The sequence below is a fragment of the Lissotriton vulgaris genome, chromosome 1_1 (genome assembly GCF_964263255.1).
Source record: "Lissotriton vulgaris chromosome 1_1, aLisVul1.2, whole genome shotgun sequence".
Lineage (NCBI taxonomy): Eukaryota > Metazoa > Chordata > Amphibia > Caudata > Salamandridae > Lissotriton > Lissotriton vulgaris.
In genome coordinates, this window is record NC_141685.1 from 2,057,381,440 (window position 1) to 2,057,453,528 (window position 72,089).

Here is a 72,089-nt window from a genome sequence, read left to right on the forward strand (position 1 = left end):
ATGCACACCTTGTATATCTTGTTTTTTTCATCCTACCTTATTCCTCTCCCTTTGTTCAGTTTGCGTGCAGAACGGTTGTGTAAGGCTTACCCCACTGCCTTGTGTTAGAATCAACTATTTAGGGATGGGGCCACGTCTAGCCCCATAAAACCAATCGCACAGCGTCATGCCGCCTCTGGCGTACATGCATAATCGAAGGTTATTTAACCATTTATCAGTACTATTCCATTTTTTCACGTTGTAGTCTACATGTTTATACGAACAATTTCATCAAATTTTTTTGTCCCAATACACAGAAACCGATTTAGCGCCAATTTCCAATTTTCTAATATTCTAGTTGTGCCGATCCGGGCCTCTTGAAAAGAATATGAATAATGCGTCGTTCATCACAAGCAGTCTTTATTTCAGTTTAAAAACCCAATGCATTTCGGGCCATTACATGCCCTTCTTCGGGGGTCACTGCAATTAATCATAACAAAACGATATTAGCACTTATTGTCTCTCAGTATATACATAGTTGCAATTCAGATCAATCAATACTGCACTTTTTAAACCAAATTTGTTCACAGATTGCATCTCGTCCCTTATCCTATGTCCCTCGCACATCATTTCCTCCGTCTTAGCTGTTTACAACTCTCACTTCCCGTCCTGATACTCCTACTTTTACTTCCCAAATTGTCCCGATCTCTTTATCTCCCTTCGACATATGATTGTCACAACCCTTCAGTTTGCGTGCATACTTTTGCCCATACCGATAAAGACCTGAGATGGACTATAATTTCAAAAATCATACAGGATGCTAGAGGAGGTGATTTGGAGCTGAAATTGACCAAGAGAGAAGCCACTCTAATCATAAAATTTAACACAGCAGTTGATGGCTTGAATGAGCTGTCTGAAATCTATCATCTGTGAAAGATCTGTTAAGTCGATAGATTAAGTGGAGCCACTGTCTGCGAACCACAGCTTCAACTCGGCCAACACTGTAAAGGAAGTTTCCACTCGAAACTTCTGATTCTGTTAACAAAAAAAGGTGATGCAACATCAGATAACATACTAATCAGGAAAGAGATTCCTAATATTGGGTAGACAAACAACACAAAAGCTGTTTCTGCGGCTTCAACTGCTTTTTCATAAAGTAATTTTCATTAAAAAAACGATATCCTGTTTTCATCGCATTCTGGAAATGCTCATGTTATAAACAACTTGACTTTGCTACAATGCGGACATGCAAACGCAATTTACTAAGTATGGGCAAAATTAGCGATTTTGCGTTCCGCGAATTCACGCAAAATCGAATTCGCAATCCGCAAAATCCACGAATTCATGCGAATTTGTGGATTTTTGTTTTTTTGCTTGTTCGCAAGGTTTTTTGCGGGTTCGCAGGCTTTTTTGCGAGTTTGCTAGGTTTTTTGCATGTTCACGGGCCTCTTGCATGGCGAAGATACCCATGCGGTCGTGTATGGTCACAGCACCCTCTGGTTCACCACTGCCACCCTCTGGTTCATCACTGCCACCCTCTGGTTCACCACTGCCACCCTCTGGTTCACCCCTGCCACCTTCTGGTTCACCCCAGCCACCCTCTGGTTCACCACTGCCACCCACTGGTTCAGCACTGCCACTCTCTGGTTCACCCCTGCTACCTTCTGGTTCAGCACTGTCACCCTCTGGTTCAACACTGCCACCCTCTGGTTCACGACTGCCACCCTCTGGTTCATCACAGCACCTCTGGTTCACCACTGCCACCCTCTGGTTAACCACATTCACCCTCTGGTTCAGAACTGCCACCCTCTGGTTCACCACTGCGACTCTCTGGTTCACCACTGCCACCCTCTGGTTCACCACTGCCACCCTTTGGTTCACCACTGCCACCATCTGGTTCATAACTGCCACCCTTTGGTTCACCACTGCCACCCTCCGGTTCAGCAATGCACCCTCTGGTTCAGCACTGTAACCCTCTGGTACACCCCTGCCACCCTCTGGTTCATCAGTGTCACCTTCTGGTTCATCACTGCCACCCTCTGGTTCACCACTCCCACCCTCTACCGACACCTTTTGTGACGCAGCGGCAGCACAAAAGATGCGCTATTGTGCTGGGTATTAACAACGTGACGCATCTGAGATATGCGTCACATTGTAAAGCCCTGTGCCATCAGGAGGCGTTCAGGCACAGGGGAGGTCGTTCCTGCGCAGGAATGCCTCCTAAATGTGGCTGAGTGAAATCTACAAGAATTCACTGCGTCACTTTTAGGCCAATGCTGCGTCAAAACCCTGCGCCTGCTTGAAGCAGGCACAAGGCTTGATGCAGCATTGGGGAGATAGAGCCCCCCAGAGCATTGCTGGAGCTGCGTCGCAAGCTCGACGCAGCTCCAGCAATGCGCTGCTTTTACGTCACAGATGCGTGACGCATCTGTGCCATTTTTGCCACATGGCACATTGTAAATGCGGCGCACCATGGGTGGCGGAGCTGCGGCGCACAATAACTGGCGCATCCCTGGGGATGCGCCAGTTATTGTAAATCTGCCCCTGTACATTTAGCCAACGAGGGAGCACTTACTGATTAGACAGTAGAAAGTACTCCAGTTGAGTAGAGGTATTGCACAAAAGGGTGGCCTCTTCGTGGACAAACACGCAGGGCGGAATTCATTCTGCCTCCAGTTAGACTCGTTTTTTGTGCCCTTCTGCACTCTGTTAGACTCGTTTTTCCTCTGTTTTTCTGCCCTTCTGCCCTGTTAGACTCGTTTTTCCCTTGTTTTTCTGCCCTTCTGCCGCCTGTTAAACTCATTTTTTGTGCCCTTCTGCCCTCTGTTAGACTAATTTCCCCTTGTTTTTCTGCCCTTCTGCCCTCTGTTAGACTCGTTTTTTGTACCCGTCTGCCCTCTGTTATTCCCTTGTTTTTGTTCCCTGCCCTCTGTTAGACTCGTTTTTTGTGCCGTTCTGCCATCTGTTAGACTCGTTTTTGTGCCTTTCTGCCCTGTTAGACTAGTTTTTGTGCCCTTCTGCCCTCTGTTAGACTCGGTTTTCCCTTGTTTTTCTGCCCTTCTGCCCTGTTAGACTCGTTTTTCCCTTATTTTTCTGCCCTTCTGCCGCCTGTTAAACTCGTTTTTTGTGCCCTTCTGCCCTCTGTTAGACTAATTTTCCCTTGTTTTTCTGCCCTTCTGCCCTCTGTTAGACTCGTTTTTTGTACCCTTCTGCCCTCTGTTATTCCCTTGTTTTTGTGCCCTTCTGCCCTCTGTTAGACTAGTTTTGTGTGCCGTTCTGCCCTCTGTTAGACTAGTTTTTGTGCCTTTCTGCCCCATTAGACTAGTTTTTTGTGCCCTTCTGCCCTCTGTTAGACTCGGTTTTCCCTTGTTTTTCTGCCCTTCTGTCCTATATTAGACTGTTTTTTTGTGCCCTTCTTCCCTCTGTTAGACTCATTTTTCCCTTGTTTTTCTGCCTTTCTGCCCTTTGCTAGACTGCTTTTTGTGCCTTTCTGTCCTCTGCATCACCACATCATCCCTCAGCGCTACCCCAGCATCACTCAGCACCACCACATTATCACTCAGCACCACCACATTATCACTCAGCACCACCACAGCACCACTCAGCGCCACCACAGCATCACTCAGTGCCACCACAGCATCATTCAGTGCCACCACATTATCACTCAGCACCACCACAGCACCACTCAGCACCACCACAGCATCACTCAGCACAACCACAGCATCACTCAGAACCACCACAGCACCAATCAGCACAACCACAGCACCACTCAGCGCCACCACAGCATCACTCAGCACCACCACATTATCACTCAGCACCACCACAGCACCACTCAGCAACGCAACAGCATCACTCAGCACCACCACAGCATCACTCAGCACCACCACAGCACCACTCAGCACCACCCCAGCATCACTAAGCACCATCCCAGTATCACTCAGCACCACCACAGCACCACTCAGCATCACCACAGCACAACTTAGCACCACCACAGCACCACTCAGCGTCATCTCAGCACCAATCTGCGCAACCATTCAACAACAACTGGTTCAAATATGTTCTCTCAATGTTTCAAACTTTATTACAAATGTCACAAAAAGATGTTAATATTTCAGTTCTGCTCTTGGATTTTCGTCACAATAAAATACACTGAACATAATCTTCACAAAAGTTATTTACAAATGTTTACGCTATTGCCATTATAAATGAAAATCACTTTTATTTAAGTATTAATTATTTAAAAAAATTAAAAGCCATTGTAATTTGTAATATCAATACAGTTAAGTCACGTAAATACAAAACATGTTGCATTACAAATGCTATAGGTGTCACATTTGCGAAAGTTATAACTATTGGCTTTGTAAATGACAAAGCTATTAATTTAGCTATTTTCAAAACCAACACATCAATAAAAAAAATTGTCATTCACAAGACCAACAGCTCAAACTTTCCTAATGCAAGACCTATTGCATTGCAAATGCTTGTTTTTATATCTGTCAGTGCTTCCTGTTGAGGTTTAATTTTCGTGACAGGCGCCTCATTGCCTACTTGTAACTATTCTCTGACCCTGCTTCAAGGGTCAGAGCAGGGTCAGAGTATAGTTGCAAGTAGGCAACGAGGCGCCAGGAAGCACTTACAGGCTTACAGCAGCAGGTGCCCAAGTTGAAGTTAATTTATTTGTAACCCTTTTGTAAAAGGTTACAAAAAATGAGCTTCAACTTTTGCACCTGCTGCTGTAACCCTGTAAGTGCTTGGCTGAAAATTCGTCCCTGCTGATTTGCGGATTTTACCACGATTTCGCGAGATTCGTGGATAGCGATATCGTGGAAAATCCGCAAATTCCACGAGCGGAACGAATTTTCAGCCTATGCTTACAATTTACGATCAAGCGTTGAATATTAAGGCTTTATTAGTCAAACGAGAAGAAAACAAGGACTTCATGTCCCAGCAATCTTTGTGGGAATTGACGCGTTCATCAGAGTGCCGGGGAATCACAGGGTCACGCATTGTAATCAGCGCCAAAAGCAGAAATCCTGCCCGCGTGTACCGAAATCGAAACCCCATGTTACCAATGCAGGTAAAAAGCTATGGGGCCATATCTAAGTTAAAGGCAATACAGAGTCTTAGCGTCAAGAAGCGGTGAAGATAACACTCGAGCCAAATGCATAAATATTCCGCTAGTTAAGTTCCAAAAAGGCTAATGACACGAATCGCTCTTCTTTCTAGCTACAACTGTTTAGATTTTACTTGCGCCTGAGAAACATTCAAGGAAGGTCTTAAGCACAGCGCCACCAGATTTATAAATAACAAGATAAGAATTCGACATGGGAAGTGAACAATGCCGTTTTGTTTTTGTAGACAAGGTGTCAAGTTTGCCACGTCTTGTCTTCCAATAAAAACAGCGAAGAACAACGAAAAATCACACTTTATACAGGTAAATGTTTATGAACTAAAGCTAACAATCTGTTGGCCAATTTATTAAGCAAAATGGAATGTTTGACAGAACTGCGTTGTCCTACAGATACAGTTTTAACTTTTCTGGAAGAAATACATCTTTGAAGGCCTCATACCCAAATGTAAACAAGTAAGAGACTTTGTTCTTCTCAATAATACAACACACATTTATGACAGTTTACAGCTCCTGACTTTATTCCCCATTTTTTGTCTACAGACGGTGTGTGTCCCTGTGTGGTTAATGAGGTAAGAGAGCATTGCTGAACGAGTAGAACAGTGGCTAAAAGGTTACTACAGAATATGTGTAGTAAGACAGATTTTCATTCTTTTGTCTTTCAGAATTATTTCGGTCCTGAAGAGAATACCCATATTTTGGGAGATTCGTTGTTTTGGCCAATCTGTAATGATTGGTTTTGTACACTTCCTGTTTGAATTGTGATTTATTAATCAGAGGGCCTTTTTTGTATATTTCATTTGGTATATACAAATTGAACTGTAAATGCTCCACCGCAAATTAAGGCTTTTCCATAAAAATTAATGTCAGGGTGGGTATAGTATGACTGTAGTATGGTAGGCTGCATGGATGGATGTGAGGATCAGTTGAATAGGACTATGATTCTGACACGGTATATATGTTGTATATAGATATTAGATCTTTTAGAGAATGAGTGTGATTTAAGTGTGCAAAGGGGCGTCTATCAAAATAAGAAAAATAAATGTTGTTTTGAAATATTAAAGAATTTCAGAAAAAATAAAGAAAAGAGTCTTAAAGAAAATTCTTTTAAAGTTTTTGCAGATTCAAACAAAACGGAAAAAGTGGTTTCTTGAAGGCAATTGTTTTATTCATTGATCTTCTAGTAGTAGGTAAATAACTGCAGCACTGGTATTTGTTTTGTTTATTTAGATTCCGGTGTGGCCTTGCTGCGCTTAAGTCAAACCCTTGTTGTTATTTCATACAATTTCTCTTTTGGACAGCACTGCCATACTCATAGGGTGAGTCCTAATAAATAGATTGGAAGAGTGGGCTGATGTTCTTATTGAGGCTCAATACAGTTTTAGAAAGGGGAGGGGTACTCAGGATCAATGCCTGTTTAACTCGTATTAATCCCTTCTTATGTCACCCCTCATGAAACTGAGAAGAGGGGGAACTATAAATTGAACTGTCACTACCGCAACAACCACCTTGTAAGCCACGACCGTGCTTTAGGTTGTGATGGGTAAGAACACAAGGAGAAGAGCTCACATTGCTGTCTCCTCATCTCAGTGGAGCACATTTTAGGCTGGGTCCTCTGGTCTCTGCAGGTCCCCTCTTCTTTGGCGGCCCTTGGCATTGGCTCCGAATTCTTCCTGGGTGACTTCTTCTTCCTGCCCCTTCCTTTCATCCATGTTCTGCCCCGCTGCTTGACCACACCCCTAGGCTTTTTGATCCTAGATTTTAAAGATGCAGTAGATGAGTGAGTATTGTCTCTTTATTCCCTTTCACCCATACTTCTTCTTGTCCTGTTTTTATATTGATGTGTTGATATGCTTTCATTTTTTCCTGGTTACTGTAGTGGTAAGGATGTTGACTGCCCCTGTGGGAGCCCCACCACCGTAACCAGTAAGTTCCTTTTTTTTGCAGGAAGTAAAAATGCCACTTATGCAACTTACCAACAAACACTGGGGTTCCCCTTGAGTCAAGTTGGAAAGAGATTACACCAGGAGGAGAACTGTGGAACCCCAAATCTCAGAAATATCTTTGTAAATTAAATTGATCTTCTCAGAAATTTTAACAAGCAGATGTCCGTAAAGGGTACTGGAGATTTGGTACATGATACACAAGATAACGAATTCACATGTTCTTGCCCGACTGCAATAATGTCCGATTTTATGGAAGAAGGCAGAGAAAAACAATACAATTGGATTTCTGACTGAGCTCAGACTTCGGATGCTAAGAGTCCAGTTCCAAGAGCCTCTCGAATTTCAGAGCCCACTAGATACATCCTGAGGGCTGTCTCCCAATTGCTCACTCAAATCTTGCTTGCCTCATAATTACCTATTTTTCACACCACTACCATGATTTTCTTCTACTGAAGGTCAATCAGTCTGCTCATTATTCCTCTGTCACCAGACCCAAAATTAATCCATTTCTACCTATTACTTGTCATAAAGAAATGAACTTGTATTCAGAGTCAAACAGGAGCGATACATTCCTCTGAACTTTGCCACAGCCACCATCAACCATACACACAATGACTATGTGGGCCAATTGTGAAAATGTGAAAAGTAAAAGGGATAAGAGAGAAAACAGATAAACTGGATGTCATCCTCTGAATCGGTACTCTGCAGTGCACTAACATCTGCAGGTCGAGAAGGAGTGCTAGATAGCTTTAGTAATCTATCATCTCACCTATCAGCAGATATATTATACCTTTAAAGTATGTCTGTGTATTCCATTCTCTGGGTACTTGAAGTTAAAGTAATGTATTTGAACTGAAGCATAACAAGATTAAATACACCTAATTGTACCACTCTCCTTTTGTAATTCTAAGGTAGCTACCGTCAGCTTTTACAATGCGTACTCTCTGAAGATTATAGACTTAGTTTCTATCTACACTGCATGTTCAATCATCAATATTCTGTGGTTCCTAATACCAGCAATATAAATACTATGTGGTAGACACCTATTGTACCATGCACATGGTCATATATACATATCAAGAGCAATCAACATTCTTATGCAATAATTACTCCAGTTCCATCGCAAGAAGAAAAGCCAACGTTCCCATGTTACAAAGGGTTAAATTGGAATTAAAATATTTCAAAAGTTCAATGTTTTTTTTTCTTCTAGCACAACTAGATTTCAGGATATTTCTCTGTAATACAAATTGTCCTCCAAAAGTCAACTATGACAATAGTTCTACAAAACGGAAAGGATAGAGGTCCAAATCTCAAAGCCCTGGGTGAAGGAACATTGTAGTGTGATTGCCTAGCAAGGACACAATGAAACATGAGAAAAGTTATACTCAGTGTTTCAAGTTAGCTTACAGCATCTCCAAACTATATGAAAGTACAAGGTTTCATGAGATCTATACTTTTGTTGTTGGGTACCATGACATACTACATTCTTCACAGGCATTATGTCTTTTGCCATGTGATGCCAACATTGAATGACCACTGCTAGCCTTTCCTTCCTAGTAAAAATCGTAGCTCAAGTGGGTTTAGAGGATTACACTCCAATGCTAAGTGGTAATCTATGCATCTTGACTTTAAGTTTCAGCTGCCTATGTGCGACGTGAAATATGGCCTGTTGCAGACAGATATCAAAAAATTGGATGGGGCATCTACCAAATATTCTATTCTGAAATACCTGGAGATCTTCTTAGGCTCTTTCTATTCAACCTCAGTGAAGGTGATAGAGCACAGATACCAGGATCAACTTATAACTCTGCATTGTTCTACGCAGGGGCTTTGCTTCCTGATGACAGAACTGAAGATGTTCTAATAAGTAAGGTCTTCATTAGCTTGTTAAAGCTGCAATGCAGGGCAGAAACAAATTCAGAAACTCCCCGAAAATTCATAGTGTCACTGTATCTGTTGCATTTTTCCTCTCTGTCTATCTTCTGAACCACTTTCTAGTTGCACATCCAACAGCATCAACAAGTTCTTCACTTTCACTCATGTTACTGGGGTAAGCCTGCTGGCTAAGCTTGATTTAAGCTAAAAATATATAGTTAGTGTTGGTCCCTATTGCCAGTGACGGCGACTACACTCACCACTTTCTTTAAGACCATTGTCTACAATCTATGTTTGTTCCATCCCATAAGAATGATAGATCCTTTCTCTCCTTTCCTCTGCTTAATATAATGGGATATCCTCTCTGCCCCTTAATCCCAAATACCTTGCCATCTCACTCTATGTACTTCACCAGACCTCCCTTCTACTATGTCAGTACAGAAAATATCCAGTGTCCCAGATGCTTTACTGTGTCTTTCCTTGTTTACAAATTGGCTGACATTGAACAACCCATTTACTTTGAATACTATATCTCTTCAAATGCACCGATCACATAAAGCAGAAGGGGCAGAGTATTAACAAGCCAATGGTGATCACCGCCTTGAACATCAAACACTATTCTTACTTTATCCAAAGGAAAAAGGCACTTTAATATTGAAATACATAGGAGTCACTTTCAGCAGCTGTATTGAAGACACACCTATCTAAACTAGAGTCAAGTAAACTTAAGAGAGACTGTTTGGGCTCAGTTGAAAGTAGCAGTCATGCTCAATGTCTTCAATACTAATGATTGGGCCCTTCTTCGTGATGTCATGACACTTCATAATCTCATCAACATCTAGTTCATGCTACATCAAAGGAACAGGGATTATACTATTCTGTCCTGAACATGTGGTTCTAAATCATAACTTGACAACTTCCTAGGTTGAAATCTTCTAGTAGGGTAAGGTTCAAGGCTGTGATGAGGGACCCTTAAAGTCTGATTTGTCATTTTCGAGCTCCAGCTGAAGCTGTTGGCACCCTAACCTCCGGGATGAACAAACCTTAATTTTGTTGAGGACATTTGGATATTTTTGCTGCCTTGCCCTAGTTGAAGGATTTACGTCAGACTTGTTAACTCTTTTGGAAGTCAAAAGGCTCTACAAGTGTAGGGCTGGAAGTCCTGGCCTGGCAGGGCTTCACGAGGTTGGTACCTACTGTGAAGTCAGGCAGAACCAATTTTCAGACTGCCAAAATGCTGCCAGTGACAAAAACCTTGGATGTAACTTTCCTGAGTAGGCCTCAGCAACTTTTCCCAGTCCTCTGTTAGTAGAGAAAAATGACTAATGGCCTGCTTTACAGTTTAGTGGACAGGGTACTGTGCCCCAAACATGGTAGAGTACCCTGTTTGCCAATTGGACAGTCCAATGCTCTACTTTGAGTCTGGCAGATTTTCATCTTTCCAGTGACAGAGCACCTGCCGACTTTGCTATCAGAAAACTTACGCCTGTGGGCAAAGGAAGTTTGGGCAATCACTTTAGATGCATCTTACCGTCCGCTCCATGTAATGGATTTATTTTACTTCAAAACAGCCAGGGAAATTCTGGTGGCATTAGACTGAAAAAATTGAACTCTGAGGGAAAACATCCAGAGTGTCAGAGTCATTTATTTTTGTTTTTCAAAAAGAAACATCCATTTTCGGGTTTGTTTTTGAGAAAAAAATGTTTGCTGTGTGGCTGCCTGAAACATGGTGACCACTGAACTCACTTTCAGTCCTTTAAGATAAGCCACCATGGCAGTTGCTCAACAGAAGACACAGTGATTTCTGCAGGGCTGGCAGAGATCTCATAATATGGTGTGTGGTAGTCTGACAGGATGGTGGAAGTAATGACCTCTGACACCATGATAAATAGAGGGCCATCTCCCATACTTAAAATCAGGCCCTAAGTGGCAACATTTTTCAAGCCCCTAGCTCATGAGGGCAGGATTCTAGCCACCAGGCCCCTCCCCAGACATGTCTCCTGTTGGGTGATGTCCTTTGTGGTCAGCTGAGCCTTCTCTGAGTCATGAGTCCTTCTGCTTTTTCTGTCGCTGAAGTAGGCAGACATTGAGCCAACCATTTGACCCTTGGAGAGTAGTTCCGGTCTTTTGTCTAGCATTTCCCAAATAACAAATTGGAACTAAAGATGTTAATTCCATCAAAGCCTGTTCAGGGAACGGTCTAGCAAGGCCTACACAGTAAAATTGTTCTTGGATTTCAATTTACTGTGAGACCACACAAACCTTAATATGTGGTGTGCCATATTTTAATATTTGAGCAAACTGTCCTATGGGGATACAAGTACATTTTAGGGGTGACTCATGAATATACAAAAACAACATTCCTGACATGGCCAAGGCACCTCTCCTTGAAATACACACAAGAAACAACAGATGACTTTAACAAACCATGCCACAGGTGCATTCTAGACACCTTTTTCAATGTTCTTATATGGAAGTTAAATAGGCTAAACAGAGTGAAATCAAATTTACTGCTACGATTTTAGAACCTTAGTTCCCACACTATGGCACTGATTTTTGTGTCACACAGTCCCAATACCAGAAAACTATTCTTTTGTTGCTTGTATTGCATTTCAGATGATATCTGGCATGGCAGCTTGGGCTGGACTGTTCCTATTGGATAAAGAGCAATGTTGATTTGCATATGGCTGTTCCTGTCTAAGGTGACTCAATAGGCAAAAGTAACAGACTGGAATGCAACAGTAGTAATTACTAGTAGCTTAGATTAATTCATGTAGTCCACCCGTCACTTTTTTGTTGTCCTCTGGGTTAGATTGTTTGTAGAAAGGCTGGGAAGAGGTAGTATTGAATGTTTCAGTAGTGATAAGGTGTGCACGGAAATGAAGTCTTCTATGATTTCGGCACCTGGAGAAGAATTAGCGTTTTTGTCCGGTGCAGGTTTTTATTGGTATTTCACTTTTAATTCTAGTCCTACTTGACTTGTATCCAGGTTTGCCTGAGGGAGGGTGCCTGTGTTATCAACATAAGTAGATTTTAAAGACAGGAGAATTCCCTACTTAACTATTAACGGGCAATGGAATACAGCTGACATCTTCAAAGATGGAGGCTATTTTCATGTATAAAAATTTCTTGTGAACATGTTGTTTATTAACTTTTATTGATGAAATCTTGCTGTTAATAGAGTGCTCTAGCGTTTCTAATGCTTGAAACTAGATGCGGGTTTGAAATTTTGCATATTATTACTATAGTTTATGTAAAGTGAAAAATAGATTTTGTAGTATGAACTTTCTACAGATGGATACTTTGCATTTCTTTTTCACTGATATTAGGCCTTTGTGGACTCTCAAACCTTTCATTTCTCGTAACCAGCATGGGAAAGCATCTCACTGTTGTCCTAATTGACATTACGTGAATGTGAGCATATGGCAGTCTTCTGATGGTGGTGTGATGCTACATCACTGGAATTTGCTGGAGACTTTATGAAAGAAGAAACCACAAAAGAGGGACAGAGCCATACTTTTTCTTTTCCCCTTGAAAGAGGATGCTATGCTGATCGATTTTTGATGAATACTAAGAACTATTCTTTTACTTTTCGACTGCCTTGCTGATTCTATTGTTTGTGAGACATATGGGTTAAGCAGTAAAGTTGCATATCTGATGCTAAATTAGTGGGCAAATCAAGCAGGCATTTTGATGGAAAAAGCGCACTTAGTAAATGCCAGTACCTTGCACACCTTGTTTTAGTTGTATATGGGATAAGGCGTTCCAAAATGCACCACTGAACACACAGCATACTCCTGTTGAATATGCAAAGCTCTACACCTGCTCTTTGTTTAACACATTTGGGGGCATATTAGCAAGGGCAATATCACCACTTTAGCTGGACTTTTTTCCGCTAAAGCGGCAATATTTTTATCGCCCTATTAGCAAGCTGTCGCTAACAGCAGTTAACTGCAGATTTTAGGCGATAGCTACAGGTTTGCGGCCCGCTTTGCATGTCAGCATATTTATCCCAAATGACATGCAAAGTGGGTGTACCCAAACTGTTAGCGACCAAAAACAGTCACTAACACAGCTATCACCTATTAGCAAGGCAGGCGAAGCGATAAAAAGAATCGCGCTAACCGTGATTATCGCTATAAACTAACGCCTGTTAAAAAGTTGACTTACCTGTATAGTCAATGGGGGGTGGATTATCAGATTAAGCCCCAATTGGTATTAATGCGAGAATATCGCTGGATTTCCAGCCATATTCTCGCATTTCGCCGCTATAGCTGGATATTTTAGCACAATGGAGAAAAACGTTGCTAATTGCATGTTTTCTCCGCTAAAATATCCAGCTATAGCCAGCGATAAAAAAAAGTCGCTAACCACGTTCAGCGATAAATATCGCTATTTCTTGCTAATAGGCCCTCGGTTTTATCACCATCCCATGATTTCAGTGGCGTAACATTGATGGTTGTACAATCAGTCTTCAAATTGTTCCAGCCCCACTGACCTGTGTGTTTCCAAGTACCAGCTTTTTCAGAGTTTTGCCTGGCTCTGCCTAGCAAGTGTTTTCATCTTCTTGGCATGATCACTTGACGCGGTCTTCTGCCAGCTCAGAGGAGTGCTGGGTGCAGGCATCAGTTGTGAAGATATGAGGAATGTCAAACATGAGGGCCTTCTCCCTAAGCCGGCCATTGAGAGCTAATGGCATTCTCCTAGATCAGTGTACTTGACTAGTCTATATTTATGACTGTCTAATATGGTCACCTCTCCAGTGTTTGCTTCTTCAAGTTACCAATCGAATATGCTGTCAACCTTTTTTTGTGACATAATTTGCTGCCTAAAGAGGGTTGGGCTAGAAACGTATGCACCCAAAGCAGTTGTTAACTCTGATTTTTGATCCTATTAATCGGCCACTCAATTTCCTTTCTTTTTTTGATTTTTGGCTCCTGGAAGATCTAATGCTGTGCTCTTTCTCAGGTGTGATTTGTAAGTGGTTTGTTCAACTTCTACATCAAGTACGAATGACAATCAATACTATTAAAAAATTTAAAATCTTTAATGCATCCAGTCCTTGACACCAGGGTGAGGGACACTGAATTGAGGTTGCTATAAAAATCAAATATAAGATTTGTGAAATGCAGCTTGGTAAAAATGACAGTAGGCACTATGATGAAAATAATAATCAGCTTCAAAATCGGTCCACATTTTCAAAGCTAATGAAAGTTGTGAAGTTCTTTAAAATGCTATTAATGTAGATGATTGCAGACTGTAATAGGAGCATATTACAAGGTGTAAAAACTACGGGTGGGGAAACTGACATGTAGAATTGTGACTGAATGTCATACCAATTTACTCAAACTACTGGAACTTCAGAGATGGAGAGCTGAAGAACATTTATAAGAAAGGAAAAACTTAGTCAGACCTGCCTATTTTTGTTCATTTTCCCCTCTTCCACCCCCACTGGCCACACATGCAACCTCAGACTCGTCCTAGGCAGCCTGCTGACCATAAAGCAGCAGATCAATACCATCTCCTCTGGATGCTTACACACCATCCACATGCTCTGCAAGATCTTCGGATGGTTTCCCTTCTCAACTAGTCAGACAGTCACCTAGGCCCTCGTTTCCAGCCAACTCGACTACGGCAATACACTATAGTTCGGAACCACCGAACAGCTCCTTTTACCACCTCCAAAGCATTCAGAACCCCGGAGCTAGACTCATCCTCAACATCCCCAGAGGAACCTTACCTCCACTCACCTAAGAGACCTCTACTGTCTCCCTGTCTGGGAAAAGAAGCCTCTTCAAGCTCCTCGCTCACACCGACAAAGCCCTTCACAATTCTGGACCTGCCTACATCAACAACCACCTGATGGTCCACCAGCTGACCAGGAAGATCTGCTTCTCCACCCTGGCCCTTACCCACATCCCCACATCCTTCAAAGCAACTGCAGAGGTTGCTCATTAGCCTACCTCACTTCAAAGTCATGGAACTAGCTCTCCCTCCTCCTACTTGCCTCCCCTTCACCAGAGGACTTCAGGAAGTAGTTGAAGGGGGATAGGGTGGGAAGTTAATTAATTAGTTAATCAATAATTATAAATAATGTAATATGTTTTATTTAATTATATGATTGATATTTATTATGTATTTTTGTTATATGTTTTTTCCTGGTTGTTACGATTGTTGGAGTGTAGGGTGGGATGTTAATTGAGAAATAATTAATTATCAATTGTTAATTAAATATTTATTTAATTTTTAATTATGTAAAATAGAGAGTACTGATTTATTTTAACTGTAAGTTTTACCCCTCGGAAATACAGTGCTTTTCCTACTTTTTCCCTGTTGGAGTGGGAATAGTAAATTTTACCCTTATGAAATTGAATGCTTTCCCTGCTGTTGAGTTGTTTGGAGTGGGAATAGTATAGGTTTCATCGTCCAAATTCGAACACTTTCCCTACTATTGCATAGACTGGAGAGGAAATAATAAATTGTATCCATCGGAAGTCCAACACTTTCCCTACTGCTGCATAAACTAGAGTGGGAATAGTATACTTAATGACGATATTCTATTAGTGATCCAAATTTGTAGTGATTTCATGTGCTTCCTCTCCTGGGTATGCGCTTTGTATCACAAGAGCCTATCCCAGGAACCCATTAATCTAAATTTCAAAATAATGCACCTCTCTGTCAGTTGTGTAAACTGCCTCCAAATTTCTACCTCGGCTTCTTAATGCTGATACAGCATTTTGGGAATTCACAAAATCATTTATAGCCTGGGCCCACATTTTTAGTTCCCTCCACACAGCATGAGATTAGTCCAAACTTACCAACATATGTATCATCTCTAAATGAGGATTCTTTTTTAAGAAGGCAGGGATTTGGTAAATTATAATCAGAATTTACACTGTGAATCAATATCATACCATAATAACAACAGACACCTTTCCGTTAATAACAATAATCTTTAGGTAAATACTGTGATGCTCATCAAGTACAACTACTGCACAAACCAGGGTAATTTACACAAAGAACATTCAGTTTTCAATCAAACACAAACAGTATATATATATCTCATAAACAGCACAATATGAGAGTGGATAGGTAGAGAGACAATAGAAGAGAAAACATTTGCAAATAAATATGCAAATCAGAGATTGAAATTAGTTCCCAATTATTCAAGTTTTAAGATTAGAAATGCTAACCTCTGGCCATGAGAGTAAGCAGGACACTTCAAAGAAGACTTTGAAATGCAAAGTTTAAGAGTCAAGAACAGCAGATCATCAGCCAGCCCACAAGAATAGGAAACAGCGATTCAGCTCTCTCCTCACGCAAAATTAGGAATACGGCACCAAACCCCACCTACTTACTAGGTATAATTATACTCCAAATTCACACTAACCCAGCCCCTACACTGTCCATCCCACCTAACTAAAGATTCCAATTGGCTAAACCAAGGGGTGTCTTGGTCACACCACTCCAAGCAAGCTCCGTTTTTTAAACACACTATTGTTCATATTCAATATGTAATTTTCAGATTTCTTTCTCGTGTTCAAATTTCGTTGACATTGTAACTTTTCTGTCTGCATGTCTGCTTCCAGTGGAACTCACTTTTCAGAGGCTCATTGTTTCCTCTGTAACCTTGGTCATCATCGGACACTAATTAAGCACTCTCCCTTCCCCATACCATGGCTTATACTTCCAGCTAGATTTGAGGCCTTTCTCTCCAGCACAGAAAGAGACATTTTCTAGGGAGAGACAAATACAACGTGAATATCATATCTTAGCAATATTAATGGTTTGAACAAGATTTCAAAAAGCATTAATATGATCATTCATCTTGCAGCCCTTTAGTCATTAATATCTGCATTAGTCATATGCAGGCTTGCGGCCTAACCCAAATTATTCTCTAAAAGCATTCACAATTGCGCATGCACATTGTTAAATTCAAACTCAATTACTAGCATGCAGTTAACATTTTAATGAATATTTTGCAAAATGAGAGGTTCAATCCGAGCAGATTTTCTTTGGCGAAAACCCTGCTCCATCAATACAGATGACTTGACTGCAAAGATGATTTCCTCCCTTAAATTGTTACTACTCCAGACCTCCTATATTGCTTGAATCTACTAAATATGCTGGGCCCCATTCTCTGAATGAAGACACTACAGAGCAAAATAAATTGCCAATGGCTCCAGTGCATAGCTTGGAAAAAAAAGAGGGCCGGTGCCCGAAACCCTGGGCAGAAGCTGTTGGCTGGAGCAATTAAACAAAGGTGAGTCGCATCCCAAGTCTGGTATACCTTAACCACTCCCAGATGCTTACTGCCCCTTTTTTTAATTCACTCTTGCAGGTTCCTGGTTTCTCCCTTTATGACAATTTTACCGTTTTTCTTTTCCTCCATCTTTACTATCTTTGTGTTTTCCCCCTCTTGCACTCGGGACGCATACAATAAGTGCCAGTGCCCCACAGCAGAAACCACCGGCTCAAATTAAGCACTGATTGGCTCTACTTAAGAGTCCCCTTGCGTTTCCACTCTCCCATCATGGTCATTGTGTGAACATGCATTCGAAGTGTTAACAGACAGAGAGCCGGGCAAAGCAAGTTACGAGTGTGGTGTTATTGCAGACAAATATATGTGCAATTTGAAATACACATCCATTGAGGTACTAGGTAATATGGTGTTAATGTCACCACTGGACACCTATTTGATGTAAAGCTGTTTTGATAACAATTTCCTATAAAATAAAATAAAACATAAAAAAGTGTCCTGTCCTGCAGGCTAGAATTGTTGGTGATGAAAAACTGGATGTCTAAAGCAAAGAAATGGGAAAAGTGTGGCAAAAGATGGATTTTCTTACCGTCTGTCAGAATAAGTCATCCACTAAGGTGTCAGCAATTATGTCCCAGAATCCACTAAAAAACATCTGTACAGTGATTCCCCAGACCATGCCATGATGCGTTCACTCAACCAGTAAGTACATGGATAGATATCACACTTAAAAGGATATCTACAGCTACCTGATCCTCCAATAACTAAAGCACTTATAAATGTAGGGACCAAATGTGATACATATGGTACCCACTTATCCCAGGCTCCACCCCACGCCCCAACAGCGCATACTGAATTGTGCAGACAGGAAGGTTCTGATTTTATATGTATATGTCATTGATATGTTAAACGTGTTAGGATGGTCGACAGGGTGCTAGCGGAGGGTCAGAAATGTCTGTGAGAGGCAAGAAATTAGGTGAAAAGAAAAGGTATTGTTTTTGGGACAGGGTATTAAGACAAGCAGCTCTGCCTGAGGCTTATTCACAAGCTTATTGGGCTGTGTTTATTTATGAGACATGTGAGGCTGGGGTTTAAGAATTATCAATAGACTGAGAGTTTCAGTGATTTTCTGAAACTCCATAGACTGGGTTTGAAGCTCTCTGGGGTGGATTATTCTGGCTTCTATCACGCCTCACTGGATTACCTTTTCCATCTACAGGGAACACTACAGTCACAGGTTTGAATCCTCATGGATCTACTCAGCCTCTTCTTGTCCTTCGGTTGTTGACATAGAGTTGACAAATGACACCTATTATTACAGAATTTTCAACCTCCGATGTTTGTTCTTTTTTTACCTCTGAGCAGTGGCAAACAATTGTGAATGTAAAACCTAATTTTGTGTTGCTCAAAGTTCAGCACAGTAAGAATTTGCGGCAAAAAAGTGAACCATTTGCAGTGGAAAAATAAAGTAATCACTAACAGTAACAGACAAACATATTCACCAAAATAAATTCACAATAGGCAATTCTATGCAAAAATAACAAAGGATAAACATGGAAAACTGCTGAGCAGACCTGGCGTAGAAGTGCAAACAAGAACTACAGCCCTAGTGCTGAGAAAATACTGATTGTCCAGCTCCAGGGACTCTCACTTTCAGCATGTTTGATATATTAGGTATGCACTTTGAACATTGTTATACATATACTTATGTAGTATATTCATTGTGTGATTGCCATATTATTAGCGACCCTTAATAGAGAGAAGACACATATTAACAAGCATTTGCAATTCAATAGGTCTCGCATTTGCGAGAGTTTAAGCTATTGGCATTATTAATGACAATGCCTTTTATTTATCTGTTTTGATAATAAACACATAAATAAAAGACATTGTCATTTACAATGCCAATAGCTCAAATTATTGTAAATGCAAGACTTATTTCACTTCAAGGACGCAGTCGCCATTTTTCCGGGCCGCTTGGAAAGTGACATCGGGCATTGGGCGCTGAATGTTGCAGGAAAGCATGTCGTGCCTGCAGTAGGAGAAACTCATTAAAGAAAATAGGGCTTTATTTATGAAAACTGTTGCATCGCTGTTTTATTGCAGTGATACCTCGCCCTCCTTGCGACACAATGGATGCGCCTTTTTGAATGTACAGAACTCCATGTTACAAGGAGTTACAGATACGTCACTATTATTGACGCATCTGTCGGCGCAAAAGTGACGCATCGAAAACAGACGCAACACTAGCAATGTGTCCTTTCACATGGGCAAGGGGCTGCATCAGTCTTACGCCTGAGGTTTTGACGCAGTGATGTCCTAGAAGTGGTGCAATCTGATAGATTTCACTGCACCACTTCTACAAGGCTTTTTGCGGGGGAATACCCACCCTGCATTCATTATAACTGACACGGATTGGATGTAAGGAGTCAGTCGGACTCCAGGAACTCGTCAGAACTTGCGCTGTGTAACGCGCTCGCCACGCATATTTTAAAAGCTTTTTAAAGCATTTTTATCTTCATTTACTGTGTATGCTTGCGCTTGTCTAACCCCCCTTTTGTTATCCAGGGCTCACCTTGGCTGCGCGCTCAGCAGTCTTTCTCGCGCTCTCGCAGCTTGCCGCCTCTTCCCACGGACGCCCACGCAGGAGATCAATCCCTGCCGGGACGCGCTGGTGGCCGCCATCTTGGGTGAGGAGGGTGTGTGGGTGGGCGGTGCAGCGCTCGGACCAGCACCGCAACTGCCCTATAAAAACTATTGGGCTGGGAAACCCATTGATTGGATGTAAGGAGTCAGTCGGACTCCAGGAACTCGTCAGAACTTGCGCTGTGTAACGCGCTCGCCACGCATATTTTAAAAGCTTTTTAAAGCATTTTTATCTTCATTTACTGTGCATGCTTGCGCTTGTCTAACCCCCCTTTTGTTATCCAGGGCTCACCTTGGCTGCGCGCTCAGCAGTCTTTCTCGCGCTCTCGCAGCTTGCCGCCTCTTCCCACGGACGCCCACGCAGGAGATCAATCCCTGCCGGGACGCGCTGGTGGCCGCCATCTTGGGTGAGGAGGGTGTGTGGGTGGGCGGTGCAGCGCTCGGACCAGCACCGCAACTGCCCTATAAAATGGCGCCCATTCACAGGGAGCGCAGCGGACGGGCGCAGCGGGCACGCCGTCAGCTCGCCGAAGTCGCGCCTAAGTCCAGCCCGTCTGCGCCCGTCCGCGGCCAGACGGGCCCAGGGGCCAGTAGTGCTGCCACTCCTCTATCTTACTCGACCTCTGCCCTTAGGCGCTTACACGCCTCGGCCTGTCCTCTCTCCCCCGACATCTGGGCCCGCATTACCTCACTCGGCATTGCAGGCATTTCAACCCCTAATCTTGCGCCGACACCATCACTTACCGCTCCGGCTCCCTCTGAGTCGTCCATCCGGGTCCTGTATTTAAACACCCGCTCAATGGTTAAGCACCAAGTCGATATCTTGCATCTTCTCATGTCTGAAAGCCCCGATGTCTTACTGCTATCAGAGACTTGGCTTACCGACGACTCTCTCCCAGACATCTTGGCTACGCTACCCCCTGACTACTTTCTGCTGAAAAACAACCGATCAGGGGGCCATACGGGGGGAGGGGTGGCGGCGGTAATACGCAAGGATCTTAAGATTATTGCTTCTGCGGCCATGACTTTACCGGATGTAGACACCCTGGTCCTTAGCTTAGGGACCGAGGCAGGTGCAGTTACTCTTGTGCTACTATACCGCCCTCCCCATCCCATGCCGCTTTTCCCCTCATCCTTTATCGATCAGCTAACCAATATTGCTACCTGCTCCCCCCGTATTATCATCATCGGGGACTTCAACTACTGGTTTCAACATGAGGACGCTGGCCCACATGCTTCCGAACTGTTCGAGGGTCTCTTAAGCCTGAACTTTACCCAACTAGTCAGGTCTGCCACCCATAAGGGTGGCCACATCCTCGACCATGTTTGGACCCATGGAGTCACGTCCTCCTGCCCACTAATAACACCTTGTGTGTGGTCGGACCATTGCCTGATCGACACCACCTTTTCAGCGGTCGGCCACATCAAGGTCCCCTCACGGGAGGGTGGCATGGCTCGCAAGTGGAAGGCTGTCGACCCCTCCAAACTTTTGGCTCATCTGTCCCAAACCTATCCCCTGCTACCTAACGACACAGGTACCGACGAGCTCCACGGTTTCGTGGCAGACTGGCTTACTACAGCCAGTGACATCTTTGCTCCCCTCACTAAATTCCCCCAATCCCGGCACAGTAACTCCCATAAATGGTTTACCCCCCACCTAAAAGCTCTAAATTTGGAACTCCGCCAGCTCGAGCGCAAGTGGAGGAGAGACTACAGTCCCGTAAGCAGAGACGCATATGTGGCCGCCCGCAATGGGTACAAACTCGCCATTCTGGCTGCCAAAAAAACCTATGCCTCTGGTAAAATCCTATCTGCCCCTTGCCAGTCTAAGGAAATTTTTAAAGTCCTTAATGATTTTACCTCCGACCCCAGGACGCTCCCTACTCAGGCCCCTACACAGGAAGCATGTAATGCCCTCAGCACTTTTTTTATTGAAAAAATCGTATCGATCAAGGACACCATTCCTGTCACGCTTCCTGGCGCTGGATCTGTTTCCCCCCCCCACAACACTTCTTCTTTCACACAATTCCCTCTTCTAGATTCCACCTCTCTGGCCACTCTTGCCACCCGCATTAAGTCGGGATCCCCAGATGACTGCTGCCCCCCCTCTATTCCTAGGGACATCTGCCACACTCTACCTGACTGTATCCTCCCCCTGCTAAATTCTTCTCTTTCCTCTGGGACGGTGCCGGGCTCCTTCAAGGAGGCTGTGTTGGTGCCTCTTCTGAAGAAGCCGGGGGCCGACCCCGCTGTTCCGGCAAACTACCGCCCCATCTCTTTCTTACCTTTCTTTTCAAAAATCCTGGAAGCCCACGTCACCACCTGTCTCTCACAGTTTATCGAGAGTTCCGACTTCCTCGAGGGCAACCAAGCTGGCTTCAGACCCGGCCACTCTACGGAGACAGTGATCTTGGCCGTGCTGGACGCCCTGAGAGACGGTGTTGACAAGGGTACCCCCCAGGCCCTGGTATTACTAGACCTGTCAGCCGCCTTCGACACGGTGGATCATAACATCCTTCTCCGCCGTGTCGAACAGGCTGGCATCCAGGGCCTGGCTCTGGCCTGGGTCAGATCCTTCCTGACGGGCAGGTCTCAGACCCTAAGCCTGGGTGCCTTCAGGGCTCCTAGAGAGCACTCGCTCTGTGGGGTCCCCCAGGGTTCTTCTCTGTCCCCTCTTCTCTTCAATCTTTATCTTCGCCCCCTTCTATTTTCTCTGAGGCTGTGGGACGTCACCATGTTTAATTACGCGGACGACCTGCAGCTCATCTTCTCTCTTAATTCCCCCTCTGCTATTCCTAACTTCCAGTCAGCCATGTCCCACATTCTCCAGTGGATGGGCCACAACCAGTTAAAGCTGAACCCCGGTAAGACGGAGCTCCTCCTTCCTGGTAGGAGCCCCACCTTCTGGGGGCCTCAATTCTGGCCGGTGGAACTGGGCCCGTCCCCCAACCCCGTGGCTTCGGTGAAGAGCTTAGGGGTCACTATTGACTCCGCTCTATCCCTAGGGCCGCAGGTGGGGACCGTGGTCTCGTCCTGCATTTACCAACTGCGCAGGATCAGGAAAGTGGCATATCTCTTTACACCTGATGCCCTCCTGCAGGTTATCATGGCCCTCGTCCTCTCCCGCCTAGACTTCTCCAACTCGATCTACCATGGTCTGCCTAAAACATCGATGGGCAGACTACAGGCGGTCCAAAATCAGGCGGCGAGATTGGCCTTAGGGATTCCGAAGTGGCAATCTGCCAGGCCCCTCCTCGTCAAACTCCACTGGCTTCCTGTCGCCTCTAGGGCAGCCTTCAAGATCGGCTGCCTTATCTTCAAATCTTTGGCTGGCTCCTGTCCCATCTTTGTAAAATCTCTCATCCGACCCTACCGCCCGTCCCGTAACTTGAGATCCTCCCATCTTCATTTCTTGACTGTCCCTTCCTACAAGCTCTGCAGATCTGGAGGCCGGAGATTTGCATACCTGGCCCCCAAGTTCTGGAATTCTCTCCCCCTTTCTCTTAAAATTTCTAACTCTCTGATCCTTTTTCGTAAATCTCTAAAAACTTGGCTTTTCCCTCAATCTGGTTAGTCTCTCTGTCTCCTCTATTTCCAACCAGCGCCAGGAAACCCATGGTGTCAGTGCGCTATACAAGCACCCCTTACGATACGATACGATACGATACGACACAGGTATAGTTTGGCACAGGGCTTTACAAAGTGACGCATCTGCTTAGATGCGTCACTTTGTAGATAGGGTGGAACTTGGCGCATTTTTTACGCTGCCGGTACATCACAAAAAGTAGCGCAACAGTGATGTATAAGTATCACAAGGCCTCCTAAATAAGGCCCATGGTAAACAACATTTACCACAAAACTTTTTCAATGCAAGGAATCACAACGCGATCGTAACAATGACCGCGTTGTGATTCTGCATACCATTACTCTGTAAGTCGGAACAACGACTTGCGGAGGGGGTGGAGGTGTTGGATTTAAAATCCAACACCTTCCATAGTGTCCGCACAGACTGGAGTTGGAATAGTAAATTATACTATTCCAACATCCAGCACCTCCCTTCCGCAAGTCGTTGTTCAGACTTGTGGAGTAATGGTATGCGGAATCACAACGTGATCGTAGTAACGACTGCGTTGTGATACCCGGCATTGAAAAAGACTGCGGGATAAGGACACACATTCAAGACCCATAGTCCTTACAGACTAAATAATACATACAGTGTGACAACAGAAGTAAAAGGGCCAGTCCTCATGGGAGGTTACAAACCAAAGCAAGGCGGTACTAAGAAGGGACTAACAAGCCTATTAACAAATCAGAAGCCAGCATTTACAAAGGACAATGACACAAGCCACTAAAAAATATGGGCGGAGACTGGGCGGAACTTTAAATCCATACCTGAATACAGCATGCCTCGCAGTGCAGCGCATGCGCTGCCCAGGCTAGAACTAAAAAGGAATACATGGTATATTTCAACTGTTAGTATTGTCGACGTAGCCTGGAAGAAGGAACAACCACTGAAGCACAGAATGTAATCTTGTAGTTATTCCAAGCATTTACTTTGGAAATGCTGTTTTGAAATATCATGTCAATATTGCTGGATGAAAATATAGATTCAAATTCGAAAAAGTTTAATTGTCATAAACACTCAGGCTAGCTTTGCCAAAGGATTGTTTTTCAGTGAGTAGTACTCTACTCCGGAACCCAAACAGGATTAGGGGAAATTAGTATAGAGAAATATGCAATTAATTTGACCGGTGGACATGTTAGTCTGTTATTTGAATTGAAAACGAATAGTGGTGGGATAAAAGAGGGAATTGTCTAGCTTTGTTTTTTCTTTTTTTTTCTAGGTTATAGCCATTGGATGGGGTTTGGGATTAGTAAAAGGGACATTGAGATGATTTAGTATAGGTACATATGAAATTATTTGAGTGGTAGACATGTTATTCTGTTTTTTGGAATGAAAAGGAATAGTGGTGGGATCGAAGAGGAAAGGGTTCAGAATCTTTTTCTTTTAGTTCATAGGGTAGAAGGGGGTTTGGGATGAGTAAAGTGGAGATGAAGGAATCAGAGGTAAGGGTTTAGAAAGGCTTGTTTGGGAAATCTGAATAGTAAAAGAGATATGAGATTATGCATGGAGGGGTAGAGGAGGGAAGAGTCTAGAAGGGGTTATTTTGGGGATCATAGTAATGGTATGGGGTTCAGGATGAATGAGAGGGTGGAGGTACAGCATATATTGATAGAAGTATAGGGCGAGAAATAGGGCTGTGCATCGGAAAGAGTAGTAAAATGTGGTTTGAGATGAGTCAGAGAATTGAGGTAGAGGCTATATTGAGAGCGTTATCGGGTGAGAAATAGGGTAGTGCATTGGATATTCTGAATTATAAGAATAGTAATACATATATAAACACATAAGTACATAGAAGGTATATATATGCATAAGGAAGGTACTATATGTAGATTAAATATGCATTTAATGGACTCTGGCTTTCAAGTGCTGTTGTGATTCAAATTAATGGATTTCTTTTTTTCTGTTTTGCAATTCAATAGTGAAGCAATTGTAGATAAGTAGTTATGATAAAAGATTTACTTAGTTATGCAGTCACTTATCTTCATGTTAACAACAAAGAATAATGCAACTATCAGTAATATGTACATATTTTTTAAAACATATATTATACATGTTTATACATAGCAATACACATATAGGTACATATCTATAGTCCAAATAAATGCTTATATACAGAGGAATATGCTGTTTATTTCTGATTGCATATGGTGGTTATGTGGGGAAGAGCCATTTCATGAGTAGTTTTCTAAAGATAAGGTGGTTATCCATGGATCTCATTTTGGGGGTAAAGAGTTCCAAAGTTTAGCTGCTTAAACAGAGAAGGATGTGCCACCCATGATTTTTTTCTTGTACTTTGGGATTTTGAATCGAAGTGGCACTCTAGAGTGAAGGATCCATTGTTTAATGTGTTTGGTGATTTTATTCCTCATGAAGAGCAGTCCTGTTCCATGTATCGCTTTGTGGTTATACAAAGCAGCTTGAATGTGGATCTTCTGGCAACCAGTAACCAATGCCGGACTTCAAGGCAGGGGAACTGTGGTCTTGCAATTTAATACGTAAGAGTAGTCTGGCAGAGTTCTGTATCAGTTGTAGTCTTTTCATAGTCATTAAAGATGATCTGTGGTAGAGGTTACTGGTGTAATCAAGTTTGGACAGAACAAGGTACATGTTAGCCTGGATCTTGTGTGGAAATCGCGGATGGGGAAAGATTCATCACAGAATTTATTGATAGCTTGGAGTCCATGGTCATTCTGAGGTTTTTTACTTCCTTTAATACTTGAGGCGGTGTTCTCAGATCATCAGGCTAGGTGGCGAGCGGGTCCTAATTTTCTAATCGCCACACGTGAGTATTTCTGTTTTGGAAGCATTCAATTTGAGATGGCTTCACATCATCCATTGGTCCACAGCTCTGAGACAACTGAGTTTCCAATGTCTTTGGGGCATTCCAGTTGAAGGAGTATTTGCGCTTCGTCTGCATAGTTATAGCACATGAGGTGAAATTGATTGATCAGTGTCGGTAATGACTTCATGTAGAAGTTGAAAAGCATGGGAGAGATGATAGAGCCTTGAGGGACCCCTACTTTTGTGAAGTATGGTTTGGATGAGAAAAAGAGGGTATAGAAAAAGAGGGTATAGATGGCTATGTTTTGTTGTAAAGGTAGGATGTGATCCAGTCTAGAGCAGTCTCCTCTCTGCCGGCTTCGTAGAGCCTTTGTGTCAGAGTGTCATGGTCAACCATGTCAAAGACAGCCGAGAGGTCCAAGTGTAGTAGTACAGCAGCCCTGTTGTGGTTAACTGTTTTCTACAGGTCATCCCAGATGGCAATGAGAGCAGATTCTGTGCCTCTTACTGGACGGAATCTCATTTGGAAGTCTGAAAGTATGGCATCCTATTCAATGAAGTGTGACATCTGGGTGAATGCTGCTCTTTCTATCAGTTTGCTTAGGAAAGGTACATTTGTAATCGGTCTGTAGTAAGGATTCCGCGGGCCCTCAAGCATTTTCTTCAGTAATGGGTATATGTATGACTTTTTCAGTTCTTCTGGAAATATTCCTGTATTTAAGGAATTGTTGATGATTCCTCTTACTGGTGTGGCAGCAGAGGGTGTTAGAAGATCTCTCTTGAAGGTTAACGGTGGATACAGGCCAGAAGGGCTGCCGGCAGGCCTGCTTGCTTTAACCAGCTCCATACATTTATTGTGTGAAATGTGTTGGAAGGAACGGAGAGGCTGGGTTAGATTATTCTTGAATTGTTTTGGAAAAGGGTTGTTGCTGGTGTTTTGTCTTTGTTTTAAATATGAGTCCAACATGTCTGCTTTGGCCATGTAATGCTTTGCCAGTTTGTCAGTGAAATCTAGAGTAACTGGATGAGCTCTTTCTAGGCAATTTGGTTTACCAAATTCATTGAGAATTTTATTGAAATCTTCATTTGCACATTTAGCATTTTGAATTCTGTCTGAATCGTACCTTTTCCAGCTTTTTTGATAGCTGACTTGTTAAATCTGGTACGTTTCTGTAAGTTTCAGGCATATTGCAGCTTTCTAATTTGTTGTTATCTCTCTTATCTCTGTATTTCTCCAAGGTATTTGTTTTCTTTTGTTCTGTTGTATCATTTTCAGTGGTATTAGGATATCAAAAGCTTCCTGTAGCCACTCATATCGTTTTTTAACAGAATTTATTGTGTCTAGATCTGTACTGGAAGGTAGTTGTGTTTCTAAGTGTTCCAAGCTGAATTTGGACCATGGTCAATATGTGGTTGCATGTAAGGTGGTTTTAAGTGAGTTGCTTTGTGTTGTTTTATTTTAGAAAGCAAGCAAATGGTGGTCTGACCATGTGACTAGAGTCATTGTTTGAAAGGTTACTAGTTCTGTTTTAGCAAAAATGACATCTAGGATATGTCCAGCGATGTGTGGGTTTGTGAATGATATGGTGCAGGTTCAGTGCATCTAGGTCAGTGATGATTGTTTTTGGATGGGGCATATTGGGATTGTCAAACCAGATGTTGAGGGCACCCAGAATGCATAGGTTGGAGTGTAGTGTTATCAGGTTTGAAACCGTGTCTAGAAGTGTGTCTGGGAATGTTGCATTGCTAGTTGGACGTCTGTAAAGGAGCAGGAAGTTCCCTTTTGAAGATGGTGTAGTATTGCATCTGGTGAAAAGGGCCTTACAATCTTTTGTATGGAGAAGTCATCAGTTTAGTGATATGTAATGTTTGTCTGAACAGAACATCTAGACTACCTCCTCTGTTGTCAATACGATTTTGGGTGATAGTTTGATAGCCTAGAGGAATGGCTTCTTGCAGGACTGTAGCCATATCATCTCCCTACCATGATTCAGTTATGAATAGTATGTCAGGTTTTGTGTCAGTGAGAAGGTCGTAGATGTGATGTTTGATTTTAGAGAGTAATCAAGCTTTTATTAGTAGACAGTTTAGAGAACGTGCTTTGGTGATACTGTCACATTGTTTTGTAGTAGAGAGTGCAGTATTCTGTAAGGTTGCAGTAGGTGTGTTCTTAGTGTTGGTATTAGCTGTATGAGGATATCAATTGTCTAGCTGTTCTGTATCGTGCTCCTTATTCAGTAGGCTAAGTAAGCATTTTGACAGGTCTATGTGTGTAGCTGGTGGTGACGTTGGCTGAGAGTGAGTTGGTGAGCTGTGTTGTTTTTGTAGTGTAACCTTGTTGTGCAGTAGACTTGGAGAAGTTTAGTTGCAATTTGTGGCATGTTGCTTATTTTGTTTGCATCTGTTTTGGGAGGAAGGTGTATGAGTAAGGGTTGGTGGTGCTGCATGTGGGTCATGTAGTAAGGTTCTCAATTGTCCAATGGATGAGAGGTGGCTAAAAGAGAGTTACTGTGTTGCTGTATATGTGTTAGGTGTGTGGGAAGAGAGAATGTTTGGCATTGGAATTTGTTTATTTGTGTAGTTTGAAAGGTGGGTTTATGTTTGTAGTTTGCAATGTAAAGTATTATGAGGTGTTGCACATGAGCGATTTTGTTGTGCTGGTGTGCGTGTTATGTTTTGTTTTTGAGGAGTGGTGAAATGAGGTGCTAATGTATTTGTTTTATGATATGGATTTGTTTGTCATTTATTGTTTGTGAGTGGCAGTTGTAAGGTAAAGGGGGTAGTGATGTGTTTGTGAGTAGAGTCCATGTTGTATGCAAGTGTTTGGGTTAGATTTGGTTGCTGAAAGAGGTAATATGTGTGGTTGTGTTAATATGGTAGAAAGAAGAGGAGGATATTGGTCAAAGAAATGATGTAAGACTGAAAATAGGTTTTTAGTGACAGAAAAGGGTCTGTAAGGAGTAATTGGAGCAAGGAGTGTGTGTCTGGATGGGATATATTTAAGTATTGTATGGATTTGTGTTGTGTTATTGGTGAGTGGATTGGTTAATGGTATAGGATAGAGTTGTGAATTGTTTGTAGGTGATGGTGCAAATGTGTGATGGCTGGGATAGAAGGGTCTATAGGTTTGATTTCTCGAGTTTTGTAGTGGGTGCTGACATATAGAACTTAGTTTTGAGTTAGTTTGTAGTAAATGAGTAGAGTACACGTGCTGTGAGTATGTTACTCTGGTTATGGGTGGGGTATGGTGGGTGCTGGTGTACACAAAATTAGGCAGAATTCATAGCCCTAGTCTGACCAGTGTCAAACAGGCTCAAACAGGCAATTGCCCTTGTCCTCTCCACCCTTAGCCTTAATGCCCAGGCTGGGACACCCTGATTCCTGACCTTAAATAGCCCTAGTAATCAGGTGACCCCATCGGCCAGTGAGAACCCTTACCCTAACCATTTGCAACACTAGCCCTAAGCCCCAGAACCAATAGGAAACCAACCTCTTATAGCCAATCACAGCCCTTGTCCAAGCAGCCAATCAGGCATGAAACCGTAAGCCCTACGGCCAATAGAATACTTAGCCCCAGGCGTAGTCCCAACCATAGTCCCATCAGCCAATCATGCAGGAAACCCTAAGCCCTACGTCCAATAGAAAGCCTAGTCCCATCCCTAGTCCCAATCCTAGTCGCAGCCCTGGTTCCAGCATCCAATCATCCAGGAAGTCCTAAGCCCTATGTCCAATACAAACCCTAACCCCAGGAACCAATCAGAAGCACTAAACCCATCCACCAATCATATCACTAACCCCATGCCTTACATCAATCGACTCACTGACCCAGGAACCAATCAGTACCCTCACATACTCAACCAATGAGAACACTAACCCTAATCCAATAGAAACACCAGCTACACCCATCCATCAGTGCAAACATGTAGCATCCAATAGCAGCCTATATAAGGTGCTTGCGACCTCAGGCAATGTTTGCTGAGAGGGGCTGGGAGCTGCTCCTAAATTCAGAATCTCCAAGGAGACAGACAGGCACAGTCCACACTCTACAGGTAAGGGCCTAAAAACGTTGCCCTCTAACATTACTGCTTTTCCAACACTCAAAACAACTCACTCTCCTAGCCAAAAAACGAGAGGTGCAATCCCTTTCCAAACACACTTTAACTGACAGAAAATTACTGAAGTATCAGAGCACCCTCTGTTCTGTCTCTGAAATATAATATCTCTGTTTCTAGGAGCTGGGGATTAATCTGGTTCACTCACTTGTTGAGACAAAATGGGGGCTGGGGTGGATTGCTTAACACACAGGTCTGAGGGCAGATCAAGGGAGAAACTAGGAGGTAAAATCAGGTAGTCATGGGCAATTTTGGAATACAACAGATTTTGGACTGCAAAGTACACAATGCAACAAGTGAAATGAGGTAGTCACTGGAAAGCAAAACTTCACATTTTTAGACAAAACAGGTGATACAGGATTCTATCACAGGCAGGTCAAACTTTCAGTTTGTAAACTGTAATAACCACAAGATTACCTAAATTCAGAATCTCCAAGGAGACAGACAGGGACAAAGGTCTGCAGGTAAGAGCCTAAAAATGTTGCCCTCTAACAATACCGCTTTTCAAATACTTAAAACAACTCACTCTCCTAGCCAAAAAACAAGTGTTACAATCCCTTTCCAAACACAGTTTAAACAACTGACAGCAGCTTACTGCAGTCTCAGAGCACCTTCTGTTCTATCTCTGATGTATAATATCTCTGTTTCTAAGGGGACGGGTAAATTTGGTTTCACTCACTTGATTAGACAAAAAGGGAGCTGGGTGGGCACAGACACCAGGCATTTGTACCATCTGTGTTCACTGGCTGGAGAGAACTCTTCCCAGCCATGCTCTCCTTTATCTTTATTAGGTCTCGTGGCTTTGAACTGCGCGAAGCACGGTCTCGCCAGAGACCTATTGTTATGGATTCTTCTTTCCAGGAGAGCAGACAGGAGCTGGCCGCGCGCTCGGAATTGAGCGGGCCACGTGCACGCGAAGGCGCTCGCTGTGGCCAGCTCCTGTCTCCTCTCCTGGAAAGCTGCCACACAGCCACACCTCCCCCTGCACGCATGCGCACAAACAGACACACGAGCGTACCTACACACATGCACGCACACACACATACAGAGACACCCGCCGCACCCCCCGCTGCACACACGCCACCACACACATACACACACAAGCCCGCACACACACACAAGCGCACCCCTCCTCCCCCCTCCAACTAAGCCACACTTACCGACTTTGTGGACTTCTGCAGACTCCGTGAGGCTCTCCGTCGGGCATAGGAGGCCCGAGTCACCAGCACTGCTTCTCTGGCCATCCGTGGGCGCGTGCACGGGCTTCCAAAGGCGGAAGTCCAGTCCCGCCCCACGTAAGGTTTCGGTTTCGTGTTGTGGTACTCATAAAGCAAATGCTCATTTAGATTCTGTCAGCTCACTATTGCAAGAAAACCTCTACATTTCATATGGATTCTACACATTGAAGGCCAGATATCCTTGTTTTTTTAAACCTGGAAAGACATCAGAGTTAAAATCAAACCGTTTGTGATTTTGTAACCGCAGCAGCCGAAGGCTGGGTTGGCTGTTTCCGCTCACGGGGGTGGCGCTTGGGGTTTCGGAAACAGGCATTAAATAGTGTTTATATATTGAAAGCGATCACCATTCCGCGGCCGCTCAGGTACACCTGCATCCAATTCCTCTTCTCTGAAGAATAAAAAATCGAGGCTCAACCGAGAACGCTGCATTTTCTTTACCCTTACATTCCATTTCATGATGCTGTTTTAGACGTCTGGTGCAAAAACCAGTCAAGTACGTGTCACAAGCTCGCTCACTATCCATCACTAACAAAGAGCAGTCTCCACATTACGCATTCTGCATGTTTTTTTCAAATCTTACGACACACACTCTACCCCACTTAGTTGTTTAATAGGGATTTGTACTTATAGTCGGTCTCGTACCCCAAGTATTTTTTTAACATATCCAGAATGATTGACTGAGTAGATGCAGCGTGTACATCATGCACTGACCATCATGTAAATATACAAGGAAGATTTTTTGGATTCATAAAAAGGTTATTTCTTGAACACCTGTTTAACTTTAGTACATAAGATTTTCATCACTGACTCCAAATACGTTATAGGTAAGATTTTAAACATGAATTTTTCCACACGCCAAAAGCCTTGACAACAACGCCACTATCGAAGCACGAGATGTCTGCTTATTAGGAGTATTGCATGTATGGCCACCAAAGCTCTTATATGTGAAGGAACTTTATTGCTTATTAAACCAGATATATATGTATGTATGTATGTGAGTGGAAGCCGGATTGATCTCAGGGTTTCTGGTTTCACACTGCAATATAGCTAATACATGTACTTGTTTCAACGCTCTTATATGTGAAGCAACTTTACTGCTTATTAAACCATATATATATGTATGTATGTGAGTGGAAGCCGGATTGATCCCAGGGTTTCTGGTTTCACACTGTAATTTAGCTAATAAATGTACTTGTTTCACCTCCTTGACGCCCACCTTACAACTCCTCCCCCCATCCCTACCCCTGAACCCCTTAACTGCACCCCTGTCCAACTGAAAACCTGCTGGCATCAATACGGCCTTGGTCATAATGCAGACCAAACTTTCTGGCCCTGGGAGAATGTTTGCAAGTATCCATGACCTAGATTATACACCCCACATACTTCAATGGTATATTAATCTCTGACCGACACTGTGCTGTAAGTAATATTTGCTCTGTAATGTCACCAGGGAAAGCATGATCCACTCTTACATGGTGTTCTCACACCCTCCTTGGTACAGTGCTCTTAAACCAGGGTGAGTGATGGTTGTACTTCATAAAACAACTAAAAATACGCCATTTGTTGACATTATTTGTCAGGTTAGTCCTTTCTCAATATTAAGCTCCTCCACTTGCAGCATGACTAGGCTCCATACTTCATCAATGTTCTCTTCTTTCAGTTTGCACTCGCTTCCCTCTGGCAAAGATATTATTCTCTTTCTATATTCACGTCCCCTGCATTAGCAATGAAATTCATATTCACAGCATTACTTTATTATGCCTGTTTATCTTTACTTATGCATCAGCTCATGTAGTGGCATTAAGTCCCCCGCTTTCCAGCACAAGGGTTCTTACCCACTATTGTTTACTCATTTCATTACAAGACTTGTTGTTGGCCTCTGTTCAACGTTCGGGGCTAGCAAGGTTCCCAGAAGTGAAAAAACTAAATCTCAGCTTCTGAAGTGTTGCCCTCTTGGATCAGAGACTGTAGGAATTGTCAGGTCCCAGTAACTTCTGCCATGGAGATAGGTTCCTAAGAGCTATCCTAGGTGTCTCTGTGACCATCTTCAACCCTGGATGTCCAGAAAAGACCTGTCCAGGCCATATAACCCTAACTCCCAACATCTGGAGATAATTGAATGTCTGTCATATGGCAACGTTTATTCTGTATCTCTGGAGATATATCTGTCCGTATCTTTGGGTGATGTCTTGTTATAAATGAGCATTGGTCGCATCCCTTCTTACTCAGCTTGCTTAGCTGGCAGAATGGTGTTGCAGCGTTGGCTAGGAGTTTATTATAGTTGAGCTTTTTTCTTTCAGTTAAACAATGAAGTGACATTCATATGGCCTAAATTCAGGATGCTGCCTCCCTGCCAACGTTTTAGGCATCTCTCTTTTTAAAGTCGGGAACATTCTGTTAAAACAGCTGTTTAGAATGTAAGGTATTACTTCTCACGAAAGAGACTGATTTGTGATAATGTCCTGAATGCAGCAAGGACCATCTGAAGCGATTTGCCTTCACCTAGTAATTACCATTAGATCATTGTGTGCTGTCTCACTCTTAATGCCTGTTTAAAAAGAGTGCTTTTTATGCCGGACCCAAGTATGTTGCTATTTAAACACCGCCAGCGATCAATGCACGCTTCCACCACACACACACAGCACCAGACGTCAGTGCACGCTTTCACCAGGCACACACACACCAACCGTCAGTGCACACTTTCACCACGGCACACCCCATCAGCCGTCAGTGCACGCTTTCACCAGGCACATACACCACCAGTCGTCAGTACACGCTTCCGCCAGGCACGCACGCCACCAGCTGCAGTGCACACTTCCACCAGGCACACACACCACCAGCCAACAGTGCACATTTTCTACAGGCACACACACCACCAGCCATCAGTCCATGCATCAATTGTTAACACATCCACAATTAACTATTTTAGCAAACGCAGTATGGCGCACTTTACTTTTAAACATGTTAGTGCACGCTTTTCCACCATGCACACACACCACCAGCCATCAGTGCACACTTTCAACAGGCACACACACACCGCCAGCCATCAGTACACACTTTCATCAGGCATACACACCACCAGCCGTCAGTACACACTTTCAACAGGCACAGACACCATAAGTCATCAGTGCACGCTTTCACTGGGCACAAACACCACCAGCCGCCAGTGCACCCTTTCACCAGGCACACACCACCAGCCGTCAGTGCACACTTTCACCAGGCACAGACACCATAAGTTGTTCGTGCACGCTTTCACCGGGCACAAACACCATCATCCGTCAGTGCACGCTTTCACCGGACACAAACACAAACACCACCAGCCAATACAGAGTTTGCAAAAAAATTCATGCAACGCATTGTCATATACAATGCCAATAACTCAAACTTGAATGCTGCGTGACCTATTGCATCGCAAATGCTTGTTTAGTATGCAGCCCCACACGACTTCAGGACACAACCATTATACATGCACATGAGGGTCTCGGTAGAGGCCTGCTCTGTTACTCAGTGGTACCCAGTTACTTCACTGATAAACTATACGGGCCATATGTATCAATGCGAATTGCGATCGCAAATGCTAAAATTCGCAGAATTTCAGTGTTTGCGATCGCAATTTGGCCTAGTGCTATGTATGAAAGCAGAACTGTCTCGCAAATTAAGGAATCGCAAAATGTGCGATTCCTTATTTTGCAAATGCATTTAAGGAATCGCAAATTGCGATTCCTTAAATGGAATGTATGAAGCACCCAAGTTATTATTATTTTTTTTTTTAATATATTTTTATTTTATACTTTACAACCAAAGCACACATTTGAGAAAAAAAATAACATATTCCATCTTACATTTGTTCATCTCACAAAAAGAAAGAAAAGAAAATCCGTTACATCAGTGTATAATATTGTAGGATTTCTATAGAATCCAGGGAATAAGCACAAAACAGTACTAATACCAAAGAACCCTCCGATCAACCTATCCCTGCTCTCCACCTCGCCAGGGGCCCCCAGATTTTAATACCCCGAGCCCTCCCAATCCTACCTTTTCTTGCATATATATGTTTCTCTAAATTGTGTATAGAAATTAGATTTGATAACCATATTTGCATGGATGGAGGAATATTACTCTAGCTAACATTAGTCTATAAACAGCGGTCGCCATAAACAAAAACATTGCATCATTTGGAGCTGTTGAGGTATTTTCAGTACCAACTCCCAACATAATCAAACTCGCTGTAGGGGTTATCTTTATCCTTAATGAGTTATCCAAAAAGTACTCAATATCCTTGATTAACGTATATAACTGAGGACATGTAGCAAACATATGCACAATATCTGCATCAACCGAGTTACATCTGGGACAAGTAGTACCCTCAGTACACCCCCGTTTCGCCATCCTGGCTGGAGTATGTTATAGTGAAAATAAGGTTTTATAATGTTGGGATTGCAAGGGAGCAGAACAGAGAATGGACCGACCTAGTTCCAGGGATTCATGAAAAGATTCAGAAGTAATCCCTACTTTCTCCACCCATTTATCCCTGTGTTTATCCATATCATCCAACCTGCTTTTTGACAAAAAGGCATATGCCGACCTAATGGAATGTTCCTCCCCCGTAGTTATCCCTTCCATAAAATCATTAGATTCGAACCCCGCCGGTCCCCCTCGCTTATTTCTCAAAAAACTCCTAACTTGAAGGTATTTAAAAAAGTCTCTTCTACTTATTTTATATCTACTTACCAAATCCTCAAATTGGACTATCCCCACTGAATTCCTTAAATCCCCAATCTGTTGTATCCCTTTATCTTCCCAACCTGCCATTACTGAATCCGCGAAGATCTCCGCAGGGAAGGATTTATTTTGGTATATTTTGGTGTACCTATTGAATCTTCCCAGACCTGTCTTTTTTAAAAAGGAACTCTAATTTTTAAGTGCAGCACTAAGGGTCTTATATGACTGTCTTCTAAGATAGCCCAGGTCCGTATGGTACAGGAAGCAGTTTTCTGCATCTTGGCCTAGTACGGCTGCTTAAACTTCAGTTGACATAGTGGTAATTTTCGGTAGCCTACCGCCCGCTCCTATTAGCCCCTGCATATAGTGAAGTGCAGCAGCAAGATAATATAGTCTAAAATCTGGTGCACCCCAGCCCCCTCTATCCCTTGGTAGAGTAATACATTTATAAGCCCTGCGAGTCTTTCCATGAGCCCATATAAACCTGTTTACTATACCCTCTAACATATTAAACCATTTATTCTCAAAAATTAAAGGAATCGATCGAAATAGATACAAAAATTTAGGTAAAACCACCATTTTCAACACATTAGTGCACCCAACCAATGACAAATGTAGATTATTTATTCTTTCTAAATCCCCTTTAACCTTCGCCAGCAATGGACTCATGTTTAGCTCGACCACCTCCTCCAAATTTGTAGTAATTTCAATCCCTAAGTAGGTTGCACTGTTAACCACCCTATTATCCATACTACTTGCAAAACTGTTCAAAACTATCTGGGTTTTTGTCTTGTTTAAGCTGTATCCTGAAACCTGCCCAAAGGCATGTGCCTCTGTTTCCACTCCTACCATAGCTAAATCTGGATTCGGGGTCAATATAGCCACGTCATCGGCATAGGCAAGCGTTTTCACAATACAACCATTCAATAACATAGGCTGAATCTCAGGATTTCCCTCCAGTTTGCGAAGTAATGGCTCGATATATAGGGCAAAAAGCAGCGGGGATGATGGGCAACCCTGTCGAGTCCCTCTTTGTATATTAACTATCTCTGAATGCCCTCCGTTGACTCTAATCCTTGCAGCTGGATCTCTATACAGGGCTTGTATAGCAAGTATATAACATGGCCCTATAGCACACCACTTCATAACCTCCCATAGATATTCCCAGGCGACCCTATCGAAAGCCTTCTCGGCATCTAGGAAGAGTGCTGAAATAGGGTCGCCTGTGACCCCTGCTGCATCAATCATAGTTATCGCCATCCTGATATGCTGGGTAGTACCCTTCCCGGGTATAAAGCTGTGTTGTGATGAGCTCACCAAATGTTCAATACAACCTGCCAACCTCTTTGCCAACATCTTTGAGTAGATCTTAACATCTGAGTTCATCAGCGTAATTGGCATGTAAGAACCAGGGAGAGATGGGGGCTTTCCTTTTTTAGCAATAACAATTATATCGGCCCCTCCCCATGACTCTGGTGGTTGCCCCCCCTGTTGTACAAATAACATAACCTCAAACATGTATATCAGCAAACTTTTACGAAATACTTTGTAGAACTCGACCGGAATTTGATCTGGCCCGGAGGCCTTTCCTGATGGTAAACTACCCAATGCCTCAATAAATTCCTCCAAACGTAAGGTAGATTCTAATATTTCTCCTTCCTCACTTGAGAGAGATGGGGGAATTATGTCCCTAAGATAGTTGCTAATTTCTACAATTCCCCCTGTATCTTCCCGTGCATACAGCTCTTTATAAAATTCTCTGAAAACATCGCTTATCCTATCCGGATCTGTGGCGATATTCCCCTGCGAATCCAGTATCTCTTTTATCTCTGCCGCCGCTCTCTGCTGCCTAGTTTTTACCACAAGGATATGGCCCACTTTCTCACTACACTCATAGGCCTCCTCCCTTTTAGCCAGATATTTCTCCACAGCCTTTCTAGAAAAGCTTTCTACAGCTTCTGCCTTTAATGCTACCAGCTTTAATAACAAATGCTCCAAACCAGACTTGTATTCTACCGCAGTAACTAACTTCCCCTCCTCAATAACCAACCTTTGCCGAATAGCTTCAGCCTTCACCCTCTCCTTCTTACGCCTTGTCAAAACGTAGCTCAATGTTTCTCCCCTTACCCCTGCCTTAAAACAATCCCAGGTTTGTCCTACGGGCGCAGTACCATGATTAATTTCCCAAAAGAACCTAATCCAACCTTCCATATGTTTCTGATATTCAGTATCTTGAAGAAGGCTCCGCTCAAAACTCCACGTCGACCTCTTGCTCTGTATCTGAGGAATCCTCACTGTCAATACTAACGGACTATGATCAGAAAGGATCCTAGGTTATTTTTCAATCAATGAGCCAGAAATAAATGCCCTTGAGATTAGGAAATAGTCCAGCCTAACCAAAACCTGGTGTGGTGCCGAAAAAAAAGTGCTACTATCTACAAAGGGATGTTGTATCACCCAGGGATCCACCAATGAGTTATGCTCAACCATGCTGGCAAAAGCCCTATATACCTTTCTCTTCCTTCCAACATACCCCCCTCCTGTATTCAAGAATGAACTTGTTGGATCATGCATATCAGCATATCACTGGTTCAGGCCACTGGGCTAATTCTGCATCCATAAATTGCCATATCTCAGGATCATCCTCAGTAGATCCATACATAGTTACCAGCGTTAACCTGAGACCTTTAAAGCATAGTTCCGCCATAGCCCATCTCCCTCATTGATCCTCCTTCTTCCTTTGAACTACCACATCCCTTCTTCTCCCTAAAATTGCCACCCCTCTTGTCCTAGATCCTTGCCTACTAGCTGCTAGTACATCAAACCCCAGCTGATTCATTAAATATATCTGCGTTTCTTCTATGTGTGTCTCCTGTAAACATATTAGATCCGCTTGTAAAGTTCTGAGATAGTCTGCTACTTTTGACCTCTTACTTGGGTCAAGTAAATATTGTTGGGGTCGGGCAAGATGGCCGCGGGAGGGTTGTGGTGAACGGTCGCACCAAACCTCTCTCCCACCAGTAAGCAGTAGCAGAATGCTATAGCGATAGCACGAGACCCCCCTGATGGCCTATGATTCTCTTTTTGCTGGAGCAGGAGAGTGCTTATCCGTTGATACACCGCAGCCATTTTTGGTTTCTGGCTTAGAGGCAGTGTGGTTTGTGAGTTTGCCAGGCTCAAAAGTAAACTAAGGTTCCTTGTAAGTAGCTTGCTGCCACACGTCAAGGCTGCATCCGACCGAAGAATTAAAGTTTCAGTACTTTCACTGTTCCTGAAAATGCCCCCCCTGCCTGCGAGGACCGACAAAGTGAAGGCGAAGGATGCGATTGAGGTCACGAAAACGACCCCTACTGAGCCGGAGACACCTGCACCACAAAAGACTCTGGGTCCAATGAAGAATCCGGGTGCAATCAGGAAGGTGATCGCACCCCCGTTAAAGAAAAAAACGGACTCAAAGGGGAAGACAGTCAGCGGCGATGATAATGCTACACTGGACTCGCGCTCAAAAGTGCCAGGAAAGCTTGGGACTGAAGGCAGCATGAAAGTTAAAAACATAGGAACCCCCCTTAGGCAGCCCACCTTACCGGAGTCTTTTACCTTGCGCCCAGCGATAGCAGAACCGGCGGCAAGAAGCCCCCGCGACGAGGATAGCGGCATCAGCAGCAATCAGCAAGGCGTCCTCGATAACCCTGGGCGAAGAACTACGCTCCGTTCGCGGAGTTTGCGGAGTTTCGGCAACTCCGCGCTCCGCGGAGAACGCGAAGTTGTCGAATACTCCGCAAACTGCTGCGTAGCGTAGTTCTCGCGCGCTCAATAGCATTTTCGCGTGCGCGAGGATGCTTGTCGGTAAGATCGAGTTGCCGAACACGCAGAAACTGCAATCTGGCACAGAATAACTCGCGAACACGTTACTAGTGACCGGAAATAAGGGGACGCGAGCGGGCGGGACAAACCTCATGGGTAACTTCGCGTGCTACACATCCCGAGCATGCAGGCAATCAATCAATCAATCAATCAGGATATTTGTATAGCGCGCTACTCACCCAGAGGGTCTCAAGGCACTTGGGGGAGGGGGGTCCGCTACTGCTCGAACATCCATGTCTTGAGTTGCTTCCTGAAGCAGAGGTGGTCTTGGGTCAGGCGGAGGTGGATGGGGAGGGAGTTCCAAGTCTTGGCTGCCAGGTAGGAGAAGGATCTTCCTCCCATGGTGGATCTTTGGATGCGTGGTACGGCGGAGAGGGTGTGGCTGGTTGATCGTAGCTGGCGGGTGGGAGTGTAGAAGGTCAGGCGGTTGTTGAGGTACCTGGGGCCCAGGTCGTGGAGGGCCTTGTGTGCGTTGGGTGAGGAGTTGGAACGTGATTCTCTTGCTGACGGGGAGCCAGTGAAGGTCTCTCAGGTGTCCGGAGATGTGGCTGTGTCGGGGGATGTCCAAGATGAGTCGTGCGGAGGCGTTCTGGATGTGTTAGAGTCTTTTCTGGAGTTTGGCTGTGGTTCCGGTATAGAGGGTGTTTCCGTAGTCCAGTCGGCTGGTGACGAGTGCCTGTGTGACCGTCTTCCTGGTTTCGGTGGCGAGCCATGGGATGATCTTTCGGAGCATGCGTAGGATGTTGAAGCATGATGATGAGACGGCGTTGACTTGTCTGGTCATCGAGAGGGAGGAGTCCAGGATGAAGCCCAGGTTGCGTGCGTGGTTCGTTGGTTTGGGTGCGCTGCCCAGGGCAGGGGGCCACCAGGAGTCGTCCCAGGTGGAGAGTGATGATCCAAGGATGAGGACTTCCGTCTTGTCTGAGTTCAGTTTCAGGCGGCTGTTCCTCATCCACTCGACTACGTCTTTCATCCCTTCGTGTAGGTTGGTTCTGGCGGTTCCTGGGTCGTTGGTGAGGGAGAGGATCAGCTGGGTGTCATCGGCGTAGGAGATGATGTTGAGGTTGTGTTGGCGTACGATGGCTGCGAGGGGGCTCATGTAGACGTTGAAGAGGGTGGGGCTGAGTGATGATCCTTGTGGTACGCCGCATAAGACTTCGGTGGCCTTGGATCTGTACGGGGGGAGGCGGACTCTCTGGGTTCTTCCGGTGAGGAACGAGATGATCCACTCCAGTGCCTTCTCTTGGATTCCGATGTTGCTAAGGCGCTGCACTAGGGTGCGGTGGCAGACCGTATCGAATGCTGCGGAGAGGTCCAGGAGGATGAGGGCCGCTGTTTCCCAGTTGTCGAGCAGGGCTCGGATGTCGTCAGTGGCTGCGATGAGGGCGGTCTCGGTGCTGTGGTTGGCGCGGAAGCCGGACTGCAAGTGGTCGAGGCTGGTTGGGCGAGCGCAATTGGTGATCCACTGTGTGAGGTTGTTGGCTGCTTGGTTGGGGTCCGTTGAGCTGGCGGGCGGGTTCTGGCTCAGTGAAGTGGTGAGCTGGTCGGTGGTGATCTTGTTCCAGTTCCTGCGGGGAACCTGTTGCGGGTGGTGGTGAGTCGTGGTCTTTCTGAAGCTGAAGTGGACGCAGCTGTGGTCTGTCCAGTGGAGTCCAGTGGAGTGGCTGAAGGAGATGTACTTGCTGGAGGAGAAGACTGGGTCAAGCGTGTGTCCGGCGTAGTGGGTGGGGGTGTTCACCAGTTGCGTGAGTCCGAGGTTGGCGAGGTTGTCCAGCAGGGTGGTGGTGGTGTTGTCGTTGTTGTTCTCCAGGTGGAAGTTGAGGTCCCCTAGGAGGATGTAGTCAGCGGAGGCGAGGGCGTGCGGGCTGATGAAGTCTGCGATGTCTTCGCTGAATTGTGTGCGAGGTCCTGGGGGTCTGTAGATGAGGGTGCCTCTGAGTGTGGTCTTGGGGTCGGTGTGTATCTGGAAGTGAAGATGTTAAGCGGCTGTGAGGGTGTCGTCTGAGTTGGTCGTGATGCGGATGGTGTTCTTGTGGACGATGGCGATGCCTCCTCCTGTCTCGTTGACGCGGTCTCTCCGGGTGATCTTGTATCCGTCTGGGATGCCGACGGCGATGTCGGGCGCTGAGGAGGCATTCATCCATGTTTCCGTGAGGAAGGCGGCGTCTGGAGATGTGGTGTCGAGCAGGTTCCAGAGTTCCACGGCGCTCCCGAAGATGAAAAATGGCTTGCAAACGGGTCAAGCAAGCTACTACGCATGCTCGCGGAGCTATGCGTAGTTCGCGGAGTGCAAGTACATCTTCGCGTAGCTCGCGGAGTGCGGCTACGCGAACTACGCCCAGGCTTAGTCCTCGAGGATGCAGCGGCAGCAGCTGGAGCGGCAGCAGGAGACGTGCTGGACGCCGAGGTAGCCGTTGCTAGGCAACCGCCTTCAGTGCCTGCCGGGCAGAGCGCTGACACGAGCGCTGGTGAGAAAGGGGAAACGGAGGCTCTGCAAAAGACTGTATCTCCAGGAAATTCAGCAGGGGCTACTGAGGAAGATTTGGGTGCCGGTAAGGGGGAGTCAGGGGGGAAAGGAAATGCTGATATGTTGGTGGCAATAATGCAGGTCGAAGCTGAGTTACTATCTAAAACCCCTAAATCCTCATGGGGAAGCTCTGTAAGTCTGGTGGCAGCAAGAACGGCAGGCGGCTACCCTAGGGAGAAGGAAGATCTATGCTCTCTGGAGGGGGAACATTTCTTTTCAGTAAATGAGGACTCTGATTCCATGCAGCATGAAGAAGAAATATCAGAAGAGGAGGAGGTTGAAAAGGAGGAAGACGAAGACGATGAGGAGTCATGGTCATCCACTACCTCCTCGGGAACAGACATGGGCAAAGACTCTACGCAAAAGAGGAAACAGACCAGGTTGTGCAGACGCGGAGGGTTGCCTACAAGGGGAGCTGAGAAGCGACTGGTCTGGGATTACTCAGCGACATCACAGACCTATCGGGAAGAGCAAGATGCAGCCCCAAGGCAGGAAGACCCATTTGGAATGGTGTTCAATATGCTGAAGCAAATTCAAACAGAAGCAAGATCGACAAGCCGGAAAACAAGGCAAGACTTCAAGAAGATACAAACAACGCTACCTAAAACAAATAAACTATACGACGACTTGGCTGGGAGAGTTGTTGAGGTAGAGGAAAGGACTGGCAAGATGGAGAATGATTTTGGTAGCTTTCGGGAATTTAAAACAGAACAGGAGAAGAGGGCAGACGATTTCCTTTGGAAGATGGAGGATTTTGAAAATCGTCAGAGACGCAACAATGTTCGCCTTTTGGGTGTGGCAGAAGGGCTTGAAGGGCAGGATCCTAGGGGGTTTGTGATCAACCTACTAAAAGGGGCATTTCCTGAGTCCCGGTGGCAGTGGGAGACGGAGATCCAGAGGGCGCACAGGTTCCCCTTTGTCCAGCGGAAACATATGGGGCAGAAGGAGGCTCTAAAGCGACCTTCCCCAGGGCAATATTAGTATATGTGGGAAACGTTTTGCTTCGAGAAGAAATTATTCAGAAAGCTAGACCAGACAGCAAAAGAACTGTTGAGGGAGTTACCTTCTTCTCTAGGCCAGACTTCTGCCATGTGACAGTTGAGAGGAGGTGGAGGCTCAGGCAACTGATCTCGCAGTTCCAGGCACTGGGGTCAGAGGCATACCTACTGTTCCCAGCTAAACTGAAAGTCATTACAAAGCGAAGAGTTAGGATGTTTATGTCGGAAGTTAAAGCCCAGCAGTTCAACCAGGAGTTGAAAAAATAGGAGGTTATAGGGATAGTGTAATTTTCTAGGATTGCTGTAGGGTTAGTACTATGGGCCAATGAATGGGATATAAGAGCGTCCAAAGGGGGGGGATGTTGGAGAGGGTGGGAGAGGGGTGCGACTAACGCAACCCAGAAGCAGCCACACATAGGTCATTGTTGACCTATTTGCCTGTAAGGGGGGGGGGGGGTCAGAAAGGGTGGAGAGGGTGGGGGAGGGGGTTGAAAATCAGTGTCAGTTTGTAGGATTGTTAAGTTCCTTAGCGCGCATTGTTTTCATGTATTTTGTTGTCTGTTCTAAGGGTAGAAAAGATAGAAGGGATATTGGAGGTTGGATAAGCACAATTGATGGAAGTGTTAACACAAGTTGGATATGCAGGAGAGTTCTTTATGATACTTCTCAATGTCTTGTAAGGTAGTTTCAATAAATGTATGTGGCCTAAATGAAGCACCCAAGTTTTGCGAATATGGCATAAGGAATCGCAAATTACCACCAACTACAGGTTGGTGGTAATTTGCAATTTCTTTTAAAAATGCAAATTTTTACATTTTTCAAAGTGGCATGTGGAGCATACACATGCCCTTAGGGCATGTATGTGCACCACATGTGCACCCATGCTCATTTCAGGGGTGCAACATGGTGTTCTTTTGACACCCTGGCACACTTGAAATTGCATTCTCAATTTGTGATTCTCTAATGGGAAATCGCAAATTGAGAATATCTTTCCATTCATTCCTATGGGCATTTAGGGGAGGTATTCCTTAATTGCGAATTGCAATTTGCTATTCACAATTGAGGAAGCGTCATGGAATTCAATGGCCCGACTGAGACAGGTTTGAAAGGCACCTTGAATGGGTGGCACGATCAGTTCTGCAGGCCCACTAGTAGCATTTAGGTTAGAGTCCCTGAGTTTATGGTATACCACTTTACAAGGGACTTATAAGTTAACTAAATATGTCAATTGCGAACATACCGATGTTACCATGTTTAGGAGAGAAGCACAGGCACTTTAGCACTGGCCTGCAGTGGTAAAGTGCTCAGAGGTCTATGGCCAACAAAAAGAATCAGCACAAACAGAAGGTAAGCAGGCAAAACCTTTGGGGGAAGACCACTCGAAGGATGACAGGTCTAACAGTGTTCTACTGAAATCACTAAATAAATCTGTGCTAAACTCTCTGATAGCTTGACACAGAGCAGTCAGCTTAGCTTCAAGGCAATATGTAAAGTATGTATGCTTTAATCAAACAGTAATAAAGTGTAAAGAAAAAAAAAGAAAAATCCCAAACCAATTGAGGAAAGAGAGAATATTTTAATAAATAATATGACACCAAAACAAAAATCCAATAACTAGAACCAGAGTTATAAATATTTAAAGTTTGGAATTAAGAATAGCACTAAAAAACTGTAAGCATCAACTGTGATTATCTGGTTGTGCAAGACTGGGGTAAAGTCCAAAGTTATGGCCAACTGCAAAGGAGCACAGGTCAGACTCTTTGACCAGGTTCGTGTGTTCAGAATTTACCTTCGGACTCAAAGAATTTTATGGTGCTCAGTGATGACTGGGAGCCGCTGCGAAAGATCTTAGAGTAAACCGGATGCTTCTAGGCTTCAGGCTTGCTGAAGTCATAGACGTAGGTAGTCGACTTTGCTTGAATGCAGCTTGGTGTCAAGCCTGGTGGGGCCATCAATCGGTGTTACTAGGCCTCAAGTTCGGTTAAGCCGCCAAAGAAGGTTGTCACTGTTGAAGCAGGTCAGGTCCTTTTGGGACTGGTCAGCTGGAAAGCAGGAAAAGCCCTCGGAAACCTTGCCCTATATCTCAAACAAGAGGTCAGCCGACTGCCCCTTGGAGGCACTATTTGGGTCCCAAAGTCGTGGCTAGCAGGTCTAATCTTCCTTCAGATTTTTCAGACAGTAGGGCATTCTGCCTTCTGATTATTCTCAGGTCCAGGAGTGTCCACTGTCTGTCTGTGGGTGAGCTCAATACTTTGTCCACCATCTAAACCAGAGCCACACACCACTCCCCTGCTCCCATTGGGTTTGCAGTTAGCCTGGCTAGAAAGAGAAAAGAGAGGCAGGCCTAGATGTGAGCTTCATCTGCCAATTACAGGATAGGCATCCCTTGAAGCTCAGGAAGGGATTGGAGACAGCCCATTTGACCATCTTGTCAAGGGGGGAAATTCTCTTACCACACTCAGAGCCCACTATCTAGATATCACTACAGGGGAGCTATCAGTAGTCAGGTGACAGCTGGACACTTCAGAAAGGTCTTTGGTTTTAGGCAGGAACAAGACAACTTTCTAAAAGTGTATATTCGAAAAACAGTAATGTGAAATCCAGCCCTACAATTATACTGGATTTTAAATTACTATGAACATGAATCCTTGAATTCTAGATGTTCCCAAACTGAGTTTAGCATGTATTAAGTGTAATACTGTAACCTAGTGTTAGCCTATAGGAAAGCTAACCTTGCCACAGTGAAAAAAGGACTTAGGAGGTTTTCCACCGCCAGGACATGTAAACCATTAAATATATATGTCCTACTTTTAAATACCAGGCACCCTGCCACACGGGCATTTAAGGCCTATTTTAGAGGTGACATATAAGTATTAAAAAGGAAGTTTTAGACCTGTCAAAGGGGTTATTTTCACAAGTTGAAACTGCAGAATAAAACTGTACACCGGTTACAGGGGCAGACTTGGAGACACGTTTTACAGTGCTACTTTAGTGGGTGGCACAATGACTGCTGCAGCCCACTGGTAGTATTACATTTACAAGGCCCTGGTACCTGTAGTAACATATACTAGGAACTAAATATGCCAATTGTAACATGTTTGAAAGTTAGAGCACTAGCACTTTACCACTTTTTAGCAGGGGTAACCTGCTCAGTCTTATGGCCAACAAAAATGGTTCAACAAAAGAAGTCAAAACATCCAGGGAATGTAATGCAATAGATGGGCATTTTCAAGAATACTAAACCACCTCCAGGTCAAAATGCACAAGTTCTCACCACATCACCCAACTCCCCCAATAAGTATTGCAACTTGACCACTCTAACTCCTCCTTTCCATACTTCAAGTAAACCATGACATTCACATCAATTCACATCACAAATGAAAGCACCCTTGATAAAAAAAAAGCTGTGCCAAAGAATAACACCTTACACCATCTCTTTAAACAACCTAGAACCCCAAAAATACCCCATGCTTGATTACTCATCATCAATCAGTAAAAGACCATGCAACACACCTTTACCATACACAACATACCATCAGACCCACATCATATTTTACCAGACCAAATGAGAAAATTTAATACCTATCACCCTACCACATTTCACCTCCATACCGTTCGCTATAACCTCCCACCCCTAGCCAACTTTGACCCCTGACAAATGAAAGAAAAATGTCTCTACATTTCAGCACATCTGCTCCTCCCTATGTGATAGGAGACTTGTATTTGCCTCTGAGAACCTCTTCCTTCAAATTGTGACAGGAAGCTGTCACAGAAAGGCTATTGTACTCAGAAGCAATTGATCAGTGTTGATTATCAACTTCATTCCAGGAAAAGGAATGGACCCAATCACATGTAAGCCCTAAGGAGCCCTTTCATAGTAAGAGGATTATGCTTATTATGGTATGTAAGTCTATTTATTTCGTAACTATAACTTTGTTTTGGTGTTACTGCTTGTGTACCCGATGTGATTGTGTCCCAAGAAGGCCTTGTTGATTGCCTCTTTACCAAGGATAAGCAGGATGTTCCCCACATAAACCTATTTAGTCATTAGGAGTTAACTTGTTTTGATTTTGTGGGAGCCTATTTACTACTCCCACTAATTTGCACTCTTGTTTACTATACTGCCCATAACTTGCATCACCCCACATTTGTTTGGTAGGCATCTCACAAGTCCCTTACATCTTCTATGGAGCACACCTATGGAGAAACCCCTCATCGTTCAAACCACATAGAGTTGGGCCAAGGCATGGCACTGAACACCTACTACAGACGCCCCTCTGTAATAATCAAAAATAATGATAGTTACTATTTGTCAAAAGTGATTTCACTCACATTATAAATACATATTATGGATATGTTTCATAGCACAGATTATAAACTAAATAAATGTTTTCTACATTTTGTTTTTAAGAACCACTGTTACTACTTACAATCTAAGTAGTTCTCATTTTATGAACCATGTGAAAATGAAAGGTTGTGAAAATGTGTGGAGCCTTCAGTCAAAGGGAGTGGTTTAAATGGTAGCTGGCATTATATCAGTAGTCCTGTCTGATTAACTTGTGTTGGTAGTCATGTGAAAAGAGGGAACAATTACTTCTTAGATAACCACAAATCCACTCTTCAGAATGGTGGGTAAAAGAGGCAATGCTTGAAAAGGTAACTAGACATTTATGTTTGGTAAATGCTGTTCCCTGACATACACCTGAACCATGCTAAATGTTTATCAAAATTAGCCCAACATTGTAAGCAACAGATACTATATGTGCATCATTAGATTCATTTGATGACAATTTTGAGAAATTGTATGCCCAAAAAAAATAATACACACTCCTAGCTCATAAGGAAAAAAACAGTGTATGCCTCTTGATATTTATAGGCTACCCAATTGGTGTACGGTGGTATGAGAGTAATGCTATGTGTTGTAATATATAACAGTTGCACTTGTGTGGTAAGTTCTAGGGGAGTTAAAAAGGATGTTTTCTTGGATTTATAATACCCAACTTATTTATTAAAGAGCTCAACCTGCAATTAAGTAAAGTAAAAAGTTGCTCTCCTGAAGTTGGTCACATTTGTGTTCTATCCCTGTAATGTGCAGATGACATTTTTGTCTTGATTCATGTTTGACTGGGCCTCCAGCATTTGCTAACAAATCTGATTGAGCATTGTTCACAAAAAAGGTTGAAGATCAACAATTTTAAATCCAAGACTATGCAATCTGGAAGGAAGACCAAGAGAAACAGTTTTTTCAAGATGGTAGCTATTTAGAAGTTACAAGTGAATACTGTTAATATCACCAGGCATTGGATATTTAGGGCCCGATGTAGGTCTGGTCAGTAACCGCCGAATTCGGCCGTTAACGATCGGTAAATGCCTTTTCCAATGTAGGGGGCATGTATTTACAGATTCGGTATTTTTACAGAATCTGTATTTACCGAATCGGTAAAATTACCGAATTGGTAAATACAGACTCAGTAAAAATACCGAATCTGTAAATGCAGATGTAGGTGGCGCTGTAAACAGTGCCACAGGCCCCTAAGAATTTGCTATTTACCATGTAATACTATTGCATGGTAAATAACGAATTCAGGTGTACATGCACATCTGTGCATGTACACCTGTGCCATGTGACACACAGACATGCCCTTAGGGCATGTATGTGTGCCACATGTCACACAAGCCTGACATTGGGGTGCTACAGGGTGTCAAAGTGACACCCCGTTCCCCCTGGCAGGATTCAGTATTTACCGATTCGGCAATTACCGAATCGGTATTTGCCATTGATTCCTATGGGCTTAAAGGCCCATAGGAATCAATGGCAAATACCGATTCGGTATTTATCGAATCAGTAAGAAAAATTACCTACATCTGCCTACTTCCAATTTACCTACTCTTAAATACCGAATCAGTATGATTCGGTATTTAAGAGTAGGTAAATCGAGATTACCTACATCGGGCCCATAGTGCTCTGCCAAAGCTACCAAGTATTGTTTAAAAAAAGTTCAAATGGAGATCTTACAGCCGTACTCTCCAACCCTAGACATTGCTTTTCTGCATAAAAAATGGTCACATTTGTAATCTGAAGATACTTTATTTGGTGGTCAGTTCTATAAAAGTTCTATAAAAGGAAGTTCACGCCATGCTTCATTTGAAAAGGCAACCTCTCTCTAAGGAGTGGTATTTCCTAGAATGACATTCAAGGTAAAATGTTCTTCTCTATTAGAACCAAGCCATTGCCAACCCTTCTTGGCTTTGCCTTTGAAATACAACCTGCTGACATCAGTTACCTAGTATACCAATATGGGAAAGATATCTCTCATATGAATGATTCAGGCTATGCTTCCACTTGGCTGGAAAGGCTGCTGATAAGAGATGTTTTTATGATTCTTTTTTTAGTATCTTTGTAAGGTGTTAGGCAAAATGTAAAAGGAACAAATGATGAATGGATTGCGTAACAATGCAAAAATTCCCCTCTAGTTACAAAGATCTAGGTTTAATCCATTGTTCTTTTGCTCACTGTGTCAACCCAATTGGGACCAAGTCATATGCAAATCAATGTTAACCCTTTGCCTCATGGGAACAGACCTGCCGAAATGCCAAGCAAGGTCTTCCCTGGACCGGAAACAAGCATCCTGAGACCTGTTTCGGGCATAGCCCCTAATCATCCAGGCTAGCTTGAGTCCAGTGGCACAGCGATCACGAGACCCACGTCTGGGCATATCCCTCCCACTTAGGGCGACAAACACAAAACAAACAAACGATGGACAGAATGTTGAACAATGTAAACATTCACCCTCAGTCACAAAGATCTGGGTTTAATCCATTGTTCTTTTGCTCGCCACGCCACTACAGTTTGGACCCAGCCATATGCAAATCAATCTTGACCATGTGCCTCATGGGAACAGTCCAGCCCGAACTGCCAAGCCAGGTCCTCTCTGGACCGGAAACAAGCATGCTGGGACCGGTTTCAGGCCATGACACCTCATCAGCCAGGGTAGCTGAGCCCAGTGGCGCAGTGAGCACGGGATCCACATCTGGGCATACCCTTACCACTTAGGGTGACACAAGCGAAAGGAACAAATGTAATCAGTAGTTCATCAAATAAACAAAATGGAAATCCAACATTCTAACTTTAATAAAGTTAATAATACGTTTAATTAAAGTAATACTAAGCAACACAGCAAATAATTAAAAGACAATTGTCATTTCAACCGACCAGAGCTCCCTCCCAAAATAGACAGTTGAAGCATGTAATGCAAAAACCCAACAGTTGACGTGCAAGACCTCGTAGAGTCTGAACAGATGAGGCTGGATTGTGGTATTTCTCTGGTGTACGTGTAGGAGTGCTACACAAACAAATGATGGACGGAATGCTGAATAAATCATACATTCACCCCAAGTCAAGAGATCTGGGTTAAATCCATCGTTCTTTTGCTCACCATGCCACCCCGGTTTAAATCCAGCCATATGCATATCTGTCTTGACCCTGTGCCTCATGGGAACAGTCCAGACCGAACTGCCAAGCCAGGTCCTCCATGGACAGGAAACAAGCATCCTAGGACCAGTTTCGGGGTTGCACCCCTCTTCAGCCAGGATAGCTTGATTCCAGTGCCACAGTGAGTCCAGGACCCATGTCTGGGCATACCTGGTTCACGTATGGTGAGAAAGCAAGACACACAATTGATGGACCATATGCACAAATCAAAACATTCACCCCAGTCAAGAGATCTGTGTTAAATCCATCATTCTTTTGCTCACCATTCCACCCCAGTTTAGACATCCTAATGAGGCCCTAAGAGTCAATTCACGAGGTTGCAATCTTTTCTTATTCAGACTCTAGTGAAAGATATGACCTCTGCAATGCACCCAAACCTCACATTTGACAAATGACAACTTTCCATAATGTTATACATGACACATACAATATTACCAGCAACCAGAACACCAATATAGTGTTTGAGACAATATCCATCAGAAAAATATGTTTATATGCAATTTTGTAATAGGTTCATATATTAAGGCTACACAGGGTTTCAATATATATGTGCAGCAATGTGGATACAATCTTGGGTTTCTCCCTCCTCAGTAGTGGGTATTAAATGGGAAGGTTTCAGAGCAGGCCAGCGTCAAGTGAGAATCAGACCACAATAAAAGTTCAGACGGGAATGGTCAGGCTATAAATTGGTGCTCTGGTTTTGTAGTGAGAAGGCGTGCAACCAATGAAAGGAGCATGGCAACAGTTAACTCAGAACAATATTTTTAGATGCTTCAACAAGGGTTGCAGCAGCTGCCATAGACCTTAAACAATGTTGGAGCTCAACCGCGACAAAGCCCAGAAATGAAGTATAATATGCTATGAGTTTTTTATAATCCCCATTGCTATGTGCCAGTACTTCAAGAGCAAATCCATTGCATTCATGCAAATGCAAGATAAAATATTTTGTGTATTCACAGAGTCCTTAGGCAGGTGCAGAAACTAGTTTCTGCTTAATTTTCACAAATGCATTTATAGCTTCACTAGACCCCTGCAAAGGCTTAACTGTGCCTTTTGTGACATAATACTGCAAATGCTTTGCTCTTTTATTGTAGCCAAAGATCCCCTATCTGTAATACCCAGGCAAGCCCAGAAATGTATGCACCTAGGAGTCAGCTATAGGATGCAACAACTTATAAATGGCTGCCTGGTTCAGAGGACAGCTGTGGCTTGCCTGCATAGATTTCATGGCAAGGTATCATACTCAGGGAAGGCAGAACTGTAATCTCTCCTTTGAAATGTTATGCCCTTTATTAGCCAGTTTGGTGAGGAGATAGATATATTGTTCCGTACAATGCCCTAGAGTAGCAGATGCTAAAAGGAGGACGCCAAAATATTAGACTAAAGTAGAACCCAGGGGGAAAATCAATGCATCGTATATTCTTCGTCAGGGTCTGGGAAAAGATTGAAGGGGACTTTGTAAATCCTTGAGGAAGTGGTGTCCATGAAAGGTGGGACCTTTGGAATGTGAATGAAAGAGATGTTGATTCTCCTCATATAAGGATAGAAAAGAAAGCGGAACAAAGGTCAACAACGGTAAACCATTGGGCATTTGCAGGGATGCAAGAAAGGATGGAGTCAGGGACCAAAGGAAAGATTAAGGTAAGCACATTATTAATTGTTCAAAGGTCCTGTACATACCTGTACACATTGACTTTCCCCAACTTGTGTATCAGGAAAATGGTGGTCTCACATTTTCTAACTAACATTAGAATTGAAAAGCACCTTTCTTCATCAAATCTACTATTAAAGTCTGGATGTCTTCATCCTACTTGTGTTTTAACAGGCACTACTTCTGAAGGTCAACCTTCACCTTTACTGGTTCCATTGATGGGCTGAACACTGCATCATTGACCCCTGTGGACCACAAAGTAAATGGTACATGTGGAAAAACACTTAGCTTGCCAGCAATTCTGTTGTAAATCAAGAAAATACAATAAATACGGCTTGGCATGGCTTGTAAATGAATGTACACTTTATGATCACAAGCCTTCATTCATACCTCAGCTCCTACTTGCTGTAGGCTAAATAATTCATTGGACAGAAAGAGACCAAAACAAACACGTACACAACACAAAAGCAAAGGTTTTCTAAACCAAATGTAATGCTTTGAGAGTACAGCATGAAAAGACTGTCATAAGATAGCTATTTTAAAGGTATTAAAATTCTTTAATAGGTTTAAAAGGCTGCCATAGTTTTCCCAAGTTCACTTAATATAGCCTTATAGCCTGCTGTAGTGGGCTATTCCAGCTATTAAAGGCCGTTCCAGCGTTCGGGCCTTTAACAAAGGAGTGGGACTTTAATAGCTGGCATAGCCCAGCTACGAATGGATATAAGGCTATTAGAAGATTCTGCCACTAGAGGGCAGTATGTTCTTACAAATTAAACAAAGGCCTCTCGTAGCCGGAGGGGGTTGAAATCCCCTCGAGCTCTGATGGCCTTTGTTTAAACAACATTGTAATGTTTCTCTGCTCGCCTTTACCGGCCTGTAGAAGCACGGAGCACTCCATTGTCGGCAATGAAGTGCTCCACATTCCGATGTTCCTATACTAATTCAACTACGACAGGTAATCTAATTCTAAGTATTAGTTCCTTTTGAAATAACTCATAACAACTCTATCCTTGCCGGGTCTGGTATCTTAGTGGACTAATGCATCCACTGTAGGGGTCTGTGTTTGACCTCATGGCCACAGGTTCAAACTCTGGTATGTCCACTCACCCTCTCATCCTTCTGAGGTTGATTAAATGACTATGGTTGGGTAACGATAAACATCTGTTATTCAACGCCAAGATACCCTTATGGGTGAATGTGTGCTTAACAAATACACATGTTAAATGTTAGCACCACACGATTTTTTGTGGTTGTCCAAAATGCCAATATATCCCCGCAAGAGACTGGCAGAGAAAAAGTCCCAGAACAAGAAATTGACAAAAACACCATATCTGAGGTTTTTCATCTATGCAGGAATAAAATCTGAACGACATGCATCTCCTCTTAAATGGTGCCTGCTTCCATTATGGTGCCTGTCATCACAGACTTGCCAAGTGCTTTGCAGGAAACATTTGCCGACTCCGGAAAGTGTTCAGAAACCCAGATCGCATATGTTGAATAAAGCTTTACTTGTGGTCATGACAGTTAATGTCTGCATTGCCACCACATGATATTTACATTTGCCATGTGAGTGTACTCATTGCTTCAGTAGAGAATGCACAATTGTCCTCTCACTGCCCTTATACTCCCAATATATAAAACTCAATTGCTATGCTAGTGTGCACATTTCTCTCAGTATCAATATCCCCAATATGTTGCAAAAGGTCTGTTTTGCCTTAAGCCCTGATAATAAGTACAGTCACATCAGTAGTATTGTTACCCTTTACAAGGAACATGCAATTTGCTTGCATCTATTTAAATGTCATGCCATGTCCTCCTGGGTTTTTTTCTCATCACTACAATTTTATTGTAGAGCATCTCATTGTTTGTCTTTCATTGTAATTGGGATATTTGTGGGGTTAGAGTAAGATGAGATGGGTATGGGCAACTGCTAAAGGAAAGGGTGTAAGGGTTTATGGGTAAGGTGCAAGGTACTAGGCAGTTAAGAGTAAGGAGTTATTGGTTAGGTGTTAGGGATAAGGATTTGAAGCTAAGGTTTAAAAACGGGATATGGGTAAGGGTAACTTTTATTATTATTATTATTATTACATTTGTACAGCGCTCAGCTACCCAAAGGTTTCCCGGCGTTAGAGAACGCAGAAGGGTTGAAGGCTAGGCAATAGAAGAGGTAAGGGAACTATTGATTGAAGAGCCAGGTTTTTCAATCTTTACGGAATTTAGGATAGTGTTGTTCAGTACGTAGATGATAGGGGAGAGAGTTCCAGAGTTTCGGAGCCAGATAGGAAAAGGAGCGTCCACCCATTCTGGCTCGTCTGATCCTAGGGACTTGGAATTTTTGTTGGTTGGTGGATCGAAGAAGGCGGGGGGGGCGATAGTGGTGTACTAAGGCCTTTAGATAATGAGGTGCTTCACCAGAGTTAATCTTATGCATGTAGCACAATGCTTTGAATTTGGCACGATTGTCAATCCGGAGCCAGTGAAGGTCACGTAGTGAAGCTGAGGTAGCAGTTCTATTGGGGAGTTTGCAGAGTAATCTAGCAGCAGAGTTCTGTATAACCTGTAACCCGTGCAGCACTTCCTTGCTTGCACCCAGGTACAGAACATTACCATAATCCAGTCTTGATGTTATGAGGGCTTGTATTACATTTATTTGGGTGGACAAAGGAAGCATCCACAGGATTTTCCTAAGCCATTTTAAAATGGCAAAGCAAGTGGAGGCTACTTTGACCACTTGTTGCCTCATTGTCAGTTGGTCATCGAAAATGATGCCAAGGTTACGGGCGGATTGAACTGGAAGTGGGGGATAGCCCATCTGCGACAGCCAGTGTTGGGGGCCCTAGAGGGTTTTATTGTTACCGAAGAGGAGGAGTTCAGTTTTTCCACCATTAAGTTTTAATTTATTGGCATGCATCCAGTCGGCAATGTTTATTAGCCAAGAGCAGGGCAAGGAGTTATGGAGGATAAAGAGGTACAGGTAAGTGGGCAAGCTGTATTGACAAGCGAGTAGGGAGTTAAGTGTAAGTGGAAAGCAGTAACAGGTTGAGAGTTTAAAATTAAGGAGTAGGTTTAATTGGTTAAGGAGTAATGGATTATATAAAGGGCGAGGGGTGTGGTGCAAAGCATTAAAGATAAGGAGTAAAGGGTTTTGTAAGAAGAAAATATGTAAGAGGTTAATGGATTGAATGTAAGTGGAATTAGTAGAGGGTAAAGTGTTATGGGTAAGGGGTTAAAGGTAAGGGGTAAGCATTAGGGGTTTAAGGGTAAAAGTAAGGGAGATGAAGGTAAGAGATTAATGGTAAAAGTAAGGGATTAATGGTTAAGAGTGAGGAGGTAAGGGAACCTGTTGGGGTAAAGAAATATGGGTAATGGAGTTAGGGGATAGGACGACAAGACTTTAAATGTATGTGGTCGAAAATGGGTTAAAGGTAAATACTTAAAGTTAAGGGATTAACTGTAAAGGGTAAGTGATAAGTGAATGAGTTAATAGTATGGAAAAAGGGGAGGGGCCTGAGGGGATGAACAAGTGACACAAGGTTAAGAGTATAGAGGTAAGGTGTAAGTTTAAAAAAGTGTAAAGGTTTAAGGATAAAGGGTTAGGGATTAGAGGTTAAAGGTAAGTGATTAAAAGTTAGTGTTGAGTAAGAGGTTAAGGTGTAAATGTAAAGCGTAAATTCAGTGGATTAAGAGCAAAGGGTTAAGTTTAAGAGAATAAGTACTTAAGTGTAAGTGGTTAAGGGTGTAAAGTTATGAGGGTACATTTAAGGGGTTAGGAATTAAGGGGCATGAGTAAAAAAGCCAACAATATTAACAAATACAATAATATATATCATTTTCTATTAAAAAAAATGAGTTATGTAAAATTCATAAGGTAAGTGTAAAAATGATGAGCTGTTGATGCAGTAGTGAATAAAAAGCTTACCCACAGGATGACGAGTAAATGGTCAATGTTAACAAGCTGCGAGGTGATGGTAGCAAAGAAATAGCAGGCAACATAAGGGTATACATCTCCTTTAACCAAGTAAAGCACCATTGACATAACAATGTTGATATTATTCTGATGTATGTAAACCACAGTCACCTGGCTAGCGTCCACATTACACTCAGTATGCAAATTACATATGCTATATGATTGCCCCCATGGCCCAAAACATCCTTATTGTTTGGGCTTCATCTATATTATAAGCCAGTATGTAAAGTACCAATTTTATGTCCGAGCCCACATTCCCCTATGTCAGTACCATTGCATTTATCTGGCCGTAGTTCAGTCATATTATATAGCAGAATGACTTTGCCATATATCTGCATGTTGAATTGGCGTTGTCCAAATTGTACCACTATGTTACATGCTCTTTTTACTCTTTTTATGTTCACACTCAGATTGGAAATCCCATAAATGCGACGGAAAGCACTTCTGGTCTTCAATAGCCTTAAGGTACCTCTACTGACACTGAAGGGAAGTCATTGACAGCTTACCATAAATTCAGATAGTAACCGTTCTTAGTCGTACTTACTTGTCACAGTGTGCTTCTCCCCAACAACCAGAAGTGGGGAACATTAAATATGATCCCGTGAGGTGGTATCCAATATACAATTGCCACCTATGTGGGAATGCAGTATTTAGGAACAGACAGTCCCACACCATGTGGTGGCTTCAGATAGGAGCGAAGCAAAATTGCTGCAAGTACCCTCAAAATAAACTAATGTAGCCCATGAAAATGCCAAGGACTTTATTTTTTTTTGCATAAGAGGGCACGGTGGCACAATTCACTGGATACATGGCTGTTCCTTCTAACAAAAGCATCTTCACCCCACACTATCCCGTGCTTTCCCCAGCACCCCTTTATTTTACAGCGCCTTGTTTAGCCAGCTCTGCTCTTGGCTTTGCGCCTACTCAGCAATCACATCAACAGACTTCACCAAGGTTAGGAGATGAATTCCTGGATTGGCTTTGTTGATTTAGATACTGCACAATCTGCCTGTCAACATGCCGACTCTTTGATTTTCTGTTGGCTGTTGGGAGGACGGTAGGTGGGGGTGCTCTGCTCTTGTTTTGTAGATCGCTCCTGTAGTCACCTTCCCATATCGACATTTCACTCAAATATCCTGGTTGGACACTCATTGGCTCGCCATGGGAACATCATGTCTCATATGTTCCTGGCCAAGTGCCACCTTGAAAGGAACGAGTGGAGATTCCCATACACAGCTCAGACAGGGAGAAAAATACCGCCGAGCCACAAAGAAAGAATGGGAAGAAAAGCTAGACATGTCATGGCAGTGAGGCTTACAACACTGAATTAATTCTTTCATTTATAAAGTGAATTTAATGTTAACATAACATGATTTACTGGACTGCTCTTATCCGTGACTTTGTTTTAGTTATGTAAACAGAATATATATAATAAGTTTAGTAGCAGAGTATTATCTAGGAACCCACCAACATGTATAGTTAATGTAAGCAACTTGCAGCGCACATATATCTTTGCGGTTCACTAATACATTTATCAAGGAGTAACTTCACAAACTCTGAGGTTTAGAAATATAGCTGTTTAAAAATTCTTCAACTATAATCCATCTACAATAAAACTGTAGAAAGGACATTGACACGTTGTAAATGGGAAACATTTATTGTTCCTCCACGGTTGCTTCCAGAATACAATTCAAAGGAAACCTTGGTATGTTACCATTTGGAAGTTTGTTTTGAAAGTAAACATAACCTTCTCTGTGTGCGAGTTTGCGTCACGTAATAGGACCGTACTTTTATTTCTGTACATGCTTTACAAGGAATTTTCCACCAGTCATTTTCCCATTCCATTTGTTTAGTTTGAGTCTGAGATTCTATATTGTTCCAAATACGTGGATTGTCAAACGAGGTGCCATTTGAAGCGTAGAATTGAATTTCTATTTTATTTGTTTATATCGATGCATAATGGAAACAACTTTTGGTGAAAGTTTTACATTGTTCGCAACAGTATTAGCACCAGTTCCTTGCTAGTATTTGCATTTAAAGAGATTTTTCTACGGAAGAAAAACTCTTCGATGCTCCAGGAAGGTTTCTATTGAGAGAACCTAAATACCTGCACTATAGCACTACAGCTATATGTAAAGCAACGTTGAGAAATCTTGTAGGATGAAAAACAAAAAGATGGAAAATATATTTTTTTATAAATCATTAAAAAGAAGATTCAATGATGTGAATGACTTTTAATAATAAGACAGACCAGTGGCATAGCCAGTGGCGGCTGGTAACTAGGGAGAGAGATGGGGTGGGCAAATGGGTGGTGAGTAGGTGCATGCAAGTATGTGCCTATGGTAAAATAAATAAAAGAAATAGGCAGTTACCTTCCTTGCTTCCTGAAGGACACGTCCTCCTTGCTCCAGTGTTTCAGTCTTTTCTCCTCCAGGCTCCAGCATAGGACCCAGCCAACTCCCCCAAACCAATTCTTGTACTCCTTTCATGCTGTCAGCCAACAAGAGAGAAGTGCCAGGATTGGAGGAAGCGGCCTCTCAAAGTGCTCTTAAGCTCACTGGAGACCTGCGCTTGCTCTCAACCCAGAAAGCTTAAACAGCTGTTAGAGTGGTTTAAAATTAACGTCTGGCTGGCCGTCGCAAGATAACTGCCCCAAATGACACTTTCAACGTAAGTGCACAGCTCGCTGCAGACACAGCAGCAATGGCCCCGCTCTGCCCTGACACTAAGGGCATCATTAGGATGGCGGGCGGACTTTGCCCGCCAGCCTTCCCGACGTAAAAAGGGACCACCCGCCTTGAGTGCAGTGGTCCTGTGGGGGTGATTAGGATGCGCCCGCCACACTAGCAGGTGCATCCTGCATTTTCAACATTGCGGCGGGCGGTGCTTTCAGCTCCACCAGCCGCAATGCCAAAATACATGTTGTGTATTTGCATGCACAACATGGCAGGCAGTGCGTGGTGCCTGCCATGTTGGGCATGCAAATTCAGGGGGGTACCATAGGTACCCCCCATGTGCACCCCACAACCCCCAAAATGCTACGGGCCCCCAATGGTAAGGACCGCATGCCTTTCGTCGCTACAGAAAGGCAAATATCCTCATGTATCGTGATATGGATGACGGTGTCTAACAGACACCGCCATCATATTAAAACCTTTTCCGCCCGGTCAATTCATTGACCGGGCGGAAACCCGGCGGACCGTCTTTCCATCCACTGGGGTCCCCCCCGCCTTGGTAATATGGCGGGGGGAAATGGCATGCGGGCGGGAGAGAATGTCGGACAGATTGCCATCGCCATGCGGGCAGTGGAGATCCGTCCGATATTCTACTTGACCCCCTAAGTTCGGGATGGGTTGGTGAAAAACTTAAATAGTGATAAATTATCTTTATAACCATTTTTCTTTTTTATCTCTGGGGCTTTTTCTGGAGGCATTCTTTAGTGGGTCCAAGCTCCTCCGCTCTAATGGAGGAGATGCTCCTGGGTATAGCAAGGATACTACGTGCCCTATTGCAGGCAAGGAAAGTGGGCCCTCCAGCTCCTTGTTTAGTATGGAAAAGCTGCCACTAACTGGGATGTAGAGTGCCTCTACCAACCCTGTGCCACAGTGCAGGCTGCACTTTTGATAGCTGTGACCCTGGCATACACTACAAAAATGAAACATTTCCCGATGCTGAGACTAAATGCTAAAGTGTAAGATGCCTTCCAACCTAGTTGGGATCTGTGTGCCCAGTATGGAATTGAATTATTCAATAGGATCATCAAGTCCTCTAGAGTCCAAAAGGTGTGTGCAGCCTATTGGGCCCTTGCTCGACATCTATTATTGGTCTGAATCACCCACACTGTTTAATACAGTTATTTATGTCACTTTTTCTAACCAGCCCAGTTACTGCTTCATTTATTCCTGTGCTACCTGCCTCAATTTTCGATATCACAAATGGAATTCATTTACTCTAGGGATCAGTGGCATAACGCAAAACAGCAGATCCCCCCTTCAGACATGACGAGGGGCCCATTATTCAGTGATCTTAGGCTGAACCCTGAAGGTGGTGGACCCCCCATCATGGCAAGGGCCGCAGGGGTCTGTGTTACAAGGCACTGGCTGCATGAACAATGGTGACAACTGCTCAAGTGAGTATTACCATGCACTGCATTTACAACAATGTATCTGGGCAAATTGTGTTCTAGTATACCACCCAGTGTGTTGCCTTTTCCTTTTGTGTTTGGCTCCTTGTTGAGCTGATGAGCTGATGACCTCAGGGATGCACCTGCCCCCTGGAATTGAAACAGAAACCTGAGAGGACTAAGAGCAGCATTGCTAACATCCCCACATTTAAGTTGTTACTTTCTACGGAAGAAGGACAAATATCCTGAAACATGTGTTGTGTGATATACAGCACTAGCTGCACGAACACTAAAGGCTTTCAACTAACGTGAGTGTTATCAGGCACCTGCATTTACCACAATCCATCTGGGTGAATTGTGTGCTGGCATGACTGAAATTGTGCCCTCTCTCTGTTGTATAGCATTTTAGGAACCTAATGTAATTTAACCATTTCATGCCCTTATATAGGTATTAATCACCATATCCTTATATAGGCATAAAAATCATAACCATATTTAGACATAGCTCATGAAGTCCAAATACGGCATGGCTACTTCCACTAGTTCCAAAAATCCACAACGATTTCTTGGAAAACCCTGCTTCAGCAGCTAGGGACTTCCCCTTGCTTGAAAATTGATTTATCCAAGAATTCATGGAGTTTTCAAAGAACTGAGACTCTTTGATGACGTTATTTTGTCCCCCTTAACGTCAATCTGGGCACCTTCAAGGTATAAATATGCCCACACTTGCCTTAGCCAACACATGGTGTTCTGGAGCAGTTCGACTATCTACTTGCCCGATGCATCCTGCTACAGCAAGTGCCGAAGGAAGACGACCCTCCAGCAGACGCACTGAGAGAGACGATGTCTTTTCTCTGGCCGAGAAATCCAGCTCCAGTGTTTCCAAGCTACCCTTGCAGGTTGTTGCGAAATCGAGTCCTGAGACTGACATTCTTCATTCTAAACCAAGGTACGTAGCTGATTAGACCCTAAGAGAAATCGGGGATAGATTATTGGCAAAAAAGATACTAAATTTATGCTACACCTCACATACTTCTTCCCTCGTACTAGACTTAGGTTAGGTACACCAGTTGAGTTCTTTTTAACCTTTGGTTTTTATGTATGTATTTATCTATGGTCTAGGAACCATGCAATGCTTATACAGTATTATTTTATTCTACTCTTCTTAAGTACGCATTATACTTTGCAACAAGTCTTGCAATTGTAGCAGTTCATTTCTTCTGCATGAGAAAGAAGACTTTTCAATAAATACTTTTATTGAAAACGCCCATCTCTCTATTTCTCTGCACCTCTGGTGAAACAAAGCATGCATGAATAACTGAGTAAAATATCTATCTATTATTTCCACGGCTCTGAAGATCAGTTTTACCTTGGGGAAACAAAGTTGTCATGTTTATGCGGTGGTCAGGAACTAAATCCCATCTTGTGGATTCGAGAAAGTTTCTAGTGAACTCTGAGCTAGTTGGCACTCACAATTAAGTCTAATATATTTGATAGAGACCGAGTAGACATAAGTCCTACGTCACATCTATAGGATATATTATTCTGATGCTCAGAGCCTATTGGGAATATAGGAACTACCCTACATCTCCCCTTTTGTGATTGGCTTCTTGTTGAATTGTTGAGTTGATTAGCTTCGAGATGCATTTGTGCTCTAGGAGTGGTAAAGAAACCCAATACGTCTGTAAGCAACAGTGCCAGCAATCTCAGGGTTAAGTTGTTACTCTCTAGAGAAGAAGGACAAATATCCTATAGCAAGTGTCTAAAGATGTACACCAATGGCCACATGAGTAATGGTGAAAGCTGTAAAGAATTTCAACTAATTTGAGTGTTTTTAGAAATGGGGGTCTCTTGTTGGCAGAGATTTGCCTCCTGTTCAAGTAGGGACCCTTCCTTCTAGTCAGGATAAGAGAGGTACACACCTAGTTAACTCCAGCTCAACCCCTCAGTAGCTTGGCACGAGCACATAGGCTTATCTCAGAAGCAAAGTGTGCAGAATTTGTACCCAAATTACAGTAACACAGTGAAAACACTGCAAATGAACACTTCATCAGTTTAAAAAAGTAAAGGCTCAGTATCTAAACCAAATAAGACCAAAATTACAAAAATCCAATATACACAACTCAGAATATAGCTTTTTAAAGGTTTTCAGAACTCCTGTCCATAGAAAACGATGTATTTTTCACAAAGTACTTTAGGATGCATCAAAATTCACCAAAAAAAGCAGCCGCAGGTGAGCGAGGCGCCGGAAAAGCAAAGTATGTGTTGGTTCCTGAGTCCATGGGCAGGTGATACATTGATTCTACTGTGCGCAGGAGGAAGGTTGGTCGCCTCCGGATTGTAAGATGAATCAATTTTTTCAAATTGTAGACAGCTCAGATTTGCAGGTGTCGAACAATGCACGGAAAATCCATGAGCTGCAGGTCGATGAGGCGGCAATGCAGGCGCTGTGTTGATTCTCATCGCACCAGACCGATGATGTGTTGGTTCTTCCAGGAGCACAACAGGGCCTATGTCGAAATCGAAGCGGGGGCTTCAGACCTGGGAGACTTGGAGCTCAGGTCTCAGGCTACAGCAGTTTCCCAGGCTGTAAACAGGTGCTGCATCGATATTTTCAGGTGCACCCAGCCGATGCATGTATTTTTTGGCTGCACTGCATTTTGTGGTGGGAAAAGCAGAGCTGAAAGGGCGATGCATGGATTTTCCCCAACAGGAACAGCAAAACAACATCCAAGGACCGAGAGCTGGGATTGGCACCACAAATCAGGTCATAATTCCCAGCAGTGGAGTTCCAGGATGCTGTAGGCAAACTCTCTTGTCCCTGAATCTTCTTAATTGGAGGCAGACTCTACACCAAGCCCTTGAGTATTTTCTCAAGCAGGATACACAGCAAATGCCAGTCTATGTCCTCCCCAGCAGAAGCAGCAACTGGAGGCCAACCAAGCAATGTAACATGCAGCAAAAGGGCAGAACTCCTCCTCACAGCGTTTCGGGTACTTCTTGATCCAGAAGTGTTCTAAAGTTCTGGGGTCAGAGTCCTAATGTTTATGCTACTTTTAGCCTTTAAAGTCAGCACACCTCAAAGAAAGTCTCTGTTGCTCACCAGAACCAGGTATTTCCTGCCCTGGCCAGGCACACTACAGGAGGTGTAGACAGCATTGTGAAAGGCAGCCACTGCCTATTCAGGTGTCAAAGACAACTTCACCCACTACTCCAGCTCAGGATGACCCATCAGGAAAGGCACACCTCAGGTTCCTTTGTGTGACTGTCTAGAGTGAATGCATAAATAGTCCCTGTCAGCCTAAACCAGATATTGATTCCAGTCAGGCAGAGACACAGGCTGATTAAACAAGAATATCCCCACTTTCTAAAAGTGCCATTTTCAAACACACTATTTAAAAACCAACTTCACTAAAATATGTATTTTAAATTCTGAGTCCAGGGAACTCAAACTCCAAATCTCTATCACTTCCCAATTGAAAGTTACACTGATCTTACAAGGCAGCTCCAATGACAGCCTATGGGAGAGATAGCTGTTTAATAGTGAAAAACTTAAATTGGCAGTATTTCACTATCAGGACATGAAAAACAAACTAGCACATGTCCTAACTTTCACATATACTGCAGCTTGCACATGGGGGTACTATGGGCCCATTTTAGGGGTGCCTTAAATGTAGTAGAAGAAAAGGGTTCGGCCTGGCAAGTGGGTGCACTTGCAAGGTCGACTTGGCAGTTAAAAACTGTGCGTGCAGACATTGCAGTGGCAAGTCTATGACACATTTGAAAGGCTGGCTTGTGTGGATGGCACAATCAGTGCTGCAGGCCTACTATTAGAATTTGATTTACAGGCCTTAGGCACACACAGTGCACACTCTAGGGACAGTAAATCAAATAAGCAAATAAGCCAATCGGGGATAACCAATCATAATCACAATTTAAGTAGAGAGAAATTGCACTTTTGCACTGATCAGCAGTGGCAACGTGCCCAGATCACCAAATCCAGCAAAAACAGAATCCAACATTAAGTAAAAAATACAGGACGTTGAGGCAAGAAGGACTGGGGAACCCACACCAAGGATGCCTTGTCTAACAGTGTTATGATGCACTGCATTTACCAAAATGCATCTGGGTGAATTTTGTGATTGTATGACTGGCAGTGTGCTTCTTGCCCCCTTTTGTGATTTGTTCCTTGTTGAATTGTTGAGCTGACAATCTTTGGGATGCATTTGTTCTCTGCGAGTGATACAGAAACCTAGGAAGTCTGCATGCCACATTGATCGCCCCCTCTAATATAATTGAAAACTCTTTACTCACTACTAAAGAAGGGCAAATATCCTGTAACATGTGTCTAGAGATAAACAGCAGTTGCTGCACCAACATAGATGAATATCAAAGGCTTTACACTACAGTATCATCATACACTGCATTTACCAAATTGCATCGGGGTGAACTGTGTGCTGGTATGACAAGGAATGTGCGCCTTCACCCTTTTGTGATTGGCTCCTCGTTCTGTTGTTCAGCTGAGAAGCTCTGGGAAGCACCTGTGCTCTGGGAGTGGAACAGAAACCTAAGAAGTCTGTAAGCATCATTGCCAACACTTGTGGTAAATAAAGATTTACCGTATGCGGAATTTCTATACGGTATAAGTTCAATAAAATAGCTCAATCAAAATGAGAGGCAGAGTCCGTGGCATCTGAGTTTATAAGGGTTTTATTCCATGTAATGGAATGGTTCGAACCATGGTATCATGTTCCATCACCGCGAGGGTTCAGGAAGGGATAGACAATGCTTTATTAACAGTGCACAATATATATATAGTAAATGCATACAATGGTGATGGATACAGAAGGCGTAACAGCTGAAAGAAACGAGATAAGAACACATGTGCGTAACAGAAGGCGTGCACGAGGGCGTACACGGAGGTGTGTGCTAGAAACGTCACATGAAAGTGTCACAGGTGGGTGGATTCATAGAGAAATCCTGCAGTGTCAGCAGAAATATTGGGCTGGATGCGCGCGCAGGCAACATGACGTGTGATTGACGTGAAACTGGAGGGTGAAGGGGACTTGACATTTAGCACTATACGGGGAGACAGAAGTCTGGCGTGTCAGAACAACCTAAACCCAAATCATATCTGATATCTTGTGTTTGAGGAACTGTATTATCTAGAAGGAAAGGTCTCTCGGACAGAGGCTATTCTATACTGACTGCTAGTGCGTGCATATGTGACTACGTGTCTACGTGTAATGCGAGGGGCCATGGGCCTACCATGGTAACGGGAGTAATGAATTACTTGCACGGAGACAGAAAGGCCGGGCCCTTTGCTCTGCAGCTGGGGAGGTGTTTACCTAAATCTCTAGACAGGAATGTATTTTCGAGGAGCGGAGCAGATAACTTGAAGGCAAAATACAGTTTTGGCAGGCAAGCAGGCCGAGCCGGGCACCGCTCGCCGCGCAGGGAGTAAGGCAAGGGTCATGGATGCAGATCCGGGCTGCAGCTTTCAGGGGCAGAAGGCAGAAAGGGCTTGATGACAGAAATCAGGGCCTAGCTCGCTAGAGCCAGGGAAACGTGAAAGTGCACCATGTAAAGTCGGTGGCACGGCATACTTAGGAACTGAATTATCGATCCATTCATGGTGGATCTGAAAGAGGACTTGTTAACGTTGGACGTAAATGTATTTGCGTCTTCATAGCTGGTTGTGGAGGGTTATTACATGTACTTGAAGCACGTACACGGAGCCGTTGGGGTACATAGTAGGGGACACAATTTACCATAAAAATTCCAATTACCTCATTCCCTCCTTGTCCCCTACGGACCCTTCATGATATATCAATCTTCATTAGTCCATCAATCTGTTCATATAACATCATTTGCTCTTCCTTTTTCAGCCGGGATTTAGAACGTGAACTTGGATGGGGAATGCATGATGTGGCGCACAAGCCGCAAATCGCTGGCCCACACTGTAAACATAGACAACAACTGAATACTATGAGAAGGGCTATTCCGAGGAAGGATAGGACTTTCCATCCCCAGGCTGATAACACGCTCCAGAGCCAACCGGACCAAGTCCAGGTGCCTGGATTCTGGTGTATCTGACTTGCAATCTTGTGGAGACGGGTTATGGCTTTATATACTGATGGTGCGTTTTCTGGAATGAAAACACAGCAACTCGATCCGATGACTCTACAAGCTCCACCCCTATCGGCCAGGATGACGTCAAGAACAAGACGATTTTGAAGAACAACAAGTCTCATAGCAGACTGTTCCTCTGTTAGGTTGCCTATGGCGGAAGTAGTTTCATTTACTACTGCTTCAAGGGTTCTGGTTAATTTACGTATCAATTTACTATTCGAGACAGTACCTAAATAGGGAAAGAAACCTTAATTGAAGTCTGTGTATTGCTCCCAGGCTGTTTCAGTATAGTCGACAATCGGGAGATCTCTCTTGGATCTACTGTGTACTAGATGGGAGTCCCTATGATAATCAGGTGGGGCTAGGAAAACGGGTGGCAGAAGGAATGCAATGTAACAAGTACCATCCCAATCTAGAGGTAAGCGTATATAAGCTGTATGACCACAAATGAAATAGGAATGACGGGAAGCTTTGAATGTAGACTTGCCTTTATCACTGAATTCGATCACAGTAGTACATTCACTATGACCTAGGTGTACTGAACCATTCTTTCTGACACATAATTCACCTTTGACTGGTAATACTGACATAGCGGGTAAGTCTGGTTTTGTATCGGACTGGACATTCAGAATCATGAGGTTAAGTGTAAAATTACCTAATCCATACACTTCGTTTTCTAGATCGGTCCCTGTCCTTTGCGGAAGACCCTCCTTGTCAGGGAAACATGCGTTATGCATAACTGTGTTCAGATTCCCCCATACCCAATTGCCCTGGTAAACTATGGATTCAGAATTTAATGAATTCATCAAACTAAACCATGCACCACAGGAACCGTTGTGTGTGAACGGGTATGGAAAGAGGGGCAGAACTCCCTTATACTTCTGATAGGGAGGGAGTCGGCCACATATCCAACAATTGGTAGCATTGCTGGTCTGATGGGAATGATGTAACATACTGATAAAGGTATTGTTGCGCAGCGCAAGTCGGTAAGATAACTCGTGAGGGGGCAATTCACTGAAAGTATGTTCGACAGTGTCATTTGAGGAAGAATGTGCACGTACGGAAATAGGAAAGTACATGTGTAACAATAAACTTGTAGCAATAAATATAAGACTCAGAAAAAACATAATCAATAATGTCACAATGCAGTGACTACGGAGAGATTTACAATATTCTCGTTTCTTGAGCTGTTTCTGTCTATCTCGCTCTCTATTGGGGTCTAACTGGTACATGTCAGGAACCTGTCTAACCGCTTCACCTAGGGGAGGACTTAAACAATTAAACTGTCTGACTTGCTAGACCTCAATTTTAGTTTGTACTCCTGCTGAGGAGTTTTCTCTACCAGGGGGAGTTTAGTATCAGTCTCTGGAAGGGGGCAGGGCTGGGAGTCTATTTTTGGCAGCAGTCCATGGCATTTCTTGATGTGACTCGAGTGGAGCCAGCCTTTGCGGCCTTCCACCTTCACTGCTGTCCTTGTGGTTAATAAAACAAGCTTCGGCTCCTGCCAGCGGGGCTCCAGCGGACTCCTCCTATCGAAATTCCGAATAAAGACCAGATCTCCAGGGACGATCTCGTGTGGCTTCACCTCGGTGTTGTCGGGAAAGGCTGCAGCTACCTGTGAACGACATGATTGTAGTGCAGACATCAAGGAGGCAAGGTAATCTGTCAGCATATTACAGTCAACATCTGTGATCTTACGAGGCAGAGGCGTCCCCCACATATTCGGTGGCCTGCCAAAAACCACCTCATACGGGGATAGCCCTGTTCTTGAATGTGCTATCATTCTCATGTAAAAAAGAGCAACTGGTAAAGCTACTATCCAATCTACGCCTTTCTCTTTACACACTTTAGCGAGACGTGTTTTCAGGGTCTGATTGTGTCGTTCCACGAGACCTGCTGCCTCGGGATGTCGGACACAGTGGAACTTCCACTGATAACCTAGCAGGAGTGATACCTGCTTCATGAGCTCGGACGAGAATGGCTGACCATTATCTGAGTACACGATACAGGGCAAACCATACCGTGGGAAGAATTCACGTACCAGCTGCTTGGCAGTGGTCGGAGCAGTGTAATCTGGGACTGGATATGCTTCGGTCCATCGGGAGAGTGCACATACAACTATGAGGACATACTTAAATCCTCGACAACGTTCCATCTGGATATAATCCATCTGGAGGACTTCAAAAGGGTGATCGGGAGGATGAAATCCACCTTGCTCTACGGGAATGCCTTTACCTGGGTTGAACTGACAACAGATCATGCAAGTACGCACTTTCTGTTTTGCTGCTGCTCGTAAGTGTTTATTGAACCAAAGGTTTTGAATACTGTCTAACATGGCTTTTTCTCCTAAATGTGCAGGACTATGTACTGTGTTAATGATAACTTGAACCATAGAGTCGGGGAGAAACCATGTAGATTTTCCCTTCGTCATCCATCCCTGTTCTGTCTGGATCCCTCCTAGTTCAGTCCATTTCTTGATTTCGTCTGGTGTAGCATGTGTCTGTATGTCAATTATATCTAGGGCGGGATCCCTAACTGTCATGCAATGTGTCGGTGTCGGGACTACAGTCTTTGTCAGGTCAGTTGTGTGAGTATGAGTCTGAGCTGTATGCTTGGCTGTTCGATCTGCCAGGTCATTACCCTGGGAAATGGTATCTGTAACTTTCGTATGGGCTTTGCACTTCATGATGGCTATGGCTGTAGGCAAATGTATTGCTTCTAACAAAGCTTGAATGAGGGGACCGTGCTGGATTTTGGCACCGTGAGAAGTTAAACTACCTCTTTCTTGCCAGAGGACTCCGAAGTCGTGTACAACTCCGAAGGCATAACGGGAATCTGTGTATATGTTAACTTTCTTATTCTTGGCTCGAATACAGGCTTGAGTCAGAGCAATGAGCTCTGCTGCTTGGGCTGACAGGGTGTCAATGCGATGTGTTTCTATGACTTCAGTTTCTGTTGTTACTGCATATGCGGCCACTAACTCTCCTGTACTTGTTCTCATACATGAACCATCCACATACAGTGTCAGGTCTGGATCTGGTAATGCGATGTCTGTCAAGTCTTGTCTGGGTTTCGTCGTAATGGTAATGACTTCAACACAATCATGTGCCAAAGGGTCTGTCTCACTTAATGGCAAAAATATAGCAGGATTCAATGTATTGCAACGTCTGATTTCTATGTGTGGCTGAAACAATGTCAATTCATAACCTGTCAATCGTGCTATAGTCAAGTGCTGAGTCTGGGTACGGTTTAAAAGAACTTCCACGGAATGTGGAACTTGCACCGTCAATTGGTGTCCTAATACTATGGAATCGCTTTGTCTAATTGCTAGAGCTGTTGCTGCTACAGATTTCAAGCACGCAGGCAGAGCCTGGGCTACTGGATCTAATGTACTAGAAAAATAAGCACACGGTTTATGTGAACCTGCTTGATCCTGGGTGAGTACTGACAATGCAGTACCTTCGCGTTCTGTGACAAAAAGTGTAAAGGGTTTACTGTAACATGGTGTTGCTAAAACTGGTGCTTGACATAAGGCTTTCTTTAATTCGTCAAAAGCTTGTGTATGTTCCTGAGTCCAAGGGAGGACAGTCGATGTCGCTGCCTCCTGAGTTGTCAACTGTATGAGTGGCTTGGCTAGAAATGCGTACTGAGGGATCCATTGTCTACAGTAAGAAGTGAAGCCTATAAAGGCCCGTACCTCCTTTTGTGTCTTGGGTTGTGACATGTTTACAATTAACTGGATGCGGTCAGGTGTTAGCTGCCTCCCCCTCTTGGACAGCAAGTGCCCAAGGTACACCACTTGCTGAACACAGAATTGCAGTTTCGAAGGAGACACTTTGTGTCCCTTGTCAGCCAGGAAATACAAGACTGTCAGTGATGCTTGTTCACATTCTGGTTCACTTCGGGCGGTGATCAATAGATCATCGACGTACTGAAGTAGGGCAGTGTTAGCAGGCATGTGAATACTGTCAAGTTGTCTTTTCAATGCTTGGCTATAGATGCTGGGGCTTTCTGTTAATCCTTGAGGTGCACGTGCAAATTTGAAGCTACGGCCATTTAAACAGAATCCGAAAAGATATTGGCTTTCCGGATCAATGGGGACACTAAAGAAGGCGTTCTTCAGATCAATCACTGTAAAGAACGTTGCCTCTGAATCAATAGCTGTCAATAAAGAAGAGATGTCTGGAACCACAGGGTACTGTGGTACAATACATTTATTCAATTCTCGCAAATCGATCACTAATCGATAAACTGGAGGTGCATTCGGATCAGTGCGTTTAAGAATCGGAATGATAGGGGAATTACAAACATTGGAGTCGGTTTCTACAACCACTCCTTGTGCAATGAGCTCATCAATGATTTTCAGTAAAGCCACTACAGCATCTGGTGGTAACTTGTATTGTCGGATCCGTGGTAAAACAACACCTTGCTTGAGTGTAACTCGATATGGTGTAATGTGCATACAACCTACATCCGTGGGGCCTTGTGCCCATAAATGTACAGGAACATTCTGTAATCTGGAATCAATATCTCTCAACACATAGTGACCCTTAAAGTCACACAGAAACAGTCTTACTCCTTCCGGAGAACAACAAATTACAGCTCCTAGAGCTTTCAGCGTCTTGATACCTAACAAGTTCTCTGGACATGATTTCGTGAGCAATAAATCTGTAGTACGTGACAATGGACCAACTACAAGGGGAACTGGTTTTGAAACTTCATTAACAATAGGCTTTCCTGAAAAACCAAGGGAAACATTCTGTGAGCCTGAGAGGGGTGCCCCTGGAACCTCGTCGTGACTGATTGTCGTTCTGCTTGCCCCTGTGTCAATCAAAAACTTTCTATCCTTTCCTAATACCTGACTATGTACGTAAGGACCCTCTTGATCTACAGGAACCTCAATAAGAGGCAAGCCAACCTCCCTCTCTAGGCTGTTTCATCTGTATCGCTGATAATCGGGATAGTCAGTTTGTGCATATTGATACATCTGCTGCGTTGCATGTTGTGTTGCGGCAATCGGTTG